General features: G+C 40.9%; 1 protein-coding gene across 1 annotated transcript; it reads right to left on the bottom strand.

The window, feature by feature from the left end:
* Positions 1-20,053: 20,053 nt before the first annotated feature.
* RAD51C (RAD51 paralog C) lies at positions 20,054-56,925 on the bottom strand. Its single transcript, XM_087924993.1, has 9 exons — positions 56,742-56,925; positions 54,411-54,669; positions 48,485-48,651; positions 46,928-47,061; positions 43,092-43,223; positions 39,326-39,392; positions 31,708-31,768; positions 28,332-28,392; positions 20,054-20,272 (listed from the first exon to the last, which is right to left on the bottom strand). The coding sequence occupies exons 1-9, from the start codon at positions 56,860-56,862 to the stop codon at positions 20,165-20,167; spliced, it is 1,110 nt and encodes a 369-aa protein (XP_087781119.1). The 5' UTR covers positions 56,863-56,925; the 3' UTR covers positions 20,054-20,164.
* Positions 56,926-58,360: the final 1,435 nt, after the last annotated feature.

Genomic DNA, 58,360 nt, shown 5'->3' with positions numbered 1-58,360 from the left:
TGTTTCTGACCGTTTGAGCAGCCACATGCACATTTGTGGCCCGCTGGAGGTCATTTTGCAGGGCTCTGGCAGTGCTCCTCCTGTCCCTCCTTGCACAAAGGCGGAGGTAGCGGTCCTGATGCTGGGTTGTTGCCCTCCTACAGCCTCCTCCACATCTCCTGATGTACTGGCCTGTCTCCTGGTAGCGCCTCCATGCTCTGGACACTACGCTGACAGACACAGCAAACCTTCTTGCCACAGCTCGCATTGATGTGCCATCCTGGATGAGCTGCACTACCTGAGCCACTTGTGTGGGTTGTAGACTCCGTCTCATGCTACCACTAGAGTGACAGCACCGCCAGCATTCAAAAGTGACCAAACCATCAGCCAGAAAGCATAGGAACCGAGAAGTGGTCTGTGGTCACCACCTGCAGAACCACTCCTTTATTGGGGATGTCTTGCTACCTGCCTCTCCTTTCTACCTGTTGTCTATTCCATTTGCACAACAGCGTGTGAAATGGATTGTCAATCAGTCTTGCTACCTAAGTGGACAGTTTGATTTCACAGAAGTGTGATTGACTTGGAGTTACATTGTGTTGTTGAAGTGTTCCCTTCATTGTTTTGAGCAGTGTATATAGAGATATGCCAGCCATCTCACTCTAATAAAGGGACTCAGGCCAGCCTTAGCACTTTCAAAAGCTTGCTTCTTTGCTCTGGGAACTGAGGAGGGCTTCAAGATTTCAAAATAACAAAGCACCCACAAACATCGTAAAGCTTTTAGCAAATACTTAGAATGCCATCAGTTCGGCTTTTTCACTAAAAGCCTCTGTTGACTCTCCAGGTCAGGGTGAAAATAAACAAAATAAAAATCAATACTTACTTTTCCTAGTAAAGGACTCAGGAATTTCTCCTATGTAAAAAAACAAAAAAAAAAACTCGCATTAATTCAGGGTCTTTATAATAAGCATGATTAGGGTCTGGAAAAACAATTGGGAATCAATTCGCAACCTGACCCACCGTGCCATTAAGCTGAAATGCTTATGGATTTATGGCAGGGATTTTTTGTCCACTCGGAAACAAAAAGGCACTAAATTTATATATTCTCCCGGGACCTGCCTTCCACCTAGAATATAAATCAGATGAAAGTAGCAGAATTAAATTTTCACAGCCAGGCAACCCCAGAAATAAAACACAGGTAGTTCTCAACTCATAGAATAAGAATCGAATCGAATCGAATAGAGAATAGAACAGAACAGAAAAGAATAGAATAGAATAAAAAATAGAAAAAGAATAGAATAGAATAGAACAAAACAGAATAAAGAATAGAATAGAATACAATAAAGAATATAATAGAATAAAGAATAGAATAGAATGAATAGAATGGAATGGAATGGAATGGAATGGAATGGAATGGAATAGAATAGAATAGAATAGAATAGAATAGAATAGAATAGAATAGAATAGAATAGAATAGAATTCTTTATTGGTCAAGTGTGATTGGACACACAAGGAATATGTCTTTGGTGCATAAGCTCTCAGCGTACATAAAAAAATACATTCATCAAGAATCATAAGATAAAACACTTAGTGATAATCACAGGATACTAAATAAGCAATCAAATCATACTAGGAAACTAAATAAAACAATATAAATCGTAAAGATACAAGCAACAAAGTGATAGTCACAAGTAGAAAAGGAGAGATAGGTAATACGAAGGATGAAAAGATAATAGTAACGCAGCCTTACTAAATAGTTGGACAGTATGGAGGGAATTATTTGTTTAGCGGAGTGATGGCATGGTGGGTGGGGGGAAACTGTCCTTGTGTCCAGTTGTTCTGATGTGCAGTGCCCTATAACGTCATTTTGAGGGCAGAAGTTGAAACAATTTATGTCCAGGATTTGAGGGTTATCTGGAGATCTGTTGGCTTATAACTATTCAAAGTTACAACGGCACTGAAAAAAAATGACGTATGACTGTTTTACACACTTACAACCATTCCAGCATTCCCGTGGTCACATGATCAAACCTCAGGCGCTTGGCCTGAAGGTCACCAAATGGGGCAAACCTTGCTTAACGACTGTTTCTCTTAGCCACAGAAACATTGGGCTCAATTGGGGCTGTAAGTTAAGGACTTCCAGTACATCGGAACCAGACTATCTATTAAGAAATGATACAGATCATTTTGTTAAAGCAAGAATTACCATTACGGGATGGAGAAATTTGCATTTGTTTGGAATTGTGCTGGAAGCAAACATTTCTGAGTGCTTCTCGGTGGGACCTTTTGGAAAAGTACCACAATCAACCTAAAAGCATGACTGCTAATGTGCAAATAAATTGTCTTGAGTATTATTGCAGACCGGGCAACAATAAAGCCTCTCACAAACAAAATAAAAGTGCAATAACCCTTTTGGAATATATATTACATTCAAAAGGACAAACTCAAACAATTAGATCTCCTCCAATTATTATTCTCTGTTCCAAGGACGGAAGAGATCAGATCCAGACACCACAATTATATTAACAACTCCGTCTGGGATTTTATTACCTAAATCTAAATTGAATGAATTTCCTTCAGGAGGTATAAAACTGTCAGAACTGTGGGAAGATCGTGGAGAGAAATAAAGGTAGCCCCTGGCTTACAACCATTGGTTTAGGAACTGGTTTGAAGTTACAACGGCACTCAAAAAAATGGACTTGCAACCATTTCTTGCATTTACAAGAGTTGTAGCTTCTCCACGGATAAGAAATTTGGGCACATGGCAACCAGCATGTATTGACAATGGCGGTGTCCAAGATTCACCCAAATATGCTTTTTCAAGAGGCAACTGGACTTTCTGGGGTTTATTTGAGGACATTTGGCTTCTCATCCAAAAAGCTTCTTTAACTCTGACCGGATGGTGAAGGATGGAAGGATATGTATTCTTTGCATAAAAGCTGGTCATTTGCATCCTTTCTGAGGGATGTTGAGGCCACTTGGAGGTTTATCTGAGTCCTGAGGATCACCTGAGTGGCGCAGATGGATGTGGAGCCTTCTACAACGCAGTCCCTTCAGCAATTCCAAGAAGGCTGTTCCGATGGCTATCAAAGGACACAGAGAAATCTCCAAGTGCTCTCAACGGCTCTCTAAAAAGGATGCAAACGACCAACTTAATGACACGAGTTACTTAACAATCGCTGTGATTCATTTAACAGGCATGGCAAAAAAAAAAAGATTATAAAATCAAGACTTACTCACTTAAATTGCCTTGGTTAGCAACAGAAATTCTGGTCTCTGTTGTGGTTGTAAGCAGAGGACTATTTACGTAATTGAAGTTCAGGCGCTTGGCAGCTGATTCATGTTTACGAGGATTGCTGTGTGCTAAGATCATGTGGTCCTTTTTTGTGACCTTCTGATGGACGGAGTCAATGGGGAAGCCAGGCCTCTGTCTCGCCCGAGTGACAGAAATGTCGGGCTCAATTGTGGTCGTAAGTTGGGGACTGGAGATAGTTGGGTATTTTCTGCATTTATAGCCAAGGGATATAAGAAAGATGCTGGATCAAATTCAGCCAGACCTGTAATGGTGTGACATACAAGAATTTGGGTTTGGCTAGTCTAAAAGAGAAAAGAAGGACCAGGAGTGACATGATGAGGACTAGGAGCCTCTGTGGCGCAGTGGTTAGAGTGTAGTACTACAAGCTACTTCTGCTGCAGCCAGATGCCTGCAATTTGGCAGTTCAAATCCCACCAGGCCAGGGGTGGGATTCAAATTTTTAACAACCAGTTCTGTGGGCGTGGCTTAGGTGGGCGTGGCTTGGTGGTCATGTGACTGGGTGGACATGGCTTGGTGGTCATGTTATTGGCTGGGCGTGGCCAGCTCAATATCACTCACATTGAGGCACGCATCTCCTCCCCTGGCCTCTCGTGACTGTGGGGATGCTGCAATAGTCGTAAGTGTGAAAAATGGTCATAAGTCATTTTTTCAGCGCCATTGTTACTTTGAATGGTCGCTTCACACAAGCAAAGTACCAGCAAAGGAGGGGAAAGAAACTCCAGAGACGTTCCTGAGACAGGAAGTCTAGTCGTGCCAAGAATGTAATAAGGGTTTCTGTAAGCAACACCAGAATGTTTCCTTCCTGCCTTCCTTACAGGATTAGTCCAGTAATTTCTTCTAACAACCGGTTCTCCGAACTGCTTAGAATGTTAACAACCGGTTCTAGCGAATAGGTGCGAACTGGTAGAATCCCTTCCCTGCACTAGGGGCAAAGTTGACTCAGCCTTCTATTCTTCACAGGTCAGTAAAGTGAGGACCCAGATTGTTGGGAGGGCAAAATGCTGTCTCTGTAAACCACTTAGAGGGCTGGAAAGCACTATAAAGCGTATATAAGTCTAAGTGCCAGTGCTATTGCTATGATAGCAGTCTTCCAGTATTTGAGGGGCTGCCACAAGAGGAGAGCCTCAATCTATTCTCTAAAAGAGCCTGAAGGCAGGATAAGAAGCAACGCATTTCATGCTTTAAGAATTGTGTTGTGTTGGAAGAAATTTCCCAGCTGGGAAAAACCGCAGACGCTGAAAAGAAATGAATTCCGAAGCAGCTGCCAGAAAGTGGGATTCTTTAATGAAGGAAGGCAAAAAGCACATGTGAAACAGCTCCAGCCGATGGGAAATGCGGATCTGAGCCTTTATGCTAAATTCCCTTTGAAGCTCCTGCATCTGGATGGGTTTATTTGTGTGCCTCTAGTTAAAGTGATTGCCCTGGATGCTATCTTCCTGCCTTAATGGGTTAATTCTGTCCCAAGACCTTTGTCTTTCCTATCCTGGGGGTTAATCTTGTCAGGGGGCAGGAAAAAAAGGAGTTTTGATTTTGCCTCGGTGAGTTATTTTTAGCCTGGTTCTCCTTATCTTAATGCAAGGCTCTTCAAACTTGGCAAGTTTCAGACTTGTGGACTTCAACTCCCAGAATTCCTGAGCTAGCCTCAATCGGAGGAGGAATTCTGGGAGTTGAAGTCCACAAGTCTTAAAGCTGTCAAGTGTGAAGACCCCTGTCTTAATGGCTCTACTTAACTGTTCCTATTGTCAGCTCTGTTAGAAGGGCTGCTCTGAGTTTACCTTTTCAGCTAGTGATTCTTGGTTTTCTTAAAGGGGGGAAGGGCTGGTTTGAGTTTCTTGCCATTGTTTTCTGAGGTTTCTGGTGCTGCGAGGTTTCTGGCACTGTCCTTTTGGGGTATACTTCCCACAGTTGGAAGGAAAATCCATGTGGTTCGGTTCTAAACTGGAAGAAAGATGCTGGAAACAACATGGAGGCTGATTGGAAAGATGGTTTATTGAGCAGAATCACAAAGACAATGTGCAATTCCGGGTCAGCTGAACAAAACGGTTGGATGAGTGGATGGATCTTTATTGGTTTCTGTGACTTTGAAGTTTGAGCTGTTCTGGGGATGTGTGTGCAATGAAGAGGCTTGCGTTCTGAAAGGGTATTGGGCAATCCCTATGGTGGCTAATGGCTTTCATCCTGTGTTGCATCTTGGGTGAGGGGCTGCTTGTTCTAATCCTACCATTCTGCTTTGATTAGCTGTCAAACTTTGCTGCAAGGGGTCTCGAAATATCCTCTTTTAAATGGATTACCAAATCTGCACTTCTAAAAGCTGGCCTCCTCAGTTTCTGCTTGGTGGTAGGGAGACTGGTGCTGGTTTCTGCCTCCCTTAAGATTCCCCTCCCCCCCCCACACACACCATGTCTCCTTTAGGGAAATATAATATTCAGACTTTTTTTGATATTTTCCCAAATCTGTTATTCTTCTGTGGAGCAGGAGGTGGGGTGGGGCTTCCCACAATTTCATGTTTTAAGATGAGTGGACTTCAACTCCCAGAATTCACCAGCCAGCATGTTTTTAAAAGGGTAGACTTCAAGTCCCAGAATTCCCCAGCTCAAGCTTTGAGGTCAGTGCTGGGGATCAGCACCCCAGACAGCCCCCTTTCGGGGTGCTGGTAGCTATTTAGAGATTCAGGATAATGTCAGTGTTCCAGAAAACCTCCACTCCAACCAATACATCCAAGTCAGACATCTTCACAAAAGTTCTTTTTTTTTAATTGTAAATGGGCACAACTGGGGAATCCCGAATCTGAAAGTTCTGGGCTTCCTTGCAATAATAAGTAAAACTACAAAATCCATCCCCTGCACCCATCATCACATCACATGCCCCAATCACCGTCCGTCCCAACTTGAGACTTCCCCTCACTTACGTGCAAACTAACATGACCTTGAATTAGAAAAAGAATGTTATTATGTCTAACCACATACACTCCAAGAAATTCCCCCCTCTCATTTTCCCAGGCTCAAAATGCGGCAGTGTGGGAGCATCTGGTCTCAGTACGGCTTCCAAAGCAGACACAGCATGCTTTAAAAGGGATATTCAACTCCCAGAATTTAGCCAGAACACTATTCTAGGTTGGGTTTCTTTTCAAATTTACTAAGCAGGAACCTCACAATTTCCCGTGTGTATGCGTGCACAAGTACATGTAGATGGTATAATGTTTTTTGGGGGGAACAACTCAAGAGGATAGCAAAATGCAAATACTTGTGGATAATGTTTATTATGCAAAAATTTCCAATATCCAGGGCTTGAACCAAAAACCTCTTCCTGTTTCACATCACGAGACAAAACTGACCTTATAGAAAGAAAGATTACAAAATGATTAGCCAAAAGGCTGACTTTACATTACAGGTCATCCTCGACTTACAACAGTTCATTTAGCAACCACTCAAAGTTACAGCGGCATTGAAAAAAGTGACATATGAATGAATGAATTCTTTTATTGGCCAAGTGTGATTAGACACCCAAGGAATTTGTCTTGGTGCAAATGCTCTCAGTGTACGTAAAAGAAAAGATACATTCGTCAAGAGTCATAAGGTACAACACGTATGACCGTTTTTCACACTTACAGCCTTTGCAGCATCCGCATGGTCACATGAGCAAAATTCAGTTACTTGGCAACCGGTTCATATTTCTGATGGTTGCTGTGTCCCCGGCATCTGCGACATTGGAAATTTTTAAAGAAGAGATTAGACAACCATTTGTCTGAAATGTTATACGATTTCCTGCCTGAGCAGGGGGTTGGACTAGAAGACCTCCAAGGTCCCTTCCAACTCTTGTTATTCTGTTATTCCACTTAAAAACATGGCAAAAAAGGGTAAATTTGGGCACAACTCATCTCACAGACACTTTGCTTAGCAATGGAAATTTTGGTCTTAATTGTGGTCATAAGTTGAGGAGAAAGCTCAGTCTTCTCACAGTAAATAAGAAAAGATGAACCAGGCATGTCTGCAGAATGTAGCAAGAATAAAAATAAATCAAAATAGGTTTATGTGCAAGTTCTTTATTTATTTGTCAATCGCTTACAAGATAATAGGTATAAGTATAAACATGAGTAACAATACAGGAAATAGGTACGAATACATGGGGGCAACAAGACAGGGATGGTAGGCACGATGGTGCGCTTACGCACACCCCTTAGAGACCTCTTAGGAATGGGGTGAGGTCAATAGTGGTTAGTTTGAGGTTAAAGGAATGGGGGGGTTAGAGGATGTGACAACAGAGTCAGGTAGTGCATGCCAGGCATTGACCACTCCGTTGCTTTCTGCAATCAAGTCGTACTTTCTGCAATCAAGTTTCGAGCGGTTGACATTGAGTTTGTATCTATTGTGTGCTCTTGTATTGTTACGGTTGAAGCTGAGGTAGTCATTGCCTGGTAGGACATTGTAGCAGATAATTTTGTGTGCTATGCTTAAGTCTAACCGTAGGCTGCGTAGTTCAAGGTTGTCCAAGCCCAAAATCTCAAGCCTGGTGATATAGGGTATTCTGTTGCGAGCAGAGGAGCGTAGTAACTCTTCTCGTGAAATACTTCTGGACTCGCTCAATTGTATTAATGTCTGATATACAGTGCGGATTCCAGACTGAAGAGCTGTATTTCGAGTATTGGTCTAGCAAATGTTTTGTATGCTCTAGTTAGCAATTCGGTATTTCCAGAGGAGAAGCTTCGTAAGATTAGATTTACAACTCTTAATGCCTTTTTGGCAATGCTGTTAGAGTGAGCTCTGGCGCTTAGGTCTTCTTTGTTAGGCTGTTGTTTCCTGTTTGTGTGTCTGAGTTGATAGTAAACAGAGAGCAAACTCCATTCTCTTCTAGAACTGATGATGTTCCCTAGTTGGGTAAAGAAATGCCTGCAAGAAAAAAAAACCAACCAACCAACCAATCAGAATATAGCTGGAACTTGGAAGGGACCTTGGAGGTCTTCTAGTCCAACCCTCTGCTCAAGCAGGAGACCAGATACCATTTCAGAATGGTGGCTGTCACATCTCTTCTTAAAAACCTCCATTGATATGAAGCATCCACAACTTCTGGTGGCAAGCTGTTCCACTGGTTAATTGTCCTCACTCTTAGGAAGTTTCTTCTTAATTCCAGGTTGCTTCGCTCCCTGATGAGTTTCCATCCATTGTTTCTTGTCCTGCCTTCTGGTGCTTTGGAAAACAAGTTGATCCCACCCCTTCTTTGTGGTAACCTCTCTAATACTGGAATGCTGCTATCAACAGAGTGGTCAATGTCTGGAATACTCTACCTGACTCTGTGGTTTCTTCCCCAAACCCCCAAAACTTTAACCTTAGTTTGTCTACTATTGACCTCACCCCTTTCCTAAGAGGTCTCTGTAGGGGGCGTGCATAAGCGCACCAACGTGCCTACCGTCCCTGTTCTATTGTTTCTTTTTTAAATTTTTCTTATATGTATCCATGTATTCATAACTAATTTTTTTACTTACACCTATTATCTCGTAAACAATTGACAAAAATAAATAAATAAATACAATAAAATAAAATAAATGTCCCTTCCACACAAGTCCTTCTTTTCTCTAGAATAGCCATATCCAAATCCTGCAACTGTTCTTTATATGGGTTTGTCTCCAGGTCCTTAGTCATCTTAGTTGCTTTTTTTTCTGCCCTTTTTCCAAAGTCTCAACATCTTTCTTTTGTAACGTGGCTGCAGTGTTCCAGGTGTGGCCTTACAAAAGGCTACACGAAAAAGTTTCGCACCGTTGTGACTGTCATTCTGACTTTTTTGACCATATGCCGCAGATGCCCTGACTGATAAACCCATAGCAAATGTTCCATCTATTGATTGAACTGAAAGACTATTTGTGGCCAATGAAGAATCCGTGGAGTAATTAATCAACTGTCAGAACATCCTCCTGTAAAATCTCCCCTTCAGCAGGGACATTTCCTACTTGATGTACCGTTTCCTTAACCGACAGCTTGCTTATGTCTCTTATGATGTATCACCTTTCTACTGGCCCTCAGCCTACTTCCACAAGGTAGGATAATAGCCCTTGATTTATTTTACTATACGAAGTCCTGTTGCCCTAAGAAACGGCTGAGCCTCAGACAAACTTGATAACCACATAAAAATAAATTACCGCTGTAATTACTGCACAATGGAGCAGAATAATACTAGAAAATTTGTACATCCGTGCAGTTCAGAACTCGGTGGAAGTTGACTCTACCAGCTAACAGGGACCTCCAGGCTAAATTTCTGATTTCTATTGATAAAATGTCTAAATGTTCCAAAAAGTGATTTGCACAAGATACTTGCCTCAAAATTTATTTTTTAGAGTAGCAATGGTCTCTCAGCAAAAAAGGAGCATCCATTTAACTAATGTTTAAAAAAAAAAAATTAGTCTCAGACTTACAAAATGGAAAGGCTGGCAGATTCCTTAGAGGTCATCAAGTCCAACCCCAGCCCAATATGGGAATAGACCATGGTACCACAGATAATAGGTAGGTTGTTGCATTGTTGAACCTCCCAAATACACAGATAGGCTATAAGTGTAACCTGGCTCAATAGTAGTAACTCGTGGACGACCACTTAAATATGAGCCAGCTGTGTGCTGCAGCTGATTAAAAAGCCAACACAGTTCTAGGCTGCATAAACAGAGGGAGAAAATCAAGATCACCCAAAGGGTTAACACTTTATAATGCTGCCTTGGTAAGGCCACACTTGGAATACAGCATCCAGTTTTGGCTGCCACAATGTCAAAAAGAAAGAGTGCAGAGAAGAGCAACGGAGATGATTAGGGGACTGGAGTTTAAAATATATAAAAAGGATGGTTGCTGGAATTGGGTATGTCTAATTTGATGAAAAGAAGGACCAGGAGTGACATGATAGCAGGATTCCAATATCTCAGGGGCTGCCCCAAAGAAGAGGGAGTCAAGCTATTCTCCAAGGCACCTGAGGGCAGGACAAGAAGCAATGGATGGACACTAATCAAGGAGAGAAGGAACTTAGAACTAAGAATAAATTTCCTGAAAGAACAATTAAACAATGGAACAACTTGCCTCCAGAAATTGTGAATGTTCCCACACTGAAAGTTTTTAAGAAGAGGTTGGATAACCATTTGTCTGAAGTGGTATAGGGTTCCCCAATTCCAGCAACTGTTCTTTGTATGTTTTAACCTTCATTCTCCATCTCCGTTGCTCTTTCTTGGCGCTCTTTCTAGAGTCTCAACATCTTATTTATATTGAGGTGACCCAAACTGGATGCAGTATTCCAAGTGTGGCCTTACTAAGGCTTTATAAAGCGGTACTCTCTTGAACTTCTCCACACTGTTTGGGGTATCTTCACTTTTCACACCTGAGAGATGGGCGTTTTGGACTCGGCTCCTGATGGGAGGGCTAAAGAAGAGAGCCAGGCATTACAGCGAAGGCCAAACAGTGGCGGCATTATTTCACATTCCCCGTTATGTCATATTGTGTTAATTTCCTGCTTGACAGGCTGAGATGCTGTAGCCAGAAATATCAGAGCAATGTTTCATTTGTCAATTGGTCCTGGCCTGTACGGAGAACCAGCTTATCTCAGAAGAAGGGCTGTTTCTTTCTGCATTCCTATTTCAGCCGTTTCCAATTTTCAAGCTGAGTTCACTTTAGTGGCGGTCACAAAGAAGAGGGAGTCAAGCTATTTTCCTAAGGACCTGAAAGCAGAACAAGAAGCAATGGATGGAAACTCATCAAGGAGAGCAGCAACCTAGAACTAAGGAGAAATTTCTTGACAATGGGAACAATTAGACAGTGGAAAGGCTCGCCTCTAAAAGTTGTGGGTGCTTCATCGCTGGAAGTTTTAAGAAGAGATTGGACAACCGTTTGTCTGAAATGGTACAGTCTTCTGCTTTCTGCCTAGACAGGAAACCTTATACCATTTCAGACTAATAGTTGTCCAATCTCTTCTTAAAAACTTCCAGCAATGAAGCACCCACAACTTTTAGAGGCAAGCCCTTCCACTGTCTAATTGTTCCCATTGTCAAGAAATTTCTCCTTAGTTCTAAGTTACTTTTCTCCTTTTTAGTTTCCACTCATTGTTTCTTGTCCTGCCCTTGGGTGCTTTGGAGCAGTGGTCGCCAACCAATGGGTTGGGGACCACTAGTGGTCCACGAGAAAATTTTGGTGGTCTGCAGAGAAATGTCACCCCCCCCAAAGCAATTAATCCAGGCTGTGCGGGAACACAAGGCTGTGCCGCCCACATGGCCCATGGGAACACAAGGCTTGCATTGCATAGTGAACATGAGGTAGTGAGGGGAGGGGGGAAAGGGCGGGGACGACGACTTGCCCCACTCACTTCACTTGGCCACTGGGCTGCTTCTTTCCGCTTCTTTCTTCTTCTGCCTTTGGCTGCACACAAGGAAAGCAGCCAAAGTCTTTCTTTCTCTCCCCAAACTCCGCCAGAAATGAGTCTTTAGGACCCTGCAAGGCCTCCTGCTCCAAGAGGCTATGCTGGCAAAGACTCATTCCTGGCAGAGTTTGGGGGAGAGAAAGAAAGAATTCTGCTGCTTCTGCTGTTTTCCTTGCATGAAACCAAAAGTCTCTTTCCGCCTGAGAATGAAGCTGGAGACAGTATCCTGCGATCCCAAATAAAGAATGATCGATTGGTAGGAAAACTGGGTGGGGAATTTTCCTGAAGACTTTTCTGGGGATTTTCCCAGGGTCTCTGGTCCGTGGGATTTAAAATTATGAGTTTGGTGGTCCCTGAGGTCCAAAAGGCTGGCGACCCCTGCTTCGGAGAATAGGTTGACCCCCTCTTCTTTATGGCAGCCCCTGAGATATTGGAAGACTGCTATCATGTCTCCCCTAGTCCTTTTTTTCACTAGGCTAGGCATACCAAATTCCAGCAACCGTTTTTTATATGTTTTAGCCTTCAGTCCCCTAATCACCTTCTCTGGTGACTAGCTATACTGTATCTTACCCATCTGCATGGTAATAATCTCTATAGATTGAGATAAGGGTGGCTGAAGAAAAATTCAATATTCAGCTGATTGAAGGTCCTGGTTATGGATTAGTTCCAGTCCAGTATCCTTGTCTCCTGTTCTTCTGGCCAGTAATGACAGATGCAGGGTCTGAATTTGCAGAAGATCCATAAGACGTGACAATATTTGTTGATTGCGCTCACTAGCTAGCAAACCACAAACCACAGGTAAACAAAGCAGTCAACAAAAATAGAGCTACATGACTTATTTATTTGTCACATTTCTGAACCATCAATTTCCCTCAAATAGTGACTCTGGGAGGTGTACAATAAAGCAACAAAATATTTAAAAGATGCCATTACAGCATCCTCATGATCACGTGATCAAAATTCAGACCCTTGGCAACTGACTCATATTTACGACGGTTGCAGTGTTCTGGTGATCAACTTTTACAATCTTCTGACAAGCAAAGCCAATGAGGAAACCAAATTCAGTTCACTGCAACGACAACACCATCAAAGCAAACTGCTTTAACACATCCTTTGGCTCAGTATTTGTAACAGTAATGGATCAAGCCCAGTACTTCCTAGTTGAACCACAGACAACTACAATGATCTAATACATATTGATTTTACAGAAGACATTGTTGAAAAAGCACTATGCAATCTAAAACCATCTCTATCTATTGGACCGGACGGAATATGTGCCTACTTAAAAAAGCTATTCACTGCCATAGCCAAACCTCTAAGCATAATCTTTGAAAAATCTTTCAGGACCAGCTCCTTGCCTAACCTATGGTCACAAGCCACGGTCATCCCCATCTTCAAAAAGGGAGACCCCAGCCTAGTTGAAAATTACAGACCAATCTCCTTATGCTGTGTCACCTGTAAAGACATGGAATCAATTATTAACCAATCCATAATCCTCCACTTAAGAGACAAACAACCTACTCTCTAATAAACAATTTGGTTTCAGAAAAAACTATCCTGCAATCTGCAACTCTTACACTGCAAAAACATAGGGACTACACAACTCGATCAGGGCAAAACAATAGACGCAATCTACATAGACTTCTGTAAAGCCTTTGATTCAGTGGTACACGACAAACTACTCCTAAAATTAAAATCTTGCGGTATCTCTGGACACCTACATAACTGGATAGAAGCATTCCTGTCAAACAGACAACAAATGGTCAAAATTGGGAGTGTCCTATCAAATTCTGTACCTGTCAACAGTGGTATCCCTCAAGGCAGTGTTTTAGGACCAACTTTCTTCATACTCTACGTAAATGACCTCTGTGATCATATTAAGAGAAACTGTGTTCTCTTCGCTGATGATGTAAAGCTATTAAACACCACCGACAATACTGCTACCCTTCAAAAAGACCTCGACTATGTATCAGAATGGTCAAACAAAGGGCAACTTCAAATCTCAACAAATAAATGCTCTGTCTTACATATTGGCAAAAAAAAATAATCAGAAAATAAAATACAAGCTGAATAGTCAAGATCTTGTTGATGATCCAAGCTCTGTCAAGGACCTTGGAATACTCATCTCTAATGATCTAAGTGCTAGAGTCCACTGTAATTACATAGCCAAAAAGGCATTAAGAATTGTTAACCTAATCCTACGTAGCTTCTTCTCTTCTTCTTCTTCACACTACTAACTAGAGCATACAAAACATTTGCTAGACCTATACTCAAATACAGCTCATCAGTCTGGAACCCACATTACGTATCTGATATTAACAAAATTGAAAAAGTCCAGAAATATTTCACAAAAAGAGTTCTCCACTCCTCTACTCATTGCAGAATGCCTTATGTCACCAGACTTGAAATTCTAGACCTAGAAAACCTATAACTATGCCGCCTCCAGTCTGATCTAAATATAGTATATAAAATCATACATTGCAATGTCCTACCTGTCAATGAATACTTCAGCTTCAATCATAACAATACAAGAGCACACAATAGATACAAACTCAAGGTTAACCGCATCAAACTTGACTGCAGGAAATATGACTTCAGCAACAGAGTGGTCAATGTTTGGAATACTCTACCTGACTCTGTGGTTTCTTCCCCAAACCTCAGAAACTTTAACCTTAGACTGTCTGCTATTGACCTCACCTCCTTCCTAAGAGGCCTGTAGGGGGCGTGCATAAGTGCACCAATCGTGCCTACGGTCCCTGTCCTATTGTTTCTTTTTATTTTTCTTATAAGTATCTATCTCATGTATTCAAAAGTATATTTATTCTTATACATGTATCTTGTAAGTAATTGACAAATCAAATAAAAACTAAAATATTTAAAAAAATACTAACTTCACAACTGCAATGATTCACTTAACTGTGGCAAGAAAGATCGTAAAGTGGGGCAAAACTCACTTAACTGTCTCACTTAGCAACATAAATTTTGGGTTCAATTATGGTCCTAAGCCAGGGACTACCTATACCTCTATTTTGATAATCTATTTGTATGGTGTAGAATTATCATATTCTATTCTGTTCTGTTCCGTTCCATTCCATTTTATTCTATTCATGTTCTAATTCTGCTCTATTCTATTCTGTTCTCTTCTCTTCTCTTCCTTTTCTAATTCTGTTCTGTTCTATTCTATTCTTATTGCTATTCTATTCTTATTGCTATTGCTATTCCATTCCGTTTTCATTCCATTCTAATTAAATATCGATAGATGTATCCAGACAGAATACATGGATTCACAGCTAGCGTTTGCCCCATGCTTGGAGCATCTAAGGATGCAAAGTCGATCTTAAGTTCAAACAAACAATTATGGCTTAATGTGTTTAAGCAAAGAGGATACCATCTCTTCTTCCCGTGTCTCCCAGGAACACCCAAGGAATGGTTACTGGAAATGGTAATTTGCTGTAACCGTGGTGATTCTTAGGAATGAGGGATCGAACCTCGTCTGGTGCTACATAAGAATCACCCTGGATTCTAAAAGATATTTGAATAAACTGAAGGGAAAAGAAAACATGGAAGCTTCCCCAGCACAGGAAGAAAATGGAAAGCTTATCAGAGGATGTCCTGAAAGACACTGCTGAAGTACAGACGCGAAAAGGAACTTGGAAGAACGTCAGGAAATTTAGGTTTGCAGAGATAATGCCTTGGGTGGGAGCTCCCAGTAAGTTTTTTAAGCTGTGGAGTGCTTCAAGGAATACGTTTGTGATCGACATCCTGCCATAAAGAAACATCCATCCCAGAGAGGGGCTTTCTCCAGGCCATCAAATTAATTAATAGTAATAATCAGCAGGAACCTTCAGAGTCGCGCAGTTAGACACCGCTAGTATTTCAAGCCACCATCCAAAACAAGATGACATTTTCATTTCGAGCCAAGCAACAAAATTGGACAGCTCAGCATCTTCTTGGAGATAATTATAGAATTCTCTCCCATATAACATTGCTATGTGTAATTCCTCTGCGCTTCCTCCTCCCCATTAGTGTGAAAATGATTTCAGCCTCAGTTCAAGAAAACAACGGTATCTGGCTGTATAAGTAAAACTGGGATTATGGGGAGATTTTCCTTACCACGAGTGCGGCTAAACGTTCAGGGTGAGGCTGCTCAAAGTGAAGGTTACGTCCAAGGGCAAAGCACAAGGGCAAATGTTAATCCGCTAATTACAAAGCAGGTGGGTTATACGTGCAGAAACTCAAGGTTGCCTAAATTTAATGATATTAAATGGGAGGGTTTTGCGGCCTTCTGCATGGCTGAGCCTTTGACGCTTAAGCCCCAAGACAGTAGAAGATCATGAAGCAGAAGGAAGATGTACAGAGGAACGGAAAATAAAGAAACAGGGAATCTACTGTTGTGTAGATCGGACACAACAGATGATGAGCTGGATCTCTAACACGGGACGATTTCAGAGAGTCGCTATATTACAAAACACCATATAACCCAGTGTTTCTTTACCTAAGAGGTAGGGATTTCCACTCCCAGAATTCCCCAGCTAGCATTTTTCCATCCTCTGATCAGAAAACCTGTGTGTGTGTGTGTGTCTGTGCGTGAGAGAGAGAGAGAGAGAGAGAGGGAGAGGGAGAGAGAGAGAGAGAGAGAATGCTGCAACACTGGAAGTTTTAAAGAGATTGGACAATAATTTGTTCAAAATGGTATAGGGCAGGGGTCTTCAAACTTGACAGTTTTAAGACTTGTGGACTTCAGCTCCCAGAATTCCTCTTCCAGTCATATTAATTAGCTCAGGAATCCTGGGAGTTGAAGCCCACAAATCTTAAACTTGCCATGTTTGAAGACCCTTCGTATAGGGTTTCCTGCCTGAGCAGTGGGTTGGACTAGAAGACCTCCAAGGTCCCTACCAACGCTCGTTATTCGGTATTCCAAAGGTTTTGTCCAAAACTGATTGCATTGCAGGTTAAAAAATTTTTTAATGTAAAACCAACATTCTGAGGCATTTCGTTTGCCACTGAGTATCTCTATGAACTTCATTGGTTTGTTTTGATTATTATTAATAATGTAATCAAAATAACATAGGTTTAGGGTAAGCCTAGCTGGGACAGGTGTTTTTTTTTTTTTTTTGCTGCTCAAGTCCAGATGTGTATAAAGGAAGGAGCTTACAAAAAGGGAAGAAGGTCCTTTGGGTTTTTTAAAAATTTAATTTAGCTATGTTAAAAGTGTTCTGGATTAACACTTCTCATTGTACAACTGTTTGCCAAACAGTGAGACTTGGTGGCTGGCAATTATATTGTGCCCTGATCAAATATCCAGATGCTACCCCAAAGGTGCTTTTTTCGAAAATTGGACTTCCTTAATTTTTTTTTGAAAATGTTTTGATTCTCATCCAAGAAATGAAATGTTTTCAAAGAAAAAAAAAACCAAGAAAGCCCAGTTGCCTTTTGGAAAAGTACATTTGGATAACTATGACTTGGATGATTGAAAAACTCCATCCAGGGTACATAAACATGCAGCAGACAAAAGATTCCTATCTTGTCCAAAAGCAACAACTCTCTCACAACAAAAAAAATATTTCTACTTCTATCTTTACCTTTTTTCTGGATGAAGTTTCTCCCCATGTTTTATCCTATGAGGTTCAGTATTTGGTGCTGCAAATGATTGGCCCAAAGATATTTATTTATTTATTCAATTTTTATATCTGTGAAGTAGTCTTAGTTCAGCCCCTGCAGATGTTAAAGAACAGAAAGTCAAGATTCGAATTTGGAAGCAAGCAAGCAAGCGGGATCCACGTCACCCCTCTCTTTAGATTTTAAGTCTTTCTGCAAGGCTAAAAATACTTGAACTTAAAACAATCTTGCATTTTTCAAGTTGTATTTTTACACCTTTCAGGAAGTCGATGACACGAAAATATCACATTGGAACTCTAAACTGCTGTGAATTGCTGTTGGGAATCTATAGCCCCAAGACTATTTCAAAAATATTATTACAGGTAGTTTTACAACGTACGGCCACAATTGAGCCCAGAATTGATGTTGCTAAGTGAGAAATCTGTTAAGGGAGTTTTGTCCCATTTTACGACATTTCTCATCACTTGTTAAGTGAATAATTACAGTCATTCAATTAATAACGCGATGATTAAGTGAATCTGGCTTCCCCATTGACGTTGCTCACCAGGACACTGCAACTGTCATAAATCTGAGTCAGCTGTCAAGCTTCTGAATGTAAATCGTGACCAAGGGGATGCGGAGATGGTCGTAAGTATGAAAAACAGCCCTGATGCTTTTTTCCCCCCAGTGCCGTTGTAACTTCAGTCACTAAACAAGCTGGTGTACGCAGAGGACTATCTGTATTACCAAGAGGGAAGTCCCCTGAGGTTAAACATTTGCTGTTTTTAAGGGAAAATAAAAAGCCCTTCTTTGACGAAGGTACTGTAAATCAAAGCCATGACATAGTAAAATAAATCTGGATTGATCAGGAAAAAGATCAATGTTTAGATTAGCAGCTTGGCAAAGGAAGCACCGTGTCAATCCTTTAACCAGGTTCTTTTAAGGGAAGACATCACAACCCCCATTTCTCCATATAGCCAAGCAGGCGTGTTCTGTATGTCAACCTCCACGTCACCCCCAAAACCAGCATTGTTGAAGACGTAAGCAGCTATTATTCCCAAATGAAGCATTTGCTGGTTCACAGTGGGTCCCTATTGTTTGTCCGTGTCTCCTGCACCAAAACGTCGGGTCTGAATCACCACATCCATCTCCCCTTCCGTCCCCTCCTCGCCGATGCTCCCTCGCTTTTGTTTCACGTTGGCAGGAAAGCTCCGTCTGACTCACAGATTCCAAAATTGGATCGCGTCTCACTCCCGAAATGGAACTCTGAATATTTTATTATGTAGATCGGGCTTGAGTTTTTTTTTTTCCTTTTTGATCGCGCTTGGGGTTAAAAAAAAAAAAAAAGGCTGGAGCCGTTGAGTTCGGGGGAGAAAGGAAGAGTTTGGGGTTGCCGAGGCTCAGGGTCCTTTGACCCCCAAGGCCATCCTGAATTCGAAACATCAAGATGAAAAATGTAGGTCCTTTTCGGGGCGCTTATTTTCTTTCTTTCTCCCCCTCGGTGAATTTCTTGAGAGGCACGTATTTTAATCTGTGTATTTTGTGATGTCACCAATCACTATTAGTAGGTCAGGTGTATCATGTAACCAGCAGCAGCGAAAAAGCTTCCTTCCTTCCCACAAATTATCCAAGGCATCTTTTCTTTTCTTTTTTTTAACAAAATGTGAATTCTTCCAAAGGCAGTTTCTGTCCTCCGAGGTCTGCATTCTGTCTCAGCTTTTCTCTTTTTAAAAAATTTATTAGATTTGTTTGCTGTTCTTCTTGCTTCGAGATTACCAAAGAAAACATTTTTTCTATATTGCAAGGATCATAATTTCCAACTTTACTTTATGTTCAGGCATTTCAGTCCTGAGAGATCGGCAATATATCCGTAAATGGATTTGCAGTTGGCAGAACAGGTAGTCCTCAACCTACGACCACAACGGAGCCCAAAATTTATGTTGTTAAGGGAGAAATTTGTTAAATGAGTTTTGCCCTGTTTTATGACTTTTTCTTGCCACAGCTGTTAAGGGAATCATTGCAGTTGTTGAATTAGTCACATGGTTGCTAAGTAAATCTTTCTTCCTCACTGACTTGTCAGAAAGTCACAAAAAGGGGATTGCATGACCCAGGACACTGCAATTGTCCTAAATGTGAGTCAGTAGTTAAGCAGCCAAATATAAATTATGTGACCTTGGGGATGCAGCAAGAGTGAAAAGTGGTCATGTAAGTCACTATTTTCGGTGGTGTTGTAACTTTGAATGGCTTTGAACAGTCACTAAGCGAACTGTTGTAAGTTGAGGACAACCTGTACTGAGAAGGAGGATGGAAGAGAGTAAGGGGTGAGAAAAATTCTCCTCCACTTTGATACCATACAGAATGGAAGTAGTAAAAACTTTGGGGAACACTTGTGTGGCCCACTGTCAGCAATTCGATCCTGATTAGCTCAAGGTTGACTTCCATCCTTCCAAGGTGGGTAAAATGAGGACCCAGATTGTTGGGGGCAAGAGGCTAACTCTGTAAAACGCTTAGAGAGGGCTGCAAACCACTGTGAAGTGGTATATAAGTCTAAGCGCTATTGTTATTCTGTCCTCTTGAGTTTTGGGTTCCATGAAGAATTTTCTCACAACAGGTTTTATTCCCCAGCAAGCAGATAATTCAATCCTTATTAGACTTTGTATTTCTTCCCCCTAAGGAAAGCAAATGTCATAAGAAATGTACTGCTGTAGACGCACAAATGCTGAAGTTGTATCTGAAGAAACACTGAAGTGGAGATTAAGGCACAACAAGGAAGCAATGAAAGGAAAATTCTTTGAATTCACACTTTTTATTCATGCTACTCTCTGAGGTACCTGGATATCCATCTTGTAATACTATCATTTTAAAAAGGAAGCATACTTGAAATTTATTTTTTCTGATTCACTGTTCTTCTACCTGGTCTGTTCGTGGCCTTTTACGAGGATTTGCTTCGTTTTCTGCTGGGATCAGATCTGAATCTGAGTGCTGAACATCTCTGAATCCATGAGACTGTGAAAACAAATAACAAAACTGTTCAACAACTGCAACTGATTAAAATGTGGAGCCATTAGAGTGTCTGAAAATCAGCAGTAGAAAATGAAGGTAGTCCTCAACCTACAGCCACAACGGAGTCCAAAAATTATATTGCTAAGCGAGATATTTGTTAAGTGAGTTTTGCCCCATTTTAGGACATTTCTTGACACAGTTGTTAAGTGGATCATTGCAGTTGTTAAGTTAGTCACATGGTTGTTAAATGAATCTGGTTTACCCATTGGCTTTGCTTGTCAGAAAGTTGCAAAAGGTGATCCCATGATCCTGGGACATTACAATAATCATAAATAGGAATCAATTGCCAAGTGTGTGAATTTTGATCACGTGACAATGGGGATGCTGTAAGGGTTGTAAGTGTGAAAAACGGTCAGAAACCACTGTTTTCAGTGCTGTTGTAACTTTGAATGGTCACTAAATGAACTGCTGTACATCAAGGACTATCTGTATAGCAAGTACAGGTAGTCCTTGACTGACAAACATTCATTTATTGATTGTTCGAAGATACAACAGCACTGAAAACAGTGACCATTTTTCAGAGTTACAACCTTTGCAACATCCCCACAGTTATGTGAATAAAATTCTGAAGCTTGGCAACTGTTTCATATTTATGACCATTGCTGCGTTTCAGGGTCATGTGATCCCCCTTTGCGACCTTCTGACAAGCAAAGTCAATGGGGAAGCCAGGTTCACTTAACAACCATGTGACTAACTCAACAACTGCAGTGATTCACTTAACAGCTGTGGCACGAAAGGTTGTAAAATGGGGAAAACTTGACAAATATCTTGCTTAGCAACATACATTTTGGACTTCACTGTGGTCGTAATTCAAGGATTACCAGGAATTTATATTTCTTGGTCTTTTCTTTCTTAGAGAGAGAAAAAACAAACACAAAGCAAATACAAGAAGCATAGACACAACAAGCCTACATGCTACCTTTTCAATTGCAAGCTGCAATTTGAGACACATCCCACTCACACTCAAACAGAAGGCAAAGATGCGATTCACGTATCTGTTCTTTTCTTTAATTTTAATACCTTTTCCCAAAGTTAAAATACAAATTAAAGAAAAAGAAGAAACAAGCTACCAAACATCAGACACTAGTAATAAAAAACAAACATGTGTACAAAGTAATAACAACAACAACGATAATAACAACAACAAATAGCAAATATATCATTCATACTGGCATGAAACATAAAAAAAATCCACCCTGGCTGAATGCTGCCAAATATATCAAATGTTGATATATTACCTGTTCTTAAGTTTTAAAATGTCTTATGAAAAATATTTGGAAAGTGGAAGCTCTGTAAAGAATTGATCTGTGAGGAACCAAAAGGTTAGCCTTGCTTTTCAAATCACCCTACAGTGTGACAGATGGAATCACTGCAGCTAAGTCACGGTTAAAGGACAAGGCTAACTTCTCTGCTGAATCAGTGGGGGTAATCCTATCTCTCTGTTTTTTTCTTCCATTCAGAATTAGTCCCCTAATAAGTAATTATTCCCCCAGTGTTCCCTTGCCTGCTCTTAAAAATGGCAAACTGCAGGTGGCTACCAATTGCTCAAGGAAGCAGCAAATTTGTTTCAGAAGAGATGCCATCTCCAGCTGGCAGAATGTGAAAATTGTGGCATGGGTGACGGCTATAAAATGACAAAGAAGACTAGCTTGATCTGTAACACAAACAGAGAAATGACTTATCTCTGGGACAATGAGCGGAGCGATCCTTTTTCAAAAGGAAAGATAAGGAGAGGAATTGATTTCTACAGTATTTAGGCAAGCCACCATCACTAGTCTTTGAAAGCAGCCCGAAATAATTTCTGTGAATAGAAAAAAAAAGCAGAAATATTTCAGGGCTGCCTCAGCAGCTCATCATGGAAATGGCTTCCTGAAGCCAAAAATGGACAGCTAAACCATGTTCGCCCCCCAAAATATAAAAAAATAGGAACAGTTAAGAAAATAAAATAAAATAAAGGTTCTAGATTTGAGGCAGAATCCCAGTCCAAAACGTAAACATGAATTGGCTGTTTACAGATTTAGCAAACCGAAACCCCATATTGCTCTGTGAGACCAAAATTGGAAAAAAATATTCATAAAAGTTTTACTCCATAAAAGTTTTTCTTTGCTGATTTTAGCACTTGACAAGTTTTTAGAACTGTTTTTAGCACTGTGAATTCACTATTGAAATAATGTTCCATGGTTCAAGAAGGTGGTGAATTAAGATGAAATAAATATTACAATCTCGACATTAAAACTAAAGTGCCATTAAAGTACAGGTAGTCCTAGACTTAACCACCACAATTGAGCCAAACATTTATGTTGCTAAGTGAGATATTTGTTAAGTGAGTTTCATTTGACGACCTTTCTTGCCAGAGTTATTACTGCATTACAGCTGTAAAAATTAGTGACAGGGGAGAGAAGGAGGGAGAGGGGGGGAGATATTTAAACTTTGTGTTGTATATGAGTAAAACTGACAGTTTCGGTGACTAATTTTTGTGTCAGGTAACTTTGAACAGTCATTAAATGAACTGTTGTAAGTCAAGGACAACCTGTGGTCACAACACTAGATATTCTGGTGATTTATTCTATTTATACTGTTATTTTTTTCTGCAGAGAGAGAGAAAGAGTTACTTAAACTTTGTGTTGTATATGAGTAAAACTGAGAGTTTTCTGTGACTAATTTTTGTGTCAGGAAGAGCTTTGAGAAAATGATTTCTACATCTATGATTTCCACCCTCACTGTTCTGCCAAAAGCAATCTTACAGCTCCCGTTCTGTGTAATCACGACAGCATCGCCCCTAAAATAAAACCGTGACCGATGGGCTTTGCCAAGAACCAAAAGAGAGGCAGCTTTCAGTAGAAGATCTAAGACTTTATATCTGACAAGGCTATACAGGTAGCCCTTAACTTACAACCTTCGTTTAATGACTATTCAAAGTTACAACGGCATTGGAAAAAAAATGAACGTTTTTCACACTTATGACTGTTGCAGTGTCTGGTGGTCATATGATCTTGGTGCCTTGGTGGCGCAGTGGTTAGAGTGCAGTACTGCAGGCTACTTCTGCTGACAGCCAGCTGCCTACAATTTGGCAGTTCGAATCTCACCAGGGTCAAGGTTGACTCAGCCTCTCATCCTTCTGAGGTGGTAAAATGAGGACCCAGTTTATTGGGGGCCAGAGGCTGACTCTGTAAACCGCTTAGAGAGGGCTGTCAAGCACTGTGAAGCGGTATAGAAGTCTAAGTGCTACTGCTATTTAAAGTAGCATGTATTTATGACAGTGATCCCCTCTTGTGACCTCTTCTGACAAGCAAAGTCAATGGGGAAGCCAGATTTCCTTAACAAATGTGTTATTAATTTAACAACTGTGGCAAGAAAATGGGGCAAAACTCACTTAACAATTCTCTTGCTCAGCAGTGGAAATTTTAGGCTGAATTGTAGTCATAAGTGGAGGACAACCTGTACTCAGAGCAGTGAAGCTAATTCAGAACATGGGAATGCAATAGCCAGGGTTGATTTAAAGGGTTTATTGCTGAAATGGTCAACATTACAAACATTTGTGAGTCTTAAAATTGCTCGTATACAACAAAACTCCTTTATTTTCCACGGGGGTCCTTGGTGTTCTCTAAGTTTGGTGGTTTTCTTGCAGATGTTTCATTACCAAACTAGGTAACGGTCTGTCCAGATGTTGTGGAATTATGGAGTTTTCATCATGTCATCACAGAATCAATCATAGTTTCAACTGGGAAACTCTGAGCATTCTAGACCAAGCTAAATTAAAAAATGCTAGAGAATTCCTGCAAGCCCAGCACTCAGTCAAATTGGCCATCAACAGGCACATAGAGATAAGCGACATCTACAAACAACTCAAAAGAGCCAAAAAGGAAACAAAAGTCCAAAACACTTCAACAGCAATCAACATCCAGATAAGCAGAGATTAACACCAAAATTAACACTAGACCAATAATTAAGAAATAAACAATACCCCAATCAAGGAACAGCCAATACAAACAAACAAACAAACAAACAAACAAACAGTAAACAACAGCGTAGGAACTACCAAGAATGCTCCCACCAACACAAGTTACCAGTATAAAAATAAGAGCAAAACCCACTTCCTTCTAGCACTGAAGACATTACTTAGTTTGGTCATGAAACATCTGCAAGAAAACCATCAAGCTCAGAGAGCACCAAGGACTCCTTAGTTCAACCCTGAGCTGCAAATATTCTCTTCTGTTTTTGAATTTGGGAATTTATTCCCCCCACTCCCCCCCCCTCCGCATCGCAGTTCTACTTTGGTGATCCCAGAACATATTCAGAACTCAAAAGCCAGTTCTAAAAATCCATAGGAAATGCTATGGCAACATGTTTCCAGGCAAGCAAACACTTATAGTTTGGTAAGCTGTGTGCTTTTGACATTTGAAGAGCAGTTTAAAATTGTTTTGGCTTAGCTCCATGTTCTACAAGAAACTGCCCATAAAATGTGGCTAGTTGCAATATTTATTTCAGGATTATTCTCAGATGTTTCAAATGCCATCAAAAATACCTGGAAAGTTTTTTGTATTTCTGTATCCTATTCAGTCCACTTAACATGTCGTTCCTGTCATATTCCAATGGGCATTATGATTCAACGCTATTTGCCAATTCCAGGATTGGCTATATAGCAATAGCACTTAGACTTAGATACCCCTTCACAGTGCTTTACAGCCTTTTCTAAGTGGCTTACAGAGTGGCCCCCAGCAATCTGAGTCCTCGTTTTACCCACCTCGGAAGGATGGAAGGCTGAGTCGACCTTGAGCCTGGTGGGATTTGAACTGCCAAACTCCAGTCAGCTGGCAGTCAGCAGAAGTAGCCTGCAATAACCACTGTACCACCGAGGCTCTAGGTAATCTTCAACAATTGAGACAAAAATTATGTGGCTAGGTGAGACATTTGTTAAGAGAGTTTTGCTCCATTTTACGACTTTTCTTGCCACATTTGTTAAGTGGATCATTGCAGTTGTTAAGTTAGTAACACGGCTGTAAAGTGAATCTGGCTTGCCATTGGCTTTGCTTTTCAGAAGGTTGCAAAAGGGGATCACATGACCCCGGGACACTGCAACCATCATAAATATGAGTCAGTTGTCAAGAATTTTGATCATGTGACTGAGGGGATGCTGGAACGCCATAAATGTGAAAAACGGACATAAGTCACTTTATTGAGTATCGTAACTTTAAACAGTCACTAAATGAACTGCTCTAAGGCAAGGACCATCTGTAAACTAATTTAATTAATAAGAAGTAGGACCTTTCATTTAATAGAACACAAGTACGAATAATGCCACTGAGGAAATATTGAGGACAGTATAAAAAGCCAATGTAGCTGCACAAAATTACCTTAATTCCGAAAAAAATTCAAATAAAAGACGGGAGAGAGGATCAAAAACATCAAAGATGGTTTATAGACACAGGCAACACTAAAGCTCAGAAGAAACCGAGTTTGTCAGAAGGAGTTAGGAGTAATAAGAAGGGCAACTTCAAATAGGTTTAGAGGAAAGGGAAAAGAATCAATATACCAGCTATTCAGTGAAATGCTATCAAAGCTGACACCAGCCAGAGTGTAGAAAAACTTTTAAAAGTTCATGATCGGAAGATGAGAGAGCTGGCCCACAGAATCGCTGAGAATCGAATTCGACTGAATGGATAACATCACCACTATTTGGTGAAGAAGGATTTGACTAAGGAAAAGAGCGGGACACCTGATGACCTAAATCTGGGGTGTCAAAATCAAGGCCTCCAGGCTGGATCTGGCCTGCGGGGTGTTTAGATCTGGCCCGCAGGGCCGCCCTGGGAACAGCGAAGGACCGGCCGGCAGTGCCTCTGCCAATGAAAATGGAGCTCTGTTTTCGGCTGCGACGGCCTCCTGGAACCCTTTGCCAGCAAAAATGGAGCTCGAAAGAGTCGTGCGGGATCGTCCCTAGCTCCGTTTTCGCTGGCAGAGCACTTGGGTCTCCACAGGCGACCCCAACATGAGTGATGTCGAGCTAGCCACATCGAGCTGGCTACGTCAAGCTGACCACGCCTCTCCCGAGGTCCAACACAACCCTGATGCGGCCCTCAATGAAATCGATTTTGACACCCCTGACCCAAATGTTCCCTTCCAAATTTATAATTCATAATAGGGGTAGCCTGAGACAGGATATAGAATTGAGCAGAATGCAGTTGATTCAATGCAGACATAATGTCAAGCTGTAGCTAAGGAATCTAATTATGAATACGGCCTGTATCTCCATGGCGTATATTATTTGTTAACTTGCAAACTGGCATAAGAAACCAACCATAAGCAGGTCGCATATGCATTATTTGTTTAATCCTTAGTTTTATGCTTGAAATTTACAGGCTACTAAAACTCCTGCTTGTCTTTTTGTAACCTTTAACTGAGCAAAATAGTGCTTCACAGGGCAACATTTTTTGAACCAAGGTACCTCAAAGGGGGCTCACTTAGAGAATGCATCCAAAATATGTGCGGTTTTAATCTTTTAATTATTTTTACCTGCTTTATAACATTAAAATGACCAGTTACCTTGCAGGGGAGATGGGCAGTATAAACATTTAATAAAATAATTAAAAATACAGAACTGTGGAACGAGTGCCGTGGAATTGAAAGTCGGCAAACTTTTATAAAAAGATTTGATGACGTAAAAGTGATCATAAACCATTTTTATGATATGATGCAATATGCCATAAATCATTTCCAGCGGTCAACTCCTGATGTTTGATATGGGCTATTTTTAGGGCAGATACATCTCTGGGTATGTTCCTGAATTAGAATCTCTGCCATTGTTTAAGGATTGGGGAAGCTGGAAAGGAAATATCTCTGAGAAGATGACTCAACAGGGTGCGAGTTGTCTAGTATTATTTAAAACTCTGGCCTCTGAGATGTTGGGAGGGTTGAGCAGATGGGAAATGTAAACAGAGCGGTAGCTTCAAATTGGGATTGGTTGAGAGAGACACCAAAAGAAATGAAAAGTATTAGATGACTACCTCGATCAGCAGTAAAGACATGGCTATCACAGGTTGACCCAAGGAAACTTTTCCTGGATTTTAGTCCCCGCTCAGCTGTTTGTAGGCCGTAGAGATGGTATTGTCTAGATATTGATGGTTTGAATCACTCTCTGTATGCTGCCGCTTTTCTCTGTAAACAGAGTGGACCTATGGAAAGCTACAAAGAACCAATCCTGGAGGAACTGGCACCTGCGTCCGGAAAAATGTGGGAAGTATGGAAATCGTTGAATAGACTGCGCATGGTTGAAACAAGATCCAGAGACACTCTGAATAAACGGGGCTATCCGGTGGCTTCTGCTGTTTTGCGATTGTGATGACACGCAGACAACAACACATATGTGTACCTGCCCTTTGTGTACCAATCGGTGTACATTTGAGGACCTCATGTTTAATTTGTACATGTTTTAATCTTGTATTTTATACTTTATACAGGTAGTACTAAACTTCCAACAGTTCATATAATGACCAAAGTTACAACACGACTGAAAAAAGTGTTTTTCCTACTTACAAACATTGCAGTATCCCCATAGTCCCAAGATCAAATCCAGATCCTTAGCAAACTGACTCATATTTATGATGGTTGCAGGGTCATGTGACAACTTTTTGTAATCTTCTTACAAGCGAAATCAACGGGGAAACCAGATTCCCTTGACAATTGTGCTCCTAACTTTACAATTGCAGTGATTCACATAACAACTCTGGCACAAAAGGTCATAAAATGGGGTCAATTCATTTAACGAATGTTTCACTTCGCAACAAAAATTTTGGGCTCAATCATGGTCGTACGTCAAGGACTACCAGTAGTATGCCTTACTTTAATTGTGATGCTTCTGATACTGATAAACAAACTATCACAGGCTCATCGTGAAGATGTGTGGCTAGGGTTGTTCTAATGTTAGCATTTTACATTCCCTTCATTGTTAGCATTTCATTTTCACCTTGTTGTTCCCAGTTTTGGCCTTTTCGACAATTATACTTACTGTAATGCAAAAGGGTACGGTCGACTCCTTTTGACTTGGAGACTTGTACAATGTGGCCAACCTGGAAATAAATAATAATCAAACAATCATGATTACTTCAATGACATGGACTAATGTTGAGGTGGAAAAAAATTGAACAACATTAAGCTCACTGCATTTCACTGGCAGTTATTTGTGTTTATGTTATCTTATTTCATTATTACAGATTCAGAGAATTCAGAGTATTACATCATTGCTATTAGTCAGTGAAAGGACACAGTCAATTCAATGAATGAGGAAAATATTGTAATATCAAAAATATGGCATGTTAATTTTAGCTTTATATCCTGCCTTTTTTATCAGTATAGGTAGTCCTTATTTAAAGACACTAATTGGGACAGAAAACTACATTGGTAAGTGAAGCACTTTTAAGGAGAAAAACCAGGTCAGCTATCCTGGTTTACTATCGTTAAGTAAGGACCTCATGTGGCCACAATTTCTGACTTCCTGCAAGTTTCCCCACTGACTTTGTTTGCAGGAAGATCACAAATTGCAAGTTTGAATGGACACCGAAGGAGTGGTCAGTAAACAAGGATTTGGACAGCTGAAATGGTTCCTATTCCTCTTTAATAGGCTTGCAGAGAGGAAATTTCCAGAAGATAACAGAATAACAGAGTTGAAAAGGACCTTAGACGTCTTCTAGTTCAACCCTACTTAAGCAGGTGACCTTATACCATTCTGGACAAATGCCTATCCAGTCTCTTCTTGACAATCTCCAGTGTGGAGCATCCACAATGTCTGGTGGCAAGTAGTTCCACTGATTAATTGTTCTCACTGTCAGGAAATTTCTCCTTAGTTCATGGTTTCTTCTCCATTACTCCATTAATGGATTCCATCCATTACTTCTTGTCCTGCCTTCTGGTGCTTCGGAGAATAGGTTGACCCCCTCTTCTCTACGGCATTTCTTTAGATATCGGAACACTACTATCATGTCACCCCTAGTCCTTCTTTTCACTAACCTGACATACTCAATTCCAGCAACCGTTCTTTATATGTTTTAGCCTCTGGTCCCTAATCAACTTTCTTGTTCTTCTCTGCACTCTTTCTAGAGTCTCAACATCTTTTTTTATTTCGTGGCATGATCTTTGCTGTATTGCAGTGTTTCTCAATCTCAGCAACTTTAAGATGTATGTACTTCAAGTCCATGCTGGGGGATTCTGGGATTTGAAATCGATATAACTTCAAGTTGCTGAGACTGAAAAACAGTACCCTACTGTCTTAATTGAAAAGAGTATAGATACGGTTAATGGTATTTTACAGATTATGACAGAGGGTCCGACATGAACAGTAAAGAACAAAAAATAGTGGCTGTGTTTGAAAAAAGAAAAATGATTGTAGAAACTTAGCCTGCTTTGCAATTCTGCATTCTTAACTTATTTCAAGTTCACAATTTTTACTTTCTTAACTGCAATTGGCAATTTTTGGAAAAACGAAGGGATGGAATAAATCTTTTGAAGTAATTGCAACTGCACTGAATTTTTTTTTTTTTGGTTCAATCTAAAATCTAATTCAAGAACCTCCTGCTAAAACCCACAGGGAGGGAGGACTTCTGAACTTGCTATACCCCAGGAAAATACTCAGCCTTCCTCTGAGATAACCTGCCAAGATTCCTGTTAATTATTTTTAGGGCTCTGAGTTTCTTTTCTTCTCTCAGTGCTATTCTATTAGAAAGCAAGTAATTACCGCCCAAGGAAGATTATCACATCACATTTCGTTGCATAGGGAATTCCTTAGAACATTTAAATTGGTGGGTGTACTTGAAAGAAATAGCCTTAATCGTGAGATACCCTGTCATGTTTTGAAGAGGCTCTCAAATAGAATTCCACCAGGTGCCCCTCAGATGCCATGGAAATCTGTGTTTGAAGTAAGAGACACCCCACCATCTAAATGAAGTGACACACTTAAAAGCACTGGGAGGAGAAGAGGGATATTAGGTTTAAACACAATAATTGCATAACGGCTGTGGTTACACTCTGTTCCAGCTATTAAACAAAGAGGGACTGCAAGAATCCACCCAGGATCCTGAGCAAAACAAGGTTAACGAAGGAACAGCTTAACCCGGTTCATTGTCTTTAATACAAAGCTCTCCTTTTCTTCAGGTTTCCCCTATGGTATAAAAATAAAGGCTGTGTCTGCTAACACATTGCTGTCTTGCAGTCTCACACTCTGTCATTAAAATGTGAGTGTTTGGATAGGTTTTGTAGCTGCGTGCTTTAGATAAGGTTGTTGCCCAGAATTGCAAGCCACGTTAAAGGGACAGAGCAGCCCCTGAAGCGGTCTCTCCAAGAATTTATCTACCCTTCAGGTTATGTCATTCGTATTTAGATTATGCTATTCATTCCCCCTGCATCTAAATCTGATCTTTATGTATTTTTGTCCACAATATCTGTACACCTTAATTTCAATGTTACTAAAAGGAATTGACTGGTTCTGGCAGATTCTGCTACTTGTTTCTTAAAGTGCCTTTTTTGTGTTTTACTTTTAGAATATCTGAAGAAGTCTGGAAGTTGAGTTGTGCCAACTGGACTTCTTTTCTTGTTGGTCCGAAAATTTCAAACTTGATATACTTGACTCAATTTTCAGGCTTTCAAGACACTGAATTTTTGGCCAATCATACAAGCTGTTCTGGACTACAAACTGAGCTAGTGTATACAATGGTTGGCTAGTACATGGTTTATGTAGTTATTACAGGTAGTCCCCGAGTTATGATCACAACTGAGCCCAAAATTTATGTTGCTAAGTGAGACATTTGTCCCATTTTACGACTTCCTTGCCACAATTGTCAAGTGAATCATTGCAGTTGCTAAGTTAGTCTCATGGGTTGTTATGTGAATCTGGCTTCCCCATGGACCTTCGTTGTCAAAAAGGCCACAAAAGGGCATCATGGGACCCAAGGACACAGCAACCATCATAAATATGAATCAACTGCCAAGCATGTTGAGTGTGTAACTGTGGGGACGGTGCAACGGTCGTAAGTGGTGAAATACTTTCAGTGCTGTTATAACATTGAACAGTCACTAAACGAACTGCTGTAAGTCGAGGACTGCTTGTATAACTTTTTCCTATCTAGCTGCTTCTAGGCTTTGGGGTTTTTTTGTGTTTTTTTTTGGGGGGGGGAGCTGGGGAAGGGTTGAAATAATTTTGTGAACTTTGTTGTAGCATATTTTTAGGTAAGTATTTAAATTAAAGGCAGATTGTTCATTCCACAGCTGGTACATGCCAAAGGGAAGATGAGAAGAGAAGCAGAAAGGATAATTGAGTATATATCCTTGGATTTAGTTGCAAACTCAATAGCTAATTTAGCTGATTGGTGTCCATTTTTTTAAAAAAAACTCACCTCTGCTTGTTATTCCAGTGCAAAATTAAACGTATGGTAGCTGCGTGACCCCAGCTTTCCCCTAGAGATTGGGGTGGGGGAGGGAGACAGAGAAAGAAAAAAGAATATTACTAATTATTCTTCAAGCATGTTCTAAAGATATACAGCCGGTACGTACTGCAGCTAGGAAGCATCAGCTGCGAAGAAATAATAAAAGAACCCATGATCGGAAAATTAGCAATTATGAGCTGAGAAGATAAACTCTTTTAAGCTTTGAGAAGGTAAGCGGGTTTTCTATGCAAAAGGGAGCACTGAGATACTAAATACCTGCATGACAGAATGTCTATTAATTGTGATAGAACAATTCATTAAGGTGTCCCTGCTCCCTTTCTGCCTTGCAGTTTAACGATTTGCAGGAGTCCTCTTGGAGGCTTTCAGAAAATTGAGTTGGAAATATTTGGGAACAGATAAAAACAGGTGGTTTTGGTTTTTTTAAATCCTCACAAATGTAGAAGAAAATATATGTAGCTTGGGTTCGAAGTGTGGAGTCCTTGGTGCTCTCTGAGCTTGGTTGTTTCCTTGGAACTCTCTGAGCCAGGATGTTTCCCTGCAGACATTTCACTATCCAACTAAGTAACATCATCAGTGCTAGAAAGGAGGGGGGTTGCTCTCAGTCTATAGAGAGTTGCTCACCCTGCCAGACTTGGTGGGGATGCACACAAGGATTTCACCTCACAAAAAAGGTACTCCTGAATGAAATACATAATCTGCTTAGCCCATGTAAATATTTTCACCAATTTATTTATTTATTAATTCAATTTCTATGGCCACCCACCTCAGTCAATACTTGAAATGGCTTTTCATCTGTTCATGGGCTCTAAACCAAGCTCTGCCTCGGATAGAGAAACCTTCAAGAAGTCTTCCCCAGTCTTGTCTAAAAGAAGAAACTCTGCCAAAGTACTGGGAGTGCCTGTGATATTCAACACCTCTGACAGCCAAGCCTGCTAATAGCCTTTTTCTCCTTTATGCAGTACAGTCCTCCTTTATTCACTAGTCTTCACTTTTTGCTTATCTTCTCAACTCTCCAGATTCGGCCTCTGGAAATATAATGCAGCCATTCTTGCAACGGTTCTATTCCATAGCAGGTTTCAGTTTAAGGAGCAGGTTTCTTTGTTACCTTTGATGATTCATACTCAAAACAGCACTTCTACACTGTAATTTGCTTTTTATTTTTTTACTTAGTCATTGATTTACATCCCTTTATTATTTTTATCAATAACTCAAGGTGGTGAACATACCTAATAGTTCCTCCTCCTCCTATTTTCCCCACAACAACCCTGTGAGGTGAAGTGGGCTGAGACAAAATTGGTCTTAGGTCACTCAGCCAGCTTTCATGCAAGGGTGGGTCTAGAACTCAAAGTCTCCTGGCGATCGGCCCAAAGTCAGTAATGGTTCTGTCACTAAATTTTTCCTTAGTTCTAGGTTGCTTCTCTCCTTGCATAGTTTCCATTCATTGTTTTTTTGTCCTCTTTCAGATACTTTAGAGAATACATTCGCACCCCCTTTTCTTTGTGGCAGCCCCTCAAATATTGAAAGACTACTATCATGTCACCTTTAGTCCTTCTTTTCACTAGACTAGACAAACCCAATTCCTGCAAACGTTCTTCACAGGTTTAGCCTCCAGTCCCCTAATCATCTCTGTTGCTTTTCTCTGCACTCACTATAGAAATTTCTGGAGTCTCAGCATCGTGGCAACCAAAACTGGATGCAGTATTCCAAATCCTGTCTTACCAAGGCATCATAAAGGGATATTAAACACTTCACGTGATCTTAAATATACCTGCTTCTAAGTTAATAGGGGGAGGGAGTACGCCAGGGCTGCTCCTTTAGAAAAACACGTATGGGAGTAAGTGCTTGTTCTTTTTCAGGGTTAAATTGGGCCTCTACAAAAACACTACAGAGAAATGCCAACCCAGCCAATTTCTCCACTGATTCCTCTCTCCAAAGGGGACTAAATCCTTGTATGTGCTTTGCCTCCTAAATATTGAATTGCTTAAGAAAGTGGAACAGACCGCAGCAATCTCCTCCAGCTTCTTCCTGTTCCCCCCATCCCCTGTCATACAGTACTTTCCTGTGAAAGGACTTGAATGCAATCATTTAAAAGCCAAGGCCAGAGCCGGGGTGCCAAAAGAACAATAAAGGTACAAACAGAATGGAACTCTGCTCAGCTCATGAGAAACTGGGATGGCTTTGGAAGGAAAGAAACTTAATTATTCTTGCTGAGGTTTGACCATGTCATTTGATTTCCAGACAGATTTATCGAGCCTGTCTCTCAACCCATTCTAGACACGGTTGCTGTGTAGGCAGAAGATGGATTGAATTTTAAAGCAACAATTCAAGGGAGATGCCGAGAGCCCACCCCAATTTGTCTCAGAGCAGCTCCAGAAGCATAAAATTGGGCATCTGCTGGCCTCTAGCAAGTACACTGCAAACTCTACCCACTTCTTCATTATCACTCCCAGAGGGAGAAGCGCTATCATTCTAATAGAGGAATTCTAAAAATTAAATGTCTAGACTCGGGTGGCACGTCGCCAGCTCTCGTCACCATGCTAGCATGAGATTTAACATTTGCAAGCTGAGATTAGTGTGTGAATTATACAAATGAATACCGTTTCCACTTCAAACCAGCCCATGGAGGGGGAAACTGTTTCATAGTCTGTGACAAAATGCACTGCTTCTAAATGATACTGATGGGAGATTAATAGCTGATCTCATTGCTGAGGAGTATCAAACAAAAGCCATCTCTAGGATAAGCCAACTTGGGAACTCAGCTTGGTCAAAGATAGATTTGTTAACAAAGCCTTTAACCCAATTCTTATAATATTTGGTAGATGCCCTCTTTTATCTATAGGGCTTTCTAAAGAAACGCATAAAGCAAAAAAACACCCCACCCCACCCCCGCAAAAAAACTCAAGCTAAAATAACCATTCTGGTCTGTATGGTCACTTTTATGGAATAAATAATTTCTAAAGATCTTTTCATGAATAAAATAAAATGGAGGGGAAAAAGAGGGAACAGTAATGCTCATTAATGCTGCTACTTACTAATCAACCAAATTTGCCCTACTTGGAAGCATTTTGAAAAAGAGAAGATGTGAAAGAAAGCAAAACAAAGTTCCTTTGAACGTACAGACTCTTTTTGACACATCCTAAAAGCCTTGCATCTAAAAATACCAGAAATATTTATTAATAACTGGAATGTTGTAGGAGTGAAGACCGCTTTGGTGCAGTGGTTAAGGTGCTGGCTTAGAAATCAGGTGATGGTGAATTCCAGCCCCGCCTTAGCCATGAAACCTGGCTGGCTGATTGGGCCAATCACCGGGAGATGGTGAGTTCTAGTCCTGCCTTGGGTACAAAGCCAGTTGGATGACTTTGGGCCAATCCCCAGGAGACGGAGAGTTCTAGTCCCACCTTAGACATGAAAGCCAACCCAGGGACTTTGAGCCAGTCATCCTCTCTCAGCCCAACCCACCTCACAGGGTTGTTGTGATGGGGAAAACAGGAGGAGAAATAAGTATGAGGTATGTTCACTACTTTGAGTTACTTATAAAGTGTTAAAGGTGGGATAAAAATCTAATGAATAAATAAAGCAAGCAAGTTACCGATTATTTTAGTCCCAATTTGATCATGGTACACCGTCTTCTCAAAGCATTTTACAGGCCTTAAAGCAATCCAAGGTTAGAAAATGACATAATACATCCTACAAGCTCCCAAGTCTTTCTTTTTTTGTTGCCTAACAAATATTCAGGGCTATATTTCCCATAATCCCCTTCAGTCTGGATGGCTGAAACTGACCGGCCTCAACTTCAATGAGCTTTTGAGGAGCCATGATTTGCAAAATCAAAATGGGGAAGCCAGATTCACTTAACACCCATATTACTAACTTAACGACTGCAGTGAATCACTTAACCACAGTGGCAAGAAAAGTCATAGAATGGGGCAAAACTCACTTAACAAATGTTTTGTTTAGCAGTGGAAATTTTGGCCTCCATTGTGGTCGTAAGTCGAGAACTACCTCTAGTCTCCTTCTCTGACCTTTGAGAAAGGACAGTTGGATAAAAGTTGGAATATAGAGGCACCTGCACCCTGACACTCTTCACCCAGAGTCCAAACTGGAAAAATGAGAGAAAGAAAAGGGGGGAGGGAGAGAAAAGGAGAGGGGAAGAGAGAAAAAGGGCAGAGATGGAGAGAGGGGGGAGAGAAAGAGGGGAGGAGAGAGAGTTAGGGAGAGAGAGGGAGGGAAGAGAAAGAGAGGGAGAGGGGGAGAGAGGGGAAAGAGGGAAAGGGGGAGAGAGAAAGAGGACAGGGAAGGAGAGAGGGGGAAAGAGAGAGAAAGAGGGAGAGAAGGAAAGAGAGAGGGAGAGAGGGAGGGAGGGAAAGAGAAAGAGGGAGTGATGAGGGAAAGAGAAAGGGAGGGGAGACAGACAGAGAAAGAGTGAGGAGAGAGAGGAAGAGAGAGGGAGGGAAAGAGAAAAAAAGGAGGGGGAGAAAGAGAGGGAGAGAGAGACACTCCAACCTAGAGGAATTCTCTGTTGCTTGCTGGAGATTACTGTCTTTCCCTGAACTGTTCCAAGAACAGAAAGGAAAGTACTGACTGGCAGCTGAGGGAGCAGATGGCAACCCTCGGGGAGCTGGACCCATCTCACGGATCGCCAGTTGCCAACCCTTAAATCGATTAGCTTTAATTTGCTTTGTTAGTCTGACTACTATCTGCCAAAAAAACTCCATGTAGACTGCAGGGGGAAGGCAGGGCAGGAGACAATAGGTCAGCGTTTGAAAGCAAGGTATTTATATATGTTTTTTTTAAAAAAAAAAAACCTGCCTGCGCACTTCCAATCCCGCGTCCTCCGAGGACTGCGCTTCTGATTGTGTTCCATTTATCTTGCATCTCTGGCAAGCGGATGAACTGCTGACACACATTAAGGGCCTTCTGCACAGCTGCCCCTGCCCCAAACGATCAAGGGAACCGTTATGTGATTCAGAGGCAAAAGGAATGCAAAGAGCTATTTTAGAAGAATCGCTCTGCGGTCTTTTTCCTAACGTGGCTTTAACCCAGATCTTTGCCTCTCGGGTGGAAAAACACACACACATGCACACACACACACACACACACACACACACGCACGCACACATCCCGAATCTGGACCTGTTCTAATCAAAATGAAGGAGCCCCTTATAAAATGACCAAAAAACGTAGAATCTCTGATGAGAAAAGCTCAGGATGCTGTAAACTTCAGCAGCAACTAGTTAAATACAATACAGGTAGTCCTCGACTTACAAGAGTTTGTTTAGTGATGGTTCGAAGTTACAACGGCACTGAAAGAAGTTACTTATGACCATTTTTCACACTTATGACCGTTGCAGCATCCCCATGGTCATGTGATTAACATTTGGATGCTTGATGACTGACTCACACTTATGAACGGTGGCAGTGCCATAAAATCATAAATCATAAAATGGGGCAAACCCCAGTGAACAAATTTCTCAGCAACATAAATTTGGGGCTCAGTTGTGGTCATAGGTTGAGGACTAGGTAGTGCTCAACTTACGACCATAATTGAGCCCAAAATTTCTGTTGTTAAGCGAGACATTTGTTAAGTGTGTTTTGCCCCATTTTACGATTTTTGCTCACATTTGTTAAGTGAATCACTGCAGTTAAGTTAGTAACACGGTTGTTAAGTGAATCTGGTTTCCCCCCATTACCTTTGCTTATCAGAAGGTCGCAAAAAGAGACCATGTGACCTTGGGACACAGCAAAGGTCATAAATATGAACCAGTTGTCGAGCATCTGAATTTTGATCGCAGGACCACGGGGATGCTGCAAAGGTTGTAACTATGGGAAACGGTCACAAGTCATATTTTTCAGTGCCTCTGTAACTTTGAACGGCCACTAAATGAACTGCTGTAAGTCGAGGATTGTCTGCATTTGTTCCTGGCGGAAGCGATGTCACGTAAGGCAGAAAAGCAGTGGAGACACCTAAGAGTGGCTTTCAAAGGCAGGGATGAGGAGGAAGAAAACCGAGTGAAGAGTTGTGAGGCGGGTGCCATCCAAGTAATCATTTTTAGATGACTGATGGATGCAAAAGCAAAGATCGTCTGACTTCAGTTCAACGCCTTTGCATTTGAAGATCTGCTGGAGAACGGGCTGTTCTCAAAAAAAACTAAACAGCGTCAAATCTGGCTAGAACTGGGATGGGAGCACATCAGGGAATCCCAGGCTATAAACTCAACAAATCCCAAGCAACCTGAAAGAAAGCAATGGCAAACCACCCAAAGAGCTGCCAAGAAAATTAAATGGGATGTGTTCAGGAAGTCCCCAGCAGTCAAGTTCACCTCAAAGGACGCTTTGCTTAAAAATAAAAGAGATTTGCTTGGCAGGAAGCAGTGGGGGGCGGGGGAAGTGCTTTCGGTACATCTTTTATTGGGCTCTCTTTGGCTTCCCCGCCTTTTAACTCCAGAGTTTGATTCAGGAGATCTCATGTCAGCACAGAAAATTCTTCGTATTTTATGACCTATTGGGGAGATGGGTGGCATATACATTTAATAAACAGTCAAAAAAAACTTTACCCATCTGGAAAGGAATGTGTGGAGGGCCTTGGGGGTGGAGGAAAAAGATGCTGGCTAGCAAACTATCAATGTTTGCTAATCATGGTTTGCTCTTATCATCTGAAGGTGAGGGGGAATGTGATTTATTTCTTAAGAGATCTCTTACACCAGTCACATTTGGTCTTCCTAAAATGGTATTTCTTTCTTTGGTATTTCTAGGGATGTTTTCATATCAAGAATGCCCCATGGAACTAGCAGCTCCACAGTTAAAATTGATATTCTAGAGTTCCTGTGATGACAACAATTTCTGATTTTTTTTTTTTTAATCTTTGGCTACAAAAACGGCTAAGAGTCTTGGGATACCTCAAAACCAGCCAATATATTATTACATCAGCTTTTAAGGACTAGAATAACAGTGTTGGAAGGGGCCTTGGAGGTCTTCTAGTCCAACCCCTTGCTCAATCGGGAGACCCTATACCATTTTAGACAAACTGCTGTCCAGTCTCTTCTTAAAAGTCTCAAGTGACGGTGCTCCCACAACCTCTGGAGGCAAGTCATACTATGGATAGGATAGGATTGTTCTCACTGTCAGGAAATAAGTTCTCGGTTGGTTCTCTCCTTTATTAATTTCCATCCATTGTTTTTTGTCTTGCCTTCCGGTGCTTTGGAAAATAGGTTGATTCCTCCCCCCCCCACACTTCTTTGTGGGGGACAATCTATTTTCCAAAACACCAGAAGGCAAGACAAGAAACAAATGAAGCCAGTGAATGGGCTACAAGCAGTAGATGCAATCAAGCTAAGGCTGTGGCAAAACAGAATTATAAGCAAGGAACTTTTAGTCCCTTTAAAATGTTCTCTGTGTGAATACAGATTAAAATGACAAAAGTTAAAAAGAGGAAAATACAGAGTCACACAGAATTCTTTGGGAAACAAGATGGACCATCGCTGTGCGTTTTTTTGTTCATGAGAGAGAAAGTGAAATATAGGAAGAGGGGGAATAAAACCCTCCTCTAACAGGAAGTAGAAATGCTTACCTAAGGCAGGTACCAAAGAGGAATGATTCTGTTCAAAGCGTGTGGTCATCTGATTGGTCAACACTACCTGAAAGAAGCAAGAAAGGAGAGAATCTACATTAAATAAATTAGTGCTTATAGTTACTGCTAAATAGAAGCCGTTAGACCCGTGTTTCTCAACCACAGCAATTTGAAGACGTATCAACCTCAACTCCCAGGATTTCCCAGCCCACATGGGAGTTGAGGTTCACACATCTTCAAGCTTTCAAGGATGAGAAACACCAAGTTAGACTATAGCTCCCTTTGTCTCTGATTATTGGTCATGCTGCTGAGGCTTATGGAATTGGATCCCATCAACTTTTGGAGAGCCACAACTTCCCCACCTCTGCCACAAGTAGATGTGGTATGGCCCCTTTCACTAATAACAACACAGGTAGTCATCAACTTACAAACACAATTGAGCCCAAAATTTATGTTGCTGAGTGAGACATTTGTTAAATGAGTTTTGCCCCAAATTACAACCTTTCTTGCCACGGTTGTTAAGTGAATCACTGCAATTGTTAAGTTAATATACCTGGCTGTTAAGTGAATCTGGCTTCCTCATTGACTGCTCGACAGAGGGCCCCAAAAGGTGACCCGGGACACTGCAACTATCACCAATATGAATCAGTCGCCAAGCGTCTGAATTTTGATCACATAACCATGGAGATATTATAATGGTCGTAAGTGTGAAAAATTGTCCTAAGTCACTCGTTTCAGTGCTGTTGTAACTTTGAACGGTCATGAAATGAACTGTTGTAAGTTGAGGGCTGCCTGTAATAGCAATAGCACTTACGACTTATATACCGCTACATAATGCTTTACAATATCAGCCTCAACAATCTGGGCCCTCATTTTACCTACTTCAGAAGGATGGAAGGCTGAGTCAACCTTGAGGCAGTCAAGTCTGAACTCCTGGCACTGAGCTGAATTAGCTTGAAATACCACATTCTGACCCCTGCGCCACCCCCAGACTTAACAATTGTCACTAAGAAAGACAAAAAAAGTCTGGATAATGGACCTGGAGACAGGTCAGTAGAAGAGAAAGAACTGGAGAAGACAATAAAATACAATGACCTGCGAGCAGAAATAGAACCACTGTGGCAAAAAAGAGCAAAGGTAGAGCCACTAGTAATAGGTGCCTTGAGTGCAATACCAAAATAAAAAGTGGTAGAGAGAATTCCAGAGGTTAAAGGAGGTTGTGGGAAGAATCCCAATAGTTTCCTTTAGGAAGCGTTTTTATCATTTGAGTCTTGACTTGCTCATCATGGCCAACATTTAGCAAGCAGACATCTTTCCTTGTACTACCAAGACAGCCATTTTGAATTATTGGGGTAATACAGAATACGTTCCTCAAGCCCCTAAGTTGGTCCAATTGAGTCAGTAATTCAAAAGGGGAACTAAGAATGATTTGTTCATCCAGCACATGATCTAAAGCAGGGGTGTCCAACCTTGGCAACAAAGCTGGCTGAGGAATTCTGGGAGTTGAAGTCCACAAGTCTTAAAGTTGCCAAGGTTGGACACCCCTGATCTAAAGAATCCAATGTCAGCATCCAGTGCAGGATTACAGAGTTGGAAGGGACCTTGGAGATCTCAGGCAGGAAACCTTATACCATTTCAGACCAATTGTCCAACCTCTTCTTGAAAACCCTCAGTGTTGGAGCACCCACGACTTCCGGAGGCAATTCCTTCCACGGACTAATTGTTCTGTCAAGAAATGACTCCTTAGTTCTAGGTTGCTTCTCTCCTTGATTAGTTTCCATCCGTTGCTTCTTGTCCTGCTCTCAGGTGCTTTGGAGAACAGGTTGACTCCCTCAGATAAAAATAGGGATTAAACTGGGGTGCCTCTGAATATTCTTAGCTAGGGGTTATTGCTGTAATGTACTACGTGAGTCTTCCCATTGGTATCTTTTTTAGCCAGCTTGGGAAGTAACATTTTAGGCTCACAGACTGATCTGTTAGGGCTGTTCTGTGTTGTCTTGTAACACTATCTCAGTAAAAACACATGGAGAGGCTTATTTTTAGCAGCCCAGCAATAAAAAAGAAAAAAAAATGAAGAAGTCCCAGCATACATACAGAATCACAGTTTAAGGAGGAACTATGTTACCTGGAAACAGGAAATAAGTAACATTTCAGAACGTGCCTAAGCTTCATTCTGGAACAACCCCTTCTAACCTGGGTAGGCTGGAAAAAAACCCACCTATAAATAGCTGTAGCTCAAGCGTGTCCTTCCCTTGGCATGAAGCCAGCTTTATCTGCGGCACCTCCAGGCAGAGGTCAAAGGATGCAACAACAAGGGAGATAAAAGGCAGTTTCACTAAGGAATTTCTTCCAAATTGTCTCCCAACAAGTCTTGTTTTCTCTTCACAAGATTCTGCCTGTCTGTTATTTATTTATCAGTCTGTCTAACAGGTGCTTTTTCAAAAGGCAACTGGACTTTGAAGATATTTTGCTTCTCATCCAAGAAGCTTCTTCAGTTCTATCTACCTATCTAACCTTTATTGTTTTATAAATATTTCAAGGCAGTGAATATACACAATACTCCTTCCTCCTCCTTTTTTCCCCACAATTACAACTTGGCGAGGTGGGTTGGGGTGAGAGTGTGTGACACCCAGCTGGCTTTCATTCCTAAAGTGGGACTAGCAATAGCGCTAGCATTTAAGATTTATATATCGCTTCACAGTGCTTTACAGCTCTCTCTATGCGGTTTTTATAGTCAGCCTCTGGCCCCCAACAATCTGGGTCCTAGTTTTACTGACCTAAGAAGGAAGGAAGGCTGAGTCCATCTTCAGCCGGTCAGGATCGAACTCCTAGCTGTGGGCAAAGTTAGCTTGCAAATACTGCATTCTTACTACCACATCACCACAGCTCTTCTAGAACACTCAATATCCTGGTGATTGGCCCAAAGACACCCATCAGCTTTCATACAAAGGCGGGACTAGAACTCAACCATCTCCTGGCTTCTAGCCTGTGCCTTAATCACTAGATCAAACTGGCATTTATGTTTATAAAAAGACAATGACAATCAAAAGGCAGGAAATCCTTAACCCACTTAAAACGCATACAATACGAGCTTTAAAAGCACAAAGGAATAGCTGGATTTGCATTATGTCAAGCTATCATTTGTTGAATCATGCCCTGTTGAATAAATAACTGGTTTTAAATAATCTGTTAAGCTAGAAATTATGGTTTAACAACCACAACTGATAGGTTTATATAACATGTCAAAAATACATTGCAGGGTTAGCACATCGGATTTTCTGTCGAATGTTTAGTCACTATTTCGAGTGTCAAAGTTATACAGGTAGTCTTCGACTTACAACTATTCGTTTAGTGACTGTTCAAAATTACAATGGCTCTGAAAAAAAGTGATGTATGAACATTTTTCACACTTACAATCATTGTAGTGTCCCCATGGCCAAGTGATCAAAATTCAGATACTTGGCAGCTGACTCGTATTTATGACCATTGCAGTGTCCCTGGGGTCATGTGATCCCTTTTTGCAACCTTCTGACAAGCAAATGCAATGGGGAAGCCAGATTCACTTAACAACCAACTTACTAATTTAACAAATGCAGTGATGTGCTGAACAACTGTGGCGAGAAAGGTCATAAAATAGGGTCAAAATTCACTTAACAAATGTTTCACCTAGCAACAGAAATTCTGGGCTCAATTGAGGTCATAAGTCAAGGGCTACCTGTATCATATACTGGCTTAGCCACAGATCTTCATTCTTTCTCAAACTTACAGCTAACGTATGGTCATTTGCGATGCATATCAACTGCTGGGCCAAGCCATTCAAAAGTCTTGTTCGCAGCGAGATATCTTCGAAGTCATGGCGGAAAGGAAAGGCAATTCCATCGATCACAATCAACTGCACCTAATGATCGGGTATAAAACAGAGAGAGAGAGAGAGAGGGAGGGAAGGAGAGAGAGTGAGAGCTTCATTCCCACAGAAATCTGTATCAAAAAAGCTGGGATGCCTATAAATAAAAGTTATTTCCCCCCTTCATTATTAATCAAAGGTCTACTTGTCACTTTATGGTTGAGGGAAACTAAGTATAAATTAATCTGAAAGGGTTTGACCCTTTGCCTCATTCGAGTTCTTATTCTATTTATAGAATTTCAAGTTATAAAACCATGATGACTCTCACAGGAAATGGCTGCAGTTTTTTCTCCATCAGATGTTTTTTAAAAAAACAAAACAAGAACAGTAGCATCTTAATAAGCCTCCCACGATCCTCAGATGTTCTGACTGCTACTATGCTTAACCATTAGAACGACCTGGAAATGGAGACGAGGTCGGGTATTAGCACAGAACAGATACTGATGTCGGTTACTACATAATTTTGAATTGGAGGATTCTCCTTGAAACAAACCTTTATGCAAATAGGTGATTTGTTCCAGAAAATTTTCAATTTGCATGGGGAAAAAATATCAGTCATATTACTGATGATATAGGAAAGCTTTTTGTTAAAATCCAGCTGTTATCATCCAGGGTTTAGTTCTGAGTTCCCATAATAAACACCTGAAATAATGAGTTTATAGTGACCCTTCAATCTATTTTAAGTTTCATTCTCTGATTTGGTTTTAATGGCAGAAAACGACATTTAAAAAAGAGCTAAACAACATCACAATCCTCTTCTCTTAAACTTTTGTTTTTATGAGCTCTGGCTATATGTTGAAAAGGTTATCTGTGTAATGACATGCTAAAACTTTTATTTCTTACAACCAACAGCTGAGATTCTCACGATAACACTCATGACATATTAATTCCTGTACAGGTAGTCCTTGGATTATGATTGTAACTGAGATCAGAATTTGTAAAGAGCAACCTCATTGTGTGGTGACAGCAATTCCTACAATCTTCATTGCTGCTGTTTAGGTAGATAGGTAAGAGCCGGGGTGGCGCACTGGTTAGAATGCAGTATTTCAAGCTAATTCTACTTTCTGCCAGAGTTCAATTCTCATCTGCTCAAGGTTGAATCAGCCTTCCATCCTTCCAAGGTTGGTAAAATGAGGACCCAGATTCTTGGGGGCAATAGGCTGTCTCTGTAAAGTGCTTAGAGAAGGCTGGAAAGGACTATGGAGCAGTATATAAGTCTAAGTCCTCTTGCTATTTATGTATTATTTATTAAATTCATATGCCACGTATCAAGGCTTATAATGGAATAAAATAGGAATAAAAGGTAAAAGCTAAAGGTTTTCTAGTCCAGTCATGTATGACTCTAGGGCGCAGTGCTCATCTCCATTTCTTAGCAAAAAAAGGCCTCAAGACATTTCTTGTGGTCATGTGGCCAGCATGACATCACACCGCAGTGCAGAGTGTGCGGCAAAATATGGACTGCTGTCACCTTCCCACCAAAGTGGTACCCATTTACTCGCATTTGCATGCTTTCGAAATGCTAGGTAGCCAGGAAAAAATAGGGATGTAAAATACAATTATAAAATGTAACCAATTAAAATGACAAAAGTTAAAAAGAGAAAAAGTAAAGCGTTAATTGAATTCTACAGTCATTAGGCAAGGAAACCTCCTGTCAGCTTCCCGCAGCCAGGGAAAGCCAGCAAGTCCCAAGCCCTATTGGTAGGTGGGTCATGGAACAAGGAGGTGTATAAACTCTGTCCCGTTTCTAGAAAACAGAGAAAACTGACAGCCCTGTAACTGGAAGTCAAAGCATCCAGAAACATTTAGCCAAGGGAAAATAATTTATTATTTTCATTTCTTGCAGAGGCATGGCTGAGCTGAGAGGAGGAAAGGATGGAAGCCTCAAACCTCCTCTCCCAGAAATGTTCTTGAAATATACACCCCAGCGCTGCCCCCTACAAGGAACAGCAGGATAATTCTTGCTGCCATCGAAAGGGGATGCTTTTGCTTGGCACCCCCACCCTTTATTCTCCGTATGTAAAACTCAGGGCCGTTACTACCTAGTAGGGGATTGTTAGAACAAACGTTACCTCTGTGCCAGACCGTTATTTGGAAAATCTTTCTTCCTATAAATTCCAAGAACCTTGCAGTAGTTCTCTCTTTCTCCCCCTGCCCGACTTCATCAAACACATTCTTGCATCTTCCCCCACACCCCCAAAAGTAGTGCCTGCAGTTTCCAAGAGAACAAATGTTTTCCCATCTGGACCGCAAGGACTTATGGGGGAATCTCTCTTAGGAGCTCTGTATTAAAACTAAAGATTTCTTTTCAGGAACATTCTGTCTGAAAGATCTGAAGGATACAGATAGAACTCACTTAACAATTGCTCGTTAAGTGACTATTTGAACTTACGAAGGTGCTGATCCTCAAAGCTCTGGCAGTTGAAGCGACCCTGTGGTCACATGATTGCAATCGTGACTTCAGCAACCAGCTTGGATCCCCAACCTTTACGACGTCCTACCGTCACGTGATTGTGATCTGCAACCTCCCTACTGGTTTCCCACAAGCAAGTCAATGGGGAAACTGGTAGGAAGTTGATGTCAGGGTTCCAAGTAATACGCCCATAGCAAACGTAACTTTGAGGCAGATAGATTCCTCAAAGAAAAAAATTATTTGGATGTATCATATTGGCACAGACTGGTGAAACCAACTCTGAAAGTTCCTGCGGTTTTCACCTAATTAAAAGTAAAAGTTTCCTCCCTTCCCCAAACAATCAATCACATGATCCAATCAAGGTGTCATCCAATTGCCTGATAACTTCACTCCTCCTCTCTCCGACCACCCGTGGGAATGTCCTTGGTTCCCAGGAGAAAGTATTTTGTTTTGGCTACCCACCCATCTTTATTCCCCACCACCACCACCCAACTCCAGTGTGACAACACTGAAACATCAAAATGGCCTCGGTCAGGTTAGCTTCAGGATTGAGGTTGTGATCATGTGAGGTCCTTGCTTAACAATGATAACTGAGGACTGCCAGTTATCCCCGTTGCTAAGGGATGCAGTCATGTAACATGATGCTTTATAAGTGCATCCTTAGCGACAGACATTCTAACGATCATCAAGTGAGGACTATCTATATATTCTTACAAATTCTATAGAATACCACAAAGGAAACCAAATCTTACTTATTTTTAAATGAGGAAAAAAAAGAGACTGTGTGAATCTGAAGAAACTGGGAAGAAACTGCAAATCTTTTACGCACTGCAGATAGTCCTCGAGTTAAAATCATTTGTTTAGTGACCGTTCAAAGTTAACAATGGCAGGGGAAAATGTGACTTGACCATTTTTCACACTTGTGACCATGATCACCCCCATGATCACGCAATTAAAATTCGGATGCTTGGCAACCTATTTATGACGGTTGCAGAGTCCTGGGGTTACCTGATCCTCTTTTGTGACCTTCTGACAAGTCAAGTCAATAATGAAGCCAGATTCACTTAACAACTGTATTACTAACTTAACATCTGCAGTCATTCACTTAACAACTATGGCAAGAAAGGTCATAAAATAGGGCAAAACTCAATACCTTAACAACTAGTTCACTTAGCAACAGAAACTTTGGTCTTAACTGTGGTCGTAAGTCAAGGACTACCTATACTGCAACTCTAATACGTTATCTTTTCCTCTCGGGGGGGGTAGGGGATGTCTTTTTGGTCCTTACCTTTGGGTGTCCAGTGAGAAAATCTGGGAGGAGGTAAACCTGTGCCAGCAGTTCCATATAGTCATGGCAACGGAAGTAATAGATATGTGAAAGAATATTTTCAAGAGAGAAAGTCTCCAGGGCTATTTGATGATCTGAAGGAAAAAAGGGAAGGAAAAAACCCAATAAAAACCTGTACTGAATTTATTGTTTATTCCTCATCCCTCACTTCCTAGCTTCAGAGACAGAGGCTGTTTATAGAGCAAAATATGGGGAATAATCAGTTCCATCCAGAGATAGCTGGTGGTAGTTTTGTTGTAATAATATATCACACAATCATATGATTAATCATACAACTTATACTTACTATGACAGAATGATAACCATGTTTAGATTATCATATATAAATATAATACATAAACATTAAGAATGTCTTGTTGCATGTTAAAACATCTAATATTATAGAGGAAAAATGTCGTGAGCAGAAGAAAATACTTGCACAAAAACCTGACAAAGCCCACTTGCAGTTCCCAAATTTTCTGTACTGTCTCATTGCATAAATTTGCATAAAATCAGAATTTTGTCAAATGCCTTTCCAAGTCGTGAATGTTTCTAAGAGGCTTGTGTTTTGGTTCAATTCAGAGTGCTGTTAAATCCCTAATGAATTCTGTCTGTGAAATGAAACCAATATACGTAATTCGGTTTCTCAAGGATTGCTACTCGAGGTCGTAAGATATTCTTGGGAAATTTTAATTTATTTCTTCATTTATTTGTATACCACCTTTATTATTTTCACAAATAACTCAAAGTGACAAACACCTCCAACACACTTTCCTCCTCCTATTTTTCCCACAACAGCAACCCTGTGAGGTGGATTGGGCTGAGAGGGACTGGCCCAAGGTCACCCTGCTAGTTTTTATGGCTAAGGCGGGATTTGAAGTCACCACCTCTTGCTTTCTAGCCTGGTGCCTTAACCACTAGACTAAGCATTCCTACCAGTTTTCTATTATTACTTTGCAATTAGATCTTTGTCTTTATTCTTTTCACTTACCTTAAGAATCTGCCCTTCCAGAAGGGTACTTAACAAGCAAGCCTTGAAATACAGCAACCTCCAAGCAGGTTTTTGTAAAATCCGGCAAAGAATCGAAAGCTAAAGAATCTGTTTCTAAGCCTTTTCCCTTTATGTGTCTTTATCATCTTATATGCTTTGGTTGGGCATAAGAAATGTCTAGGCTCAGTGCCCAATGGCCCTTCTCTTATTCCAAATTTAGGAATGTCCATTGGTTTATTACTGTCAGTGTTTCTCAACTTTGGCCACTTAAAGATGTGTGGACTTCAATTCTGGGAGTTGAAGTTCACCTTTCTTCAAGTCGCCAAGTTTGAGAAATAGTGATTACTGCAATCTAATTCTGCATGAATAAAACATTCTGACTCAGTACGGCATAGTTACTTCCTATATTTGAATAAATATTGAATGGATCTATGATGATAAGGAAATAAACGGAACTGTTTGAATAAGTAACCAGGGGGAAAAAAAAGCACACTTTGCACAAAAGCAAATATAGTTTGGCAATTAACCTTCTTCTGGGTGCACTTCAGCAATAAGCTGACAGTGATGAATACAGGCGTCTACTATATCCACAACCCGATCAACCATAAAGCTCCCCTCGGTATCTATGAATATAGCTTCTGCAGCAAGTCCACCAAAGCATTCTGGAATCTGCACATCCACGACTAGCTGCATGCTGGAAAGAAAGAGGGAAAGAAGATTGATAATCAATGGGAAAAGGTTATTACACATTGATTCATTGCTTTACTACCCTGATGGCTGAAAATGCAAAGGGTCTGCAAAAGTCTTTTAAATGGAATTTAAAAAGCACAATAAAAAAAACAAGAGATTGCAATAATAAATGGTTGCAGGAACTGGGTATGTCTAGTCTAACAAAGGACTAAGACTGACATGATAGAAGTTTTCCAATATTTGAGGGGCTGTGACAGGGAAGAGGGGATCAACCTATTCTCCAAAGCTCCTGAAGGCAGGACAAGAAGTAATAGGTGGAAGAGCACTAAAGAGAGGTCCAAACTAGAACTAAGGAGAAATTTTCTGACAGAACAATTAACCAGTGAAATGACTTGCCTTTAGAAGACATGGGTGCTCCATCTCTGGAGGTTTTAAAGAAGAGATTGGACAACCACTTGCCCAGAATCGTATAGGGTCTCCTGCTTGAGCAGAGGGTTCAACTAGAAGACCTCTGAGGTCCCTCCTAATTCTGTTATTCTGTATTCTAAATATAAAGACCAACAAATTAATGATAAAGGTAGAACAACCAGCCCTAGAATTGATAGTGAAGATATCAAAGTATTAAATAGTATCCTCCTTTTAAGAGCAACCATCAACAGTAAAGGAATAAGGAGACAAGAAATATGCTGTGGACTCCGAAGAAGCTTCTTGGATGAGAAGTGAAATGTCTTCAAAGAAAAACCAGAAAGTCTAACTGCCTCTTGAAAAAGCACCTTTCGAGATTTTTCAGAAGTAGTAAGACTTTATTCTTGGTGACTGCCTAGATAAGTCCCTGCAGTTGTCTTGGCAACATTTTGGGGAAGTGGTTTGCCCTTTTCTTCTTTTTACACCTGAGAGTGACCAGCCCAAAGTCATCTAGATGGCATTATGTCTAAGCCAGGATCAGAATTCAGTCATCCAGTTTTTATCTAGGTGCCTTTCACTGCTACACCATAAAAATTGTGTGGGGTCCTTGGTGCTCTCTGAGCTTGGTTGTTATCTTGCAGATGTTTAGGTAACATGCTCATTACCCAAACTATGTAACATCATCAGTGCCAGTCCACTATTTTAACTGTGAGCTATCCCCGCATTTCAACCCTCACATACAAATATTATCCTTTATAGGTTAAGACTGTATATTTTGAAATCCTATTAATTACAATAAGACCTCAATGTCAGGGCATAAAAACAAGCCTGGGGCAGTGACTACAAACTGCGAGCAGTAAAATCAACGCAACCAACTCCCCAAAGCGTGTGCATCATTCAGACACAGGATTTGTTTAACAGGACCTAGTTTAACATGGCCCGAACTAGGAAAAAGTTACTCCATCTGTTTTATGGCTTGAGATGAACCTTGCCATTTTGCAAATGAACAAGATTGCAGTGCATTTTAAGTAATCTACTCTGGTTTCTTTTTTTCCAGAACAGCTTCATCATACAAAATACTCCTACGGTACTCAGTGGGGTTGTGCAGAGCTTTGGAAATAATTCAGAAAAGGTGTTCCAGAGTGTGTAGGAGTGGTTTCCCTGAGATTCTGCTGTTGCCCCTTGCTTTAAGGAATTGCAGAGAGGTGCTACCTTTTCTAAATCATTTCCAAAGCCTCGCAGCACCTTATTATTCAGCATTTTATGCAATCCAATATATTTATAATAGCAGGGCTCAGATACATAATTTTATTGTGATGGGAACAAGCCTCATTCCAGATTTCAACACCTCCCTCTCTCATTCTGGCCCAACTATAAGAACAGAAGTCTTTCCTTCTGTTTCAATTAAGCAATTTAATCTTACATCTGAATCTTAAATGGAGAGTGATCCTAAACTATAATTTCATGAAACAAGACAGTAGTACAAAACGTGACACAAACCCTGGTTAAGAACAACTGTACTATGCCAGGTTCTGTAAAAACGAAAATAGGGGCTTGCAAATTCCCCTCTGCTGCTGCACGAATGAGGAAGATGGGAGAGTGTTTCTGACATATTTTACTGGGACAAGCAATATCATCTGGAGGACCTCAGCATAGTTGGTAAAAACATTTAGCAACAAAAGCTAGAAAAAGCCAGTTGAGGGGATGTTGTGTACTGTTTATTACAAACATTTATACTATTTATTGCAACCATTTCTCGTGGACTCGGGGCTTACAAAGTAATTATATAATGGAAAAAAATTGGAACAAGATTTTTATAAAAGCACTGTTACAGAATTAGAATTACTTTCCTTGGGAAGCTGTTCTACAATCTCATCCTTACATTTGATGTTGAGATTTCAGAAAGAGTACAGAGAAGAGCAACAAAGATGATTAAGGGACTAGCATATGAAGAACAGTTGCAGGAATTGGGTATGTCTAGTCTAACAGAGAGAAGGACCAATATGATAACAGTGTTCCAATATCTCAGATTTGGGCCAAGAAAACTGAACAGAGTGGAGCAGCAGGAACCAGGATGAGGGGGTTTGCAGGACACTATAACAGAGATCTGTAGGTGGAATTTGAAACCTCTGAAGTTTTTACACCAATGCAGAGTACAGAAAAGAAACAGGGAAATTCTAAATCAGGAAGACAAATATGTTTAGGTGTACATTCCTAAAAAGTCTGCAAAAGGGCGGCCCAGCTCAGAGAGAACTAAGAATCTCACAGTTCAATCCTAGGCTGCAAATATTCTCTTCAATTGGTACATTGCTGAAAGTTGGCGGGATGTTACTTAATACTGGCATATATAGCAGTGCAAAGTAGCAATTTATTGGAACAAACTCAACAGAAAGGGTGTGTGTGTGGGGGAGTGTTGAATTAAATGTAAAGAACAAATACGCTTGTTCAGAAATTCAGGAATTGGAGCATGGAAATCCTGCATGAAATATGCAACTAAGAATGTTTTAATTTCTTTCTTTGTTTATTTATTAAATTTATTTGCCACCTACCTCACAAGGTGATTCTGGCTTACATTGTTAAAGAATATTATCTCTAAGAAAGCAGAGAGAAACAAAAACCAGATGGGATTATGAGAGTTTATTACTGACCATTTGGACAGGCAGATGATGGGGTCATAAGAACATAATTAGGGCCCATTTAGTCCAGCAGTCTGTTCTCCCAGTGGCCAACCAAGCATACAAGGAAGCCCACTAGCCTCCCAGCAGATGGCCTTCAGTGGCTGTCACACCGCCACCAAGGTTAATAGCCATTGATCTATTCGCATTAGATAACCAGTCTTTCAAAGAGGCCTGCAATATTGATAATGGAAAATTTCAATTATCCTGACATCTGCTGGGAATCTGCCAAGAGTCAAAGGTTGAACAAATTCTCGTTCTCGCTTGCCGACTTCATTTCTCGGAAGGTATTAAAAAAAAAAAAAAGAACAAGGGGATCTGCCACCCTGGACCTAATTCTCACCATCAGAGATTAATTGTTTAAAGAAGTGAAAATGACAAGGTACCTTGGGGGAAAGTGAACACGTTATCCTTGAATTAATGGTATCTGGTGAAAGAGAAATGAGAAAGAGAGCAGATTTTGATGGACTCTTAAGGAAGGAAACGTCGGTTCCCATGGTCCTGAAATCCCAATGAAGAACATTGTACAGAAAGGGAAGGAAAACCTGCAAAATGATGTACTGAAAGTTCAGTCACCAACAATCCTCACAAGAAAGAGAGAGAAACTGAAAGAGGCCAAGGGGAATAGGTGCAGAATTCTCTAAAATGCTGAAGAGTAAAAGAATCATAGATAGGAAAGGAAAGGAGGGGGCTGTAAAAAATGAATAGAAATTGTAGGATGTCAGAAAAGGTAGAACTCATAGAGTGAGGCGAGCCTTTCAAAAGATACCATAAATGATGATGGATGTGACAGAACTAAAGGAAAAGTAAAGAGAATGTACATCTTCTGAAAGGACAAAGTGGCAGGTAGTCCTTGACTTACAACCATTTGTTTAGTGAACGTTCAAAGTTTAAATGGCACTTAAAAAGTGACTTATGACAGTTTCCCACACTTATGGCTATCCTTGTGATCATGTGATCAAAATTCGGGTGCTTGGCAACAGGCATGAATTATGCCGTGTCCTGAGGTCATGTGATCCCCTTTTGCAAACTTCTGACAAGTAAAGTCAAGGGGAAAACCAGATTCATTAACAACTATGTTACAAACTCAACAAACACAGTGATTCAGTTAACAACTTTGGCAAGAAAGGTCATAAAATGGAGCAAACTCACCTAACAACTGTCTTGCTTAGCAACAGAAATATTGGGCTTAAATTGTGGTTTTTAAGTGAGTCGGACTGCCTGTAATAGTAAGAAGGCAGCACTCCAAAGCTCCTGATTTTGTATCTGGCTTCTCATGGGATGGAAAAAAAATCCTTAGCTGATCATGATTATACCACATTTAGTTTTACAAACAGGAAGGAAAATCTTTGCCTGGGGAAGATGAGCTCTTGCTGCCGTTTCCTAGGTCTTATACTATCCTGGTGGCAAAAGGCTCTATGTACGGTATTCAATTCAAATAGTTTTACATATGACGGTTTGGTTAAGCTAAGCCAAAGCCAAACAAAACACGGGTTCAACCAAGTGTGGAAATCCAGCCATTATATCCGTAACAGGAATTCTTACGTCTTTCTAAGAGAGAAGCCAGTATTATAATCTACATTAAAGCGGCACTCTGGCTGAAATGAATTTGCTGAAAGCCAGCCAGTAAAGCAGGATCAAAAGCTGATCAAGAGATTTTTCAGACTGTAGGAGATCAGCGACAGAAATGCTAGTAGTACATATGCTATGAGGGTTAAGCGGCTGTCTTTTAAGGTCAGACTGTTGCTATCGAGCCAGTTATGACTCTTTCCCAGTTATTTGTTCTGGCTGGTAATAGCTATCCATCTTCTTTATTAGATTTTCATCCCACCTTTATTATCTTTATAAATAACTCAAGGTGGCAAACATACAAACATATTCCTTCCTCCTATTTTTCCCACAAAACAACCCTGTGTGGTAGGTTGGGCTGAGAGAGGGAGACTGCTCAAAGTCACCCAGCCTGGATTTCATACCTAAGGTAGGACTAGAACTCACTCACTCCTGGCGTCTGGCTCAAATTCACTCAGCCAGTTTTTCATCTCTAAGACAGGAGTAGAATTCAGAGCCTCCTGGTTTCTAGCCTGTTGCCTTAATCACTAGAGCAGGCAATGCCAAACCTGGCAATTTTAAGACTTGTGGACTTCCAACTCCCAGAATTCCTTAGCCAGCCACGCTAGCTGGGGAATTCTGAAATTTGAAATCTGTAAGCCTTAATGTTGCCAAATTTAGAGACCAACCTCTCACAGAGAAGTTTCCTTCACCAGCCATTTGATCTATTGAACCTGTATTGGGAATGGCCTTCTGGATGCCAAGCACTTGGAAATGAGACTAAACATGTGATTTCAATTCATTAAGATTTGATGGTATCAACTTGGAAGAGTTGTGGTGGCACAGGGGCTAGAATGCAGTATTGCAGATTAGCTCTGTCCACTGACAGGAGTTCAATCCTGACCAGCTCAAGATTGACTCAGAGTTCCATCCTTCTGAGGTTAGTAAAATGAAGACCCAGATTATTGGAGGCAATATGCCAGCTCTGCAAATCGCCCGGAGAGTGCTGTGAAGCACTATGAAGCGGTATATAAGTCCAAGTGCTATTGCTAACAGTTAATAAAATAACCAAGATTTTTGAGCGAACGATAAACAGGGGGAAGTTACAGAAATGTGAGCTTTAGTAGTGTTTTACCACAATTGTGTTTTTCCAACACCTGGCACTCCGCAGATCTCTGTAATTTTGGTGAGTTGCACACCCCCACCAAGGATATCGTCCAATGCAGAGCAAAAGGTGACAATGAATCCTTGAGTCTGTTCTTTTTCCAACACTTCCAGGGCTGTACTCTTCTTAATAGTTTCTGCTTCCTCAGAAGGCTTTGCTCCATCACTTTGCTGTTCCTGTCTGATTACCTTTAAAATTTCTAGAGCATCCTCTTTAGAAATGCCAATCTCTGAAAAATCAAAACACAGAATATATTAATATAATTAAAAAGAAGCACATCTAACTAACTAATAGCCACTTTTAAAAAGTATTCTTCTTTGGGGAGTACCCAAAAGAAATGTTCTAGTAGTTGAAACTTTTAACAATAATTTTTTTTTACTGCTGCTGCTGGATACTTGTTTTTTAATTGCTAGAAATGTTTCAACCTGTTTGTTATAACTGTATTTTTAATATATTGATAAACAAATTGTAGAAGGGAAGAGAATGAATAAACAACTGATATGAAGGAAAAATATGAAGCTTTCATAAAATTAATTGACATATATTTTCTTAGAGTTTTTTGATATATTTAAAAGTCCCTTTTATTCCTCATTTTATTTGTGCTTCTTTAAACCCATCTGTGTTTTTTTAATGAAAACTAAAGCATGGTATAATAGCATCACCTTGTGGTTGACTAAGATAACAATGCATTCCTATCATTGTCCACTGAAAAGCAAAACCCACTGAGTTTGTTCTCCAATTTATTTTGTTACCTTAGACATTAATTTATCTTACAGTTTATAAATTGCCATAAAATGCAGAAAGTGACACAAGATTCTTTGAACTCATGTTAAGAAAAAACCTCTTCAACAGAGGCATTTTGCTTCAGATTCATGTAGAATCCAGGGGGAAAAAAAGATGGCTAGATCCACGGTGGGAGTATTTGAAGTGCGCTTGTGCACGCGCACACACATACTACATATATAGTATTAAATTATTTATATATAGTAAACTAGACACATGTATTGTACAGTGTAGATATATTTAATGTATGGAGTTTATATTGCATATATTATAGTATGACTGTTTCATGCATCAAAATTCAATTCCTGGGACTGTACGGTAATAAGTAGCAATTAAGCAATATTGATCTTATTTCTTATGCCCAGCTAGGTATCCCTATAAGCCAAGAGGACTTCACTGGACAAAGACTGACCTTTACTAATCCTTTACTACTACTACTACTACTACTACTACTACCACCACCACCAATTTATTAAACTTCTATACCTCCTGACTCTCTATAACTCTGGGTGGCTCACAATATAATAATAAACAAATCAACGAACGCCCCCATTCCTGGTACAACACTTTTACTACTACATTCATTCACCTGTGCCAAGTATACCAAAGGAGGCTGAATTAGGATCCAGTCTGAGTCGGTCATCAAGACCAGAGATTTACTCTTCCATATAAATGTGTGTGTAGTTGTGTGTGTATACACAAATAAATGTTTACTATATTCATTTGCCTGTCCCATAGGCCAGATTTATTCTTCTATATAAATATGTGTGTGTGTGTGTGTGTGTATTGTGTACACAATATATTTCCATATATATTTATATGGAAGAGTAAATCTCTGGTCTCTGGCACAGGCGAATGCATCTGGTAGTAAACATGTTGTACCATATGTGTATGTGTGTGTTTATAAATGTGTGTGTCTACACACACACTATTTTATTAATCAAATGTGTACATCGCCCATCCCCCTATATTATACAATATACAACACACACACACACACACAGTGCTAAGAGAATTTTAGGGAAAGAGAATGTTATATAAAATTATGCACGTCAAAGTGTATAGTTATTGTTTTTAACATCGACTCGAAATATATTTTTAGCGAGTCACCTTGTCCGGGAGACGGGCGGCACAGGAATTTAATAAATAAAATAAATATATGGAGCACTAGTTTGAGTCTGACCCCCCCCCCCTTCACACACACACGCATATACACATTTTAGGGGGGCTCCCAAAAAATCTCCCCCTCCACCACACAAAACTCCGGCTGACAAAGGAGCGGGATTGTTTAAATCCCCTCACGAAAAAGGTGTTTGGTTTATCGAGGCCTAGAAACCCATCCGAGTTCGAAAACTTTTCCCCGAAAAAGACATCAAGCGCTCCAAAAGACGGAGGATAACAAGGCAACTCTCTGTGGAAATTAAGGTGGTCGTGAGGAAAGATCCGAAGAACGAAGCTCAAATTGGCGAAGTTTTCTTTTGGCGGGAAAACCGGTTTTCCCTCAGCCCGCAGCGATACCTTTGCTCAGCTGGCAAGGCCCGACCTCCAGCACCTCTTGGGCGGTCTGGAAACCGGCGGCCGTTAGCTTCGCCCGCCAAGACGGCGGTAACGGGAAGGTGCCCAAATCCCTGAGCTCCATGAGGGAAAAGAACGGGCATCATCCATTCTTCGCAGCCTTCCTGAGGTGCTGGACTTCAACTCCCAGAAGCCTTCCGGGTAGCGCGCCTGCGCCGAAGAAAGAACTCAGCGGGCGAGGTTGGAATCCAGCCACTCCCGGGGTCGGAGGGCTTTCCGCTTTGGGTCCGCTGGAACGAGCATGCGCCAGCTGGGGAGGTTTCTGGGAGTTGAAGTTCCAAATCCCTTGCGTTATGGTTACAGCTTCTCGACAAGCTCACTAGTCCAGAGCATGCGCTTACTGGGAGAGGTTTCTGGGAGTTGAAGTCCAGACACTTGCAGGGAAGACAGTGCGCACGCACACTAGAGAGGATTCTGGGTGTTGAAGTCAAGCTGTGGTGCAGGCTCGTCCCTTGTTTAGTGACCAAAATTACAGTGGCACTGAAAAAAGTGGCCGATGAGCATTTTTCACACTTATGACCGCAGCAAATCCAAAAATTCAATGGGGAAACCGGATTCACTGAATGACTGTGTTACCAACTTAACAGCGGTCATTCACTTAACAACGGTGGCAAGAAAGGTTGTAAAATGGAAAAATTCACTTAATAACCATTCGCTTAGCAATGGAAAGGTTGAGCTCAGTTGTGGTCATAACTCAAGGACTAGCCGTATTTGGTGTGCAAGGGCAAAAACGGAATAGCTGACGTTGGGGTGCTAAACTGGATTGGCGCCTGGATAAGGAACAGACCCAGACAAAGCAAAACACAATAAAATATGCAAACTTTCAAATCCGACAGAACGCCTCCTCCAAAGAGAAATTCTGTGGGCCCCACAAACTTCTTCTGTTTGTGCAAAAAGAAAAAAGACTGTGCAGGATTTTGAGTCCTTTCCACCTTTACTGATTCAACGGGATTTGATTAACCCTTTTTTAAAGCCCAAAATTCTCCCCAAAATTCTTGCCTGTCCCAAACCTGGCATTTAAAGATAGAGCTAGCCTGAATATGGAAGTTCTACCTTTCTCTCTCCCCCTCCCTCTCCCTCCCATCTGTCTCTCCCTCCCTCCCTCCTTCTCTCTTCCTCCCTCTTCTCTCCTTCCCTTCCTCTTTTTTCCATTTCTTTCTCCATTCCTCCCTTCCTTCTCTCCTGCCCTTCCTCTTTCTCTCCATCTCTTCCTCCTCCCTCTTCTCTCCTTCACTTCCTTTCTCTCCACCTTTCTCCCTCCCTCCCTCCTTCTTTCTCTCCACCTCTTTTCCTCCCTCTTTCTCTCTCTCCCTCCCTCTTCTCTCCTTTCCTTCCCCTCTTTCTCTCCACCTTCCCCTCTTCCCCACTCACACACAGGTCTAACCCCCTACCAATTGCTTCCTTAAGGGAATTCTCTAACCCAGGGGATATACTGCTCCTGATCATTGAGGCTCACTAAATGAAAACACCAACCCACCTTACTATCCCCATCGCCATAATTCAACGATTTCTCCAGTTTTGAGCCTCCAAAGCCATGTTGGGATCCTGAACAAACTGCTCAA

Source organism: Pseudonaja textilis, chromosome 1 (genome assembly GCF_049901715.1).
Source record: "Pseudonaja textilis isolate UNSWEBS1 chromosome 1, rPseTex1.2, whole genome shotgun sequence".
Taxonomy (NCBI): Eukaryota; Metazoa; Chordata; class Lepidosauria; order Squamata; family Elapidae; genus Pseudonaja; species Pseudonaja textilis.
The sequence above is the reverse complement of the archived record's forward strand: the minus strand, read 5'-3'. Positions and strand labels throughout refer to the sequence as shown.

Excerpts from the sequence above, each read along its gene's own strand:
- RAD51C (XM_087924993.1), bottom strand. The coding sequence starts at position 56,862 with ATGGAGCTCAGGGATTTGGGCACCTTCCCGTTACCGCCGTCTTGGCGG. Across the intron at positions 47,062-48,484 it reads TGAAGTGCACCCAGAAGAAG|ATCATCAAATAGCCCTGGAG; the intron begins GTTAATTGCCAA and ends TTTTTCCTTCAG. Across the intron at positions 31,769-39,325 it reads CTCTTTGGTACCTGCCTTAG|GGGAAAGCTGGGGTCACGCA; the intron begins GTAAGCATTTCT and ends CCCAATCTCTAG.